Below are 72,089 nucleotides of genomic sequence, written 5' to 3'. Positions count from 1 at the left end.
ATAGTCATTGGGGTTAGCCATCTTGGGCTGTGAGTTCAAGTTACTTCGGTCTCTGTGCTTTTAAAAAGTCTGCTTTTAAAATTTCAATTCAGGTTTCCAGCTGGCGGATTAAAAATCATAACTTAGCGTAAGGCACATCTTCATGCCAACTTACACAATTCAATGCATCTCTGTGCTTCAAATCACATCTCAGTACTTAGGCTCAACAACTGCCTTTGAGATGAAATGTTAAACCAAAGTCCCCGTCTGCCCTCTCAGGTGCATCTTAAAGATTGCATGGTACTATTTTGAAGACGAGCAGGAGAGTTATCCTTAGTGTCCCGGCCAATATTTTCCCCTCAATCAACATCACTAAAAAAAGCAGATCATCTGGTCATTATCACATTGATGTATATGTTCAATATGGCTGCCACATTTCCTGCATTACAATATTGACCAAACTTCAAAGGGGCATTGCATGTCCAAGAATGTCCTGAGAGCATGGAAGGCGCAACATAAATGCAATACTTTCTATATTTTGTTTCTATATTAAGCTTCATAAATGTGCCATCAGTTATTTTCTTCTACTTAGATGATTATTGCAGGAAAGTAAATGCCAGTGAGGTACATGCCATAAATAGTGCCCAATATCAAGAATAGAAGGCATCCAGGGGTGTCCAAAATTCGGGCCCGTAAATATAAGATAGTCACTAATAGGTCTGATAAGGAATTCAGGATAAATTTCTATACCCAGATAGTGATAACATTGTGGAATATGCTACTACATGGAGTAATTAAGGCAAATAGCATAGGTGTATTTAGGGGGAAGCTAGATAAATACATGAGGGAGAACAGAATCAAAGTATGTGCTGATAGGGATAGATAAAGTAGGGTAAGCGGAGGCTCATGCGGAGCATAACGCAGACCATTTGGGCTGACAGCTGCTCCAGGCCTGTAATTGCTAAGTAATTCTATGTAACCACACAACTTGAAAGCTATGGTATATCAGCCTGACAGCAGAGTTGATCATTAGTGTAAAAATGGATGGATGCAAAATGAAAGCAGCATCAACTCCATCCCGAATCATCCTTTACTTTTGTATTCTAACTATGAGAAAGGGTGTCACCAGACCATCATCCTGTGCAATAGCCAGCAAAGCTGCAGCAGAAGCGATCCAAAGAGCAAGGACACATAACCAAAAGCTTTGAAGATACTTATCCCAACATAGCTATGTGATTTGAAATTGTATTTACAGAGCTTCAGGTGGTAGTACAGTTAGAATTATAGTTGGAACTTGCACACATGCAGTTCACATCATGGGATAACGCACTAAATCAGCCCCCTCCCTCCCACCCAGTAAGAATTAAATAGGTCATTTTAATCTGTTTCGCTGTGCATTCATGCCAGAGCTTTAACCATTAGGCTAGAAACAGCCTCATTTGATGAACTGGAGCCTAAAGATGCTTTTCCACCTGAAGAGAGATGAGCAAGAAAATAATGGGTGTACAAACCATTTAGAAACCCATGTGGGGTGGAAATAAGTAAACGTTACACTGATGCCATGCCAACGTTCTGTAAGAATGCTATGAGTTAAATAAGACTTCAAACAGGAAAGCGGGAAGAATAGACCCACTGGCAAAAATACAGTTATCCGGGCATATGAATTTTTTTTAGCACAATACAAAAGGCATTAAATTTAACTCCTGGTTTCTGCTGGGGAATGAATCTTACCACCTGAGTTGTTTGGAGGAGGAAGGGGAAGCTGATGGTGGCAGTATCTCAGTCGGGCACCAAATGCTTCTCCCGGTGGATAGACTAAGGAGCAACTCCAACTGCATCCACCTGACCACTGTCGGCTGGTCCATCCCAGTCTCACAACCGGAGGAACAGAAGGCAGGATCTAAGACTGACAATCTCAGGCCCGATGGATGCTTGAATCAGTCCAGATGGCTTCACTTAGATTATAGGACTGTAGATAGCAATCAACTAGGATTGCTTACACTTCTTGTTCTTTCCTTTTGTAGGCTGAGGAGGGAAGGGGGAGAAACAATGCAGTCTTTGATATTGTGTGACGACTGGAGCTCAACTCATCACATCTCCAGAGTAGTTTTTAGATTATAGCAAGGAAAAATGACTAAATTATTTCAAACAAGGATTTAAAAAGTTTTTCAAATCTTTATTTCACTAGAGAGGACATAGCATGTTTTGCCTTTAATAGACAGAATTTCCCATTCTTTAATTGTTTCATAGAATTTCAAGCACAGAAACAGACTATTTGGTCTAACTACTAGCCTCACCTTACTTCACTTAATCTCAGCCTATCAACATATCCTTCTATTCCTTTTTCTGATTTAATTATTTTATGTCTCTACGAGGTGCTTTGGGGTGCATGTTTACTTTAAAAGTGTTGTTGTTGATCTGCCCTCCATTACATATTTGGTGTAATTTAAGTTCTATTTCCACTTATTCTCCAGTATTATGTGTATCATTGTAAAATGCTAAGGTCAGCACATGTTTTCTGTGAGCTGTAGATACTGAGACAGCAACTCATACATCGAGGAACATGCTACATCTATTCGATTGGCTTGATCCAGGTCAGTCCTACTTTTTGGTTCGCTTCTCTGAGTAACTGGAGATCTGAACTCTGCATTCAGCCTTATTTGATGCTTTGGACATTTAAAAGAAGCCTTTCCATCTGTAGGGTCAAGGGGAAGAAAATAATGGGTGTACAAATCATTACAGAACCTTCTGTCAGAATAGTAAACAGTCCACGATAACAGCATTGTCCTTAATACAACAGTCGCATATGTTAGTTTTAATTTCTAGAAAAGACCCATTGCTACTTTTACTTCATAGAGTTGTCCTTATGTTAATATGGACATAATGCATTGTTATTGCCCTGGGCATACTTTATACAATAATCTTTCAAACAGTGTGATGTGGGGTTTACTAGTACTGTTCATTTTCTGGTATCTAATCCAGACTGACAGCCAGGATGATAGTGTTCCCTTTCCATTGGCTGCTAAAAGGATCTTGGCTGAAACAAGATTTAGGCAGCTTTAAGCCAGCTCCCCACAATGAGCACAACTTCATATATTTAAATCACCCACAGACTCGGCATACGTAGCAGGAGTTTTGCCTTTCAATCCAAAGTCATATGGAAAGTCAAAATGAGGAATACAGAAGAAACCGCCCCCCACCTTGCTGTGTCTTTCGGAGGCTGAGATTTAGGCACATCATCAGCGGGGAGGAAAAGTGAGGAGCTCTGCATTATAACAAAACTGGATTTGACAATACTTTAAATCAAACAATGTTATAGTAGAAACATCTCTCACTTTGGTACTTTGCTGCAAGCTAATATTTTAAATACACCTATATGTACAAGTATTTGTAGCTTTTATTTGAAGCCCTGTGCTCTGCAGTCAGAATGACTTGACAGCGTTCATACAAAAATCAGTAGCAACAATGGCAATTACAGACCTTTCCATTGCTATTTTAAGGCCTGCTCTCATCTTCTAGGCTGCAGAGGAACCTAATGCTGTTATCAGAGCAACCTCGTTTTTTTCTTCTGGTGTCACACAGAAGATTACAAGGCCGGTATGGATCTAGTATGGAAGGTGATGGTGACAGTGTTCTTGTTTTAGAGTGAAGAAGATAGCCATCAAGTTTGATCCAGATCCTGGGGCTTTACAATGACACCATAAGAGACCAAATCACACCATGTAGCCACATAAGATGCCATGAATTTATTATTATCTGTTGTAAGCAAAGATTAGGAGAAAAGACACATGAAGAGAATTTCATAAAAATCACCGGGAAGATTTCATTTTTATTAAGCAGCCAAAAACAACCTTCACAATGAAGGTTTATAATTTTGCTACAAAAAATGTATCTTCCTTTGTATTTTTGGAATTTTGTGCGAAACGACCCATGAGGTTTGACAGCTTTGTCAGTTGAAATAAACTCAGTGAATAACATGGAAAACTCTTCTGAATGATGAACAAATGAACGCTAAGGAATCATCAACAGGCTGAAGTACCAGTATCATGATTTAGATTTGCTCTCCTTAATAGTGCTCTTTGATCCCTGGGATTGTAAGCATTATATTCCAAAGAAAACACTGCTTCACTCAAAGTCAGGTACTTGCATCATTTAACATTTCAATGATGCTCAATTAAAAGGTCCAACAACTGCCCTCACTCTTCACTTTGAGTTTGTTCCAGTTTCATCAGGCAGCTTGGCAGCTTTAATTTCAATACAGATTTCCATGTTCAGCCGTTGAGCGTGCTTTGCAACATCTTACAGTAGCAATTAGTCTAATCTCTCAGATCAAAGGAAGCAGGCTGCTGGAGAGCGAGAAAGCCCAGGGTGCAATTAATAATGGGCAGTAAATCCACTTCAGAAATTACTTTTCAGTCAGAAACTAATTCTTTCTGCTTTGAAGTCATGTTCCTTTGCAAAATTGGTCAGTAGACCTCATTTTATTCCATTAATGTGTTTCCGTGCCATTCCCCGAGTATCTGAGTCAAGTGGGCAATTTCTACCACTTAAAGAATATTGATGGACATTTTTTCCACATCTGCTTAGAGTTGAACAAGTCATTTTAATGTTGGTTAAGTTACAGTCTTTTGACCTATGTGACCATTGTTTCAGTAAAAAAATGTCACTTTTAGTCCAGCAATTTTTTAAAGATCCTTATGTATGATTATTTTGACTCAAGCGTCAGCGGTATCATTATCAAAATGATCTTACAGGGAGGGGGTGGCAGGGGTAATGAATGGAAGATGGCAGTTGGTTTAAAGCTGTCACACATCCCTTTAATTCATCATTTGTTTAATTTAGTGGAGCAGAGAAACCATACATAATTTTGAAGGAAACATTAAGAATCAAGTATTAAACCATACTTATACATTGTACATCCAGGAGGCTATGCAGCCTTGTGCTTAATTCATCCCCTTTGACATTTAAGCCCTCCTTTGCTCCTCCTCACATCTTCACCAATGGGAATATGTTTAAGTGCAGAGGAACTTCATTGGATGGATATATCACTGTAGAGTTGAGTACTAGACCAGAATGAAGTTATACATAATAAATATGTTAATGTGGTTACCATTTCCCTGTTTAAAACATGAAGCTTGCTGACTGCAAGCAAGTTAATGTTATTTAATAATTCAGAACCAAAATAAAACCTTCCAGGTTGGAGTAGTTCATGTTCTCCGCTAGTTTTTGAGCTTTCAGGATCACTTTGCTACTTCTGTATGCAAAGTAGATACAAAAATATCAAAAGGGGCCAACATTCAAAAGCATAACCTAGTCATGGTTATCTTTCAAATTTAGTACTTAACACTCTGGTACCTTCCCAGAAACTAGAGCAATTATAGAATGACAGAATTACAGCTCAGAAAGGAGGCCATTCAGGTCATGCCTCTTTGAAGGAACTATCCAATTAGTCCCGCTCCCCGTCTCTTTCCCCACAGCCCTGCACATATTTTCCTTTTTTGATATTTATCCAATTCCCTTTTGAAAGTTCCCATTGCATCTGTTTCCACCACCATGTCTGGTAGTGTTTTAACTTTTAAGGCAAGTTCCTAAAATACTAAGAACCTTAAAAAAATATTCTTTTTAAAGGGCAGAGCAATATTGTTCCTTTACAAAAATCAAAAGCTTATTTTTTGTTTGCTTTGTTACAGAGCCCACTAACTTCCCACATGGAAACCAGCTCATCTTAATCCAGCCCTTTATGATTCACCTACACACCCGGTATATAAAAGCTTTCTGCTTCACCATACCATAACTCAAGCATACCTGAAGCCCATTAAACATCCCTAGTGTGCTTACTTTACAACACAGTATCTCAGCAAAGACTCCTGTTATTCCATTAAACTGCTTAATGCCATCACAGCAAGATTATTGACAAGGATGAGCATGTAACGGAGGTTTGTTTGTTTTTCCTTAAGCTATATTGTTGTGTGTATTAATGGATCCTGTACACCGTTTGGTAGATAGAAATTAGCAGCTAAGTTCAGTTTAGCAGCTAACCCTGAGATATGAGTGACCTCTGTTAACTAATTGATCATTTAATTAGGTAAAACTAACTAGCAATTACTAAGTATTTTCTACTGGTATCTTTCTCATAATTTAAATTTCTGATGAAAGCTTTTCCAACATCCAAAGAGTTTTCTGTTACGAACTTGCTTAAACTTGATAAGATTGTTGAAGTGATTGAAGTAATGTGATACGTTCTGGAGATGGGTGTGTAGCCCTTCGGGTGGAAATTGTGGTCGAATGAGGCGCCTGATTAGGGGAACGTTCACCTAACCGGTGTAGGGAGAAAATGACTAGTTCTGGAATATGAAAGATGAGAAGGAAAATGAAAAAAAAATCAATTTTCGCTTCAACATTCATTGCTTTATTGGAACTAACCACATTTAAATATAGTCACAGCATTGCAACACAGTTGAAACCTCGTGGTGTTCTTTTTGATAGATTGGAACAACTCTAGGTGCAGTTCCACGCATATCTCATATCTCTTTGAATTGCCTTTTTACCGATTGAACATGTTCATTTAGTATTTAACCAATAAGGGATCTAAATGACCTTTCTCCCAACTAATCATTCGCAGATCATATAGTGTTACAAAATGCAGAGGGAAAGAAAATGGATCTAGGAATTGAACCCGTGACTTTGAGTTGAATTGGCCGATCTTGGCTGGGAACACTGTATAGGACACCTTGAATGGCTTCCGCCTCCTTCTGGACTTCTGGCAGAGATAGAATCAAGTTGGGCCATGGTGCCTGCCATGATCTCATAGCTGAACACTTGCTAAGTAAGCTGACCTAGAAAGAAAAGAATTAATGGAACCAATGCAACGGCTGTGATCAAAGACTCTGGGAAGTTTGGGGGAAGTAAACTGAGGGGAATTAAGTGGGGGAATTAAGCTCACCAAGGTGCACAGCAAATGACAAACTAACACTTTTCAATTAAGGGTTTGAGATGATAGAATTGTCAGCTTTCACAACAATCGTAGAAATTAGTGTAGTTAATATTCATTCTGCAAGAGACTTCATAGAAACACACAGGGAAAAAAACCCTACTCCCGAATTAGAGCCAGGCTAAACGAGAGTTTGTGACAAATCAACGTGAGTTTTGTAAAGATTTTGTTTGTCTCGGCAAGTGGATCCAATCAAAGCTCCTTATGTATTGATTTAAGTCAATATTGACCAGAAAACGGATTTTAATTCAATTATCAGAAATGAAAGGCTAAAAAAAGTAACCAAAGATAACCATCTATGAGGCTAACTGAGTTCACATCTGTTTTGCTGGCAAATGTTTTGCACATGTCCTTTTGGCTGCAAACTGTTACTGTTAGTATGCAACAGCCTGGGAACATTGGATATTTTCCCTTGTTGTAGCAAAACGTTCCCACCTCAATCAGAGCATTTGCAATGCTAGAGTGAAGCAAAGTTTCTTGAATCTGAGTGGAGCGTTTAAAAATAATCACATTGCAATATGGAACATATTAACTCAAACGACCCTCCTGGTTGCCGGACTGCATAATCCTAAAATAGCACTACCACATTAAGAAGCACAAACCTGGCTTTCTTGAGTGTGGGTGGAATGTGTCTTGTTAATGCAGCTTCAAGCTTCTTTTATGTGGGGTGTTCCCATGGAAATACATCAGTCACGATGTTCCCAAAGGAATGTGGTATTGAATGAACTGTTTTTTTATTTAAAAAATTAAATGTTGGCACTTACAAAATTAAAAACATTTAACATTAGGCCGGGCCAGCATCTCTGTAGGAGAGACTTGACTCAGGACCAGAAAGTTCTGACTGTTGGAGTCACTGACTCAGTGATATTAGAATTCTTTTTGCTTCACTGGCTGGGTTTCCCTACTAAGTTTAAGCCGAACCACACTGAGGAGCAGCAAGTAGCACAACTGGCAGGACCATCCGCTCCTCACATTGCTCCTCAACTTGTTTCCAGAACATTCCTGCTGGCAGTTCTGAAGAGGTCCATCATCAAATCTATCTTGTCCTCCCAGCAAAAAGAAGGGGGACGTAAGAAGTAAAACTATTTTTTTGAAAAAAAAAAGAAATATTTAACCTGTTGATCTGGAAGGGGGCATTAATCCTATTGAGGCTAGTGCAGCTGTGGTTCTGACCCAGAGGATTTATGAAAGAGACGACCCAAGCTCTTAATAATTAAAGGCTCAAAGAGATCATGTTGATCCATGCAGGTACACAGATGCTATCAAGGATAGAAATAAAAATGACTTTTTCCTCCCCTCTGGGAATAAATCTCATCTTCTCTTCAGTCAAAGCAGAACATGCGGTTCAGGATATCTGAGCTGTGCCATGCCTCATGACCCAGGAGGAGATGCTCTAATTCACGCACTCCTCCTGGAGGTGGACTGGTTAAGACAGTTACTTCGATTTGACATGGGTCGCTGGCCATTTCCACGACAGATGCTGTTAGCAGTTCAAGGCCCCCCCGTGGAGATCAGTGAACAAATACAACCTGATCCCAGATTCAGGTCTGTCATTTCTAGTTTAATGTCAGATTTTAAACAAGGGTGGTGGGGCGGGAGGGGTGAAGTGCAAGACTTTTCCTGGGCACTTGCTTTTTAAAATTTACAAGTGACACACTTACCAAAGCTTATCTCGAAAACACGCAATTGGTTGAAAGAAAAGGACTGATAATCCTTTTGGGCCATCTTTAGGGGTTGATTCCAATGCACCAAATACATACTTGCATTTTAAGAGAAATTATTATTCTGTTGTTTTTTTTTCTGAGAAAAGTTATTTCAATGTGGCTTCGGGTCTCTAATATAATAATCCAATCATTTTTGTATCTAAGTAAGTTTAAAATTAGAATACAAAATTGAATACTTAATATTTAGGCTATCCCCTTTCTAGAAGGAAGGTCCCAATCCCTCATCTGTTTGTAAACAGACACAATAATTACTAACTTAGTATGTGGTTGGAGTATATTCTGGCATGTGTTTTTGCATCATATTTGATCCCAAAAAATTAAGCCAATTTACTGTAAAAAAAAGTCTGAATCACACCAAACATTTAAAGACAGGTTTGTATTTCCAATCTTATAATATAACATTCCAGCTAATCACTTGATGATTGTAGTTATTCACATTACTAATTATACAGAGACTCTGGGTAATTTCTTTGCCTTTTGAACTTTTAACTCACTCCTTGTGTATTCAGTCGTCACTCAAATCTGCATAATAGATCAAAATGTAAGTTCCAAGTACAGTACAGTCACTCAAAGCAGTACCTTAAACCTACTTCTTCCATCCATTGTCTTCAAGATTCATTTCATACCTCCTGAGAAAATGCATAAGTATTAGTAGTTAGTATGACACAGCACGTTTGTTGAGGCTTTGATGCTTTGCGGGTTTTCCAATTATCTGGCCTTCATGAAATCGTCTGAAGGTCAACTGAGTTGATTCAAACAGGGACTGAAACTTGACCTGTCACAGAAGCCACCGTTGTCGGCACTTGCAAGAGATGGAGTTCAGTGGGAGCCACGGCACTGAGCTGTGGGAATGAATCATCAGCTTTGCTGCAATTAATTCCACTGATAAAAAAAAAACCCAAATCATGCAACATTTAGCTTCCTATTAGGCTTGATCAGAAATCCTCTCCATAAGACCAAAAGGTAAAGTTAGCTTTTTGTAGTTCACAAGACAACAGTCGTTCATTGCAATGTGCTGCAAGACTTTTATTTGTGATTGAGAAAATAGTTTGTAGGAGTATCTTGATTAACATGATGCTCCAATTTTCAATCCTGTCATTTGTCTGGTGGCAAATTGTCTTCATCCAACAAAATGACCTTAATGGTGGCCACCATCCCCAATTATCCTGGTATTGTCATAAGACCAGATCACCCTGACCCAACCCGAACATTAGATTTTCCAACTCTTTGATATAATCCTGGGGGTTTCATCACATGACCTTTAACCCACCCACCCAGTTAAAGAATCTTCACTCCCTGCAACCCCCTCCACCCGCCATCACCAATATTTTTCTAAGAAAGGGAAATTTAAAAAAAAAGAAAAACCCATTTTTGTAATGCAACAACAGAAAGTACCAGCAAATTGATGCCTGTGGAGAGGAAGAGACAATTATGTTGTTGATGCAAATCCTTCTTCAAAATTGATGAGGGTCTTGATAGATGGTGACTGGGCTGCTGTGGGTTTCGAGCATTCCCTGGGTGTTTTTTTTTTGCTTTCAAAATCTGTCTTTTACTTTAAGGTTGACCCACTCAGATTTCATTTATTTATCTCATCAGATTTCTACAGCCCTACCCCGTAGTGTGGATAGCTGTTGAATGCGGGCTTCTTTGTGGCCATGATTAATGTCGTCCCAAGGCTGGCCAGCAGGAGGTGCACTTCTGCCGACCGGGGCTGGGAAGCAGGCATTCCCTATTTAAACGTAAGTCATTTTACGCATTCTGTATGAGAAGTCCCTCACAGCTTCGGAGGATTTTAGCTGCTCTGGAGTTTGAGCTTATATTAGGCATCATGTCACGAGTATAAAACATACAGGTTTCTCTCCAGATTCATCGTCCTATAATTTCAATATGAGGGCAACTCTACTTATACATTATATTTTAGATGAACCAATCCTTCTGTTGAAGGATACAAAAGAAAAATACTATGGATGCTGGAAATCTGAAACAAAAACATAAAATGCTGGAAATGCTAAACAGGTCAGGCTGCACCTGTGGAGAGAGAAACAGAGCTAACTTCACCTTTCACCAGAATCTTTCAACAATTTCCACAACTTTTACCAGTTCTGACAAAAAAAATCAACAACCCAAAATGTTAACATTATTTCTTTCTACACATATACTGCCTGACCGGTTGAGTATTTCCAGCATTTTCTGCTTTTTTCCCTTCTGTTCTGCAAATTGTTTGGAAATTCTGACCTCCCCTTAAAAAAACCACTTGCAAAATCGAACAAGAGCTCACAAATTTGGCAGGCAAAACAGCCAATCAAAAGCAATCCTAATTGGTTGTTCTCAATACCTATTGCATGATTTCCTCCAACTTCAACATCACTTCCCCTCCCTCCAATAAAACCTTTAGCTCTGACTCTGGCTAGGAAGCACACTAATTCAATTTTGACAGGGTTAGTTACTGTTTTCAACATATCTTTTAAAGGACCATTTGGTATCCAAGGGATCTTGGACATGTTTTCATTGATTTGAATGTCAGCTCCTTGATGCATTGTACCTGAATCCTCCTAGAAAAACAAGGTAGGGAAATTGCATCTTTAAATCACTATCTTGGCAGCTGAACCCTTGCCAGACATAAAACTTAGGGTGTGAGCAACAGCTCTCTGTCTCTCTGTCTCTCTCTCCCCCATGGGAAGCAGTGTTTAAGCTGCTTATAAGTTCTGTTTGAACTTGATAGTTATGAAGAAATTATCCTCTGTGCTTGATGGATTTAAAGCCCTCCTGTTAGCTGGGAGGCAGCAGCCAAATCAGACATAACCACTAAGCACTGACATCTTCTATTATCCCCTGAACATGAACATTACCTTTGGAACAGTGTCAAAGACAAGATACTATTGGAAAGAATGTACTTGGTCACCCCAGTAATCCAAGAAAGGCTCTTGTCAATGGTGGGTCAACCCAGCACCTTTAGGGTGTTCAGTCTTTTTTAATTAATTTTCAACCCTTAAAGAAAACATTTCACACACAAATATGATCATGTTTCAATCAGCTTTCCTTGCTTTTTCACAAGCAATTAGGTATATGTTAATTATGTCAACATAAACAGGATGATGTTACCAACTGATCAAATAAGAAAACTGTGGCTTCAAGCCCTTTTCCAGCGACCTTGAGTACCAAACTGAGGTAGACGTTCCGGTGTCATGAGGAGTGTTGCTATCAGTGGTGTCGTCTGTCCAATTGAGGGAAGTGGTGGGGGGGTGGTTTGGTTGGGAAAGGGAGGGAGAGAGATAATTGTGTGACAAGGTATCTTGGCCAACATTCCTCCCTAATATCACCACTACAAACAAAATAAATGGGTCATTTTTCTCATGATGTGTATGAGAGGAATACTGCCTCACAGTTGCCTGATTTTTTTTTTTTGCCTATTGTCTGCATGGCATCAATATTTAAACATCAAAAGTAATTCGCAGAGACATGAAATCCTTAAGGGTATCTTTAGTTGGAAGTCTTTCCATCCATATTTGTCTTAATGCAGAGTTCATTTTTAAAAGGATTAGTGCCAAGTATTCACTTAGAGCATACATTTTCAGAGTTCTAGGTTGATATATATTTGAGGAACTGATGGAGAAAATTGGTATACCATAAGCAAACTCATCAAATAAAGGATGGATGACAAAACTGTGATCAGCATCACTAATAAAGTGACAGTTCAGATCTCATGGATCCTCCTGTGCAGTATTTACAGCTAATTTTAAACACTAAATGCACGGATATGTTGGAATGCATACAGGATTCTGGGAATAGCACTGAAATCTTTCCTTTTCTGCTGCCTTCTCTGTTCCATGGTATAATCGCCTGAGTGAACATAAAGCAGGTTTCATAGAATTGGCATCACCACATGCACTAAGTGGTTTTCAAAGAGTTCCACCTGTCCAACCCTGTTCTGCTATTGTCCACAGAATGCTGAAGGAAAAAAAGCCTCATTTCAGTTTTTTCCCCCCTTTTCGAATTAAATCAAACATTTTCCTGTCTCCAGCGTTTCTAAATAAAATAAAATGGAACAAGCAAACAAATATTTGCGACTTTGTGGCATAGAGATGCTTTGAATGCTTTTTGTTTTATGACGATGATTATTCAAGCCTGAAAATAACCATTATAACATATCTTGTGTCTGGGTCACCATAACCTCTAAGACCATGCCATGCAAGCAACAGCCCAACAATTCCTTTACAATTATATACTAAGCACAAACTAGTGGAAAATTTAGATCATGCCTCATGGCCAAAATGGATGAAAACAACCCACTGATTCAATGATTTGTTGTGATTTTCATAAGCTGCCTTTTATGAGTCTTGTACAATGATTTACACATGTACTACACATGCACAAACGCTCACAAATTCACTCACACACATACACTGTACAGTTGAAGAGAGGTGTAGTTATATGGCATTTAATTGAACACTTACAACACTTTACACAAAGCCATCATACCAGCCAACTAGCTGCCATCCATGTCACAAAACCACCTCACAAGCTATTCTATTCTCTATTGATCTCATTCCAATCCTCAAGACAGGAAAAGTGATTTTCTCCCACTTATTTTTGCACTTAAAGCCAGCCGGAGGTTTTTCCTTCTATATTTCATTGAAAACATAATGTCCTTTTTGTTTACATGCTGCACGCACTGGAAATTTACAATTATTTAAACAGATGCCATTTTGTAACATAAAACCCAGAAACAGAATCGGTCACACTAACCTACTTTTTACCATAAACAGGCTGTGATCATGCAAAACAGCTTGGTCCACAAGCTGTGGTCACTCTGTATGCCATCTAACCACAGAGATCCAAGCTGATGAAAACTGCTGTGTTAAATATTCTATATGGATTTTGCCTTTGTGTGTACATTTTAAATACATCCTTTCAACATTCGTATGATTAATCATCTCTTTCCTTTGTGCAGATTCCAGACTTATCCACAGGCAATGCAGTGTATTATTCAAAAAGCATGCCATTTGAAAAGGAATTTCTTTGTAAGGTGCTTTTCTTGCTGTCACCATTATATACTTTCCTACAAAATCTTCCATTCTCAACAGTTGAATTTTTTGGGAGCGATAAATGTCTTTTAGTGAGCACAATCAAACACTGCCTCCTCGTAGTGCAAGTATATTGTCAGCACTTTAAAGATTATAATAGCAAGAGATTTATTTTTCAACAAAACAGTTTGCAAAAATTCCTGCAACAAGTTATTCAACCACAGAAAAAAAAGTCAGAGGTTCCATGTATTCTCCTCGTTCTGAAATTTCACTCTTTTTGCAGATGTTAACCGACTAGACACCTTTGCATCAGGAATTAAACTGCAAAAGAGGTGCACTCTGCAGACTAAGAAGGAGCTAGGCTTCTTAGCTAGAAGTCTCACAAATCTGGGGTTTTTCCCCATTTTAAATTCTAACACATTTACTGGTGGTTTCGGGGAACATTCAACGCTGTCGGTGAGTTTGATGCTATTGGAGAAACCATCGACCGTTGATTGTACCTTGTAGCCAACCTCCTCCACCTGCCTCTGGGCTATAGTTCAGCCCGTGTAGCTTGGTCTGAAACCCATTTGTTATGACAGGAGCGAACACGATCATTATAAATAATTTCAGGAAATGCGGAAAACAAGTCCCAGCAAAGGTCACAATGAACATTCATTGCTGTCGGTGGGTTTAACTATATGGTAAAGCTCGCTGAACAATGAATGCAACTGTGGCCCAGATTTTAGCAACGAATTGACATTAGACGAGGCAGAACTGCAATAGCCGGCGATCCAAGGATGGGTTTGTACAAAGCAATTAGCCTTATCCGGACTTCATGTTCTGTAGTGTGTAGATAAGGTGTCAAAATCAAGGTGCAATTTGTTAACAAATGGCTTGTGATGATCAAACCCCTGTCTGGAATTGATAGAATGTGTGTTGTAATTGTTACATTTTTTAAAAAAAAAAATCAGGTTTCAATATTTTGTTCAAACTTCCTGAAAGACTTGGGTCTGTGTAACTGAGATATTCAGTTCAGTTAGGAAGTGGTGATTACAAAAGAGTGGTAAGGGCACAACTAGGCATGTATATATATCATTGTGAAAATGGCCGGCTCAACAGCCTTTTCAAATACTTCAACTTTGAGAAAAGATACTAAATTCCCACTTGTTATGAAGCAGCTGTCACAAATTGGGACGACTGTTTGCTAAGTGATTCTGTAGACATAACTGAACCAACCTAAAGCAAACGAGGAATCATTCAAGGAATTGAACTAAATGAAGTATCTAAATAGTTGATCCCAGTTGGACTGGATCACAATCCTTTCGATCTCAACCATTTACATTAGCTTTTCACCTGGTTTGTGCTGGGCTTAGCCTCTGGTCCTCAGGGTTGGTACTTGGTTTGCTCCCAACTCACAAAGAGATCAATCTCTTCTGTTTGCCACAGCTCTCCAGTAATACTGCAGGTATTATTGAATGACTGTCACCCATGTCTCCAGGAATTCCAGCTAACTGTACAGAATGCACATCTTTTACTGAATGCTTTTTCTCACTGAGTTTTATATTTTTATGTAATAAAAATGTTACGGACAATAAACTTTGGATTTGTCTTAAAAAAACTCTACTCCCTTATTTTATGCAAGTGTTATACATGTCAGATGACGATAATGAAATGTTTGTGGTAACTTTTTTAAATAGGCATACTGATAAAGAAAATGTGCTTTGCTGGGTATTTCAAATAGTTTTAGGAGCTGGCTGCCAAAACAAATATTTAAAAGTGTCAAGCTGTATGATAGCACATTCAGCTGAGCTTCCTCTAGGCCATTTTATCTGAGATACAGTCCGGCTATCTTTCTAAATCTGGAATCATATTCTTTTGTTTTTCTTTAATGCTTGATGACAAACTGAACTAAGTCCCAAAAGACATGGCCCACCTTACTTTTTGCTCTCTTTTCCTGAGGGCTGTTACTCATAGAAAGCACTTTTGGAGCCTTAAAGTCAAGAAAGGAGCTACATAAATTGAGACTTCTTTCTTTTCTTTAGTGCGGTTTAGTGTGGACGCTCAGCTGCCACAATCCTCTGAGACCTGGAACCTCACACAGATGTAAATCAAATGATTGTAATTGTACATAGAGTAGAAGAAAATTTACCACAATTCACTGAGTAACATTTTGTGCCAATTACAAAACTGTGGACCAAAGACTATATCACATTTATTGCAAGAAATATTAGTTACGTGCAAAATCAAGATGGAAGCAGAGTAAAGATATAATCGTTTTCCCCCAGCTCATTCACACTTGAGTTTTCCAAATCATTCTCTATGTGAACTGCTTTTATAATCATCCGATCCTGTAAAGCATACTTTGAGATAGAATGTTAAATCGTGCATTAATTATCTGAGACTTTCAGTTTAATCAACGTTCTTATTTTGTAATAAAAATTAATCTTCGATCAGAATACCTGCAAGGTTGGAACAATTTAAGGAACTCATGTCAATTTAGTGACATTAAAAGAAATTCATCTTTAGTTGCTTGTTTCACATCAGGAGTCACACCCAACAGCTGGGTGCAATATTATTCCAAATGTGACATGTTTGCTTTCCTCTTCCTCTCTCTCCCATTTTCAGCCAGTTGACGTACTATTTCACAGACAGTGATCGCTCTTTAGTATATCACGCAAGTGACCATTAATAATGTAATTTGTGCAATTTTAAGGCTTAGATTTTCAAATTTTTGTAGCAGTAACACATTTAAAATGACTGAGAGTTACTGCTGATGAAGTAATTGGAAAACCTAGCAGCCTATCCAGTTGTGGAGAGTTTCACAGGTCAGTCCAAGCCTTACCTAAGACATTTGAGTTTTCACCACCAGCGCACAGTGGCTACAGTGTGTACCATATCTACAAGATGCACTGCAGCAACTTACCAAGCCTCCTTTGACAGCACCTGCCAAACCCGGAACCTCTACCACCTCGAAGAGCAAGAGCAGCAGATGCATAGGAACAACACCACCTCCAAGTCACACATCATCCTGGCTTTGAACTATATCGCTGTCTTTTCACTGTCGCTGGGTCAAAATCCTGGAACTCCCTCCTTAACAACACTGTGGGTGTACCTACACCACATGGGACTTCAGCAGTTCAAGAAAACAGCTCGCCACCACCTTCTCAAGGGCAATTAGGGATAGGCAATAAACGCTGGCCCAGCCAGCAATGCTATTCCCCCATAATTTAAAAAATGGGGATTTGGGAATCCTGACCAATTTTCAATTCACGAACCAAGGGACACTGCTGCTAAGTGCAGTGTTCCTACTGTTGTCCTGGCCGTGGTCCAATGTCTGGGCCTCAGGCTGAGGATTGATGCTTATTGCTCAGAAACTTTACTTGGATGCCGCTGAAAATCAAAGACACAACACAAGCCACATTCGCTGGCTTTTATTTACCTTGTGTAAATGTTTGATTGATCAGTAAGATTTTTATCGTACATTTCTTCAAATGAAAATTATTTGTTCACTGAATTCTTTACGGAACCTTCATTATAAAATTATTTTGTTTTCACAAGTCATTTTCCAATCAGTTGTATTTTCTATTTGTTTGAATGAATTTAAAAAAGTAACTGTTGAATTGTTATGTTTCTATTGATTTATATTGAACCCAACATAAATATTCAACAACTGACAATTTGGAACAATGATGGTGGACCAATTAAATGTCTTCTGTAGTAGTAGAAAAACATCCAACAAATATAGTCATTTTCTGCTGGATTTTCTCCTCATGCACAGAAGGACATTTACGATAACCACCCCACCCCCCACCCCCCAATCTGCAAATTTCCTCACCAACAATTTAACCACTAATTAGTTTCAGAATTTACAAAGAAACAGATCCTGTGGCCTTAAGGAAGCAACCTGGTTCCAAAAGAACACCTAGGTTAGCCACAGAGTGATATATTACATAATGTACATTCTTCAGTGAGCATTGCCGCGGATCTGTTAGATTAAAAAGCTATAACATCTTTTAAATAAGTGTACTGATGAATTAAAAAGGGTGTGTGCAGTTTGCTGCAGCTGTAAGTTCCAGGACTGCCAGAACTGCTGCTTCTTACCCATCATCTAACCACATTGTACTCCTCAGCAATGACAGGTGGCAAAACACAGGCTTTTCTTGGAAATCAGTTGTTTATTTTTTCAGACGTTATACTTCAAACCACTATTTAGGCAAAAAAAAAGAGGGGAGAGAATGTGCAACAAAACTCCACAACCTTTCCTGTGAGAGGTTGTCCAAAAGATTCTGTATGTTTGGTTTCTGCTGGGTAAATGCTTCAGGCTGTAAGTTGCTGCTTAATAAGAAATCAGATTGTGGAACCCATCAAGCTCACATCCTGGATCACAGACAGTTTTTATTCTGCAAACTTCACACGCCAGAAATGTAGTAAATCATACAAAGCAACACAACCAACTTAGCACTATAGCCACATGTCCAGAAAGCAGCCATTCTTCAGAACAAAATAAGAACTAAATTTGCCTTGTTTAAAACAAATCCTTTGTGATGACATTTTATTGAACTATTTATTTTACATATTGCTAGTCAAATGCATAAACTGACTTTTTATGTACATAACACTAACACTACAAAGACTAAGAGCCTTGAGCATACTCAGTGGAGAGGCAATTGCACAAACACACACAAAGGGTTTTTTTTAAGAAATAGGTTATTTTGAAAGTGGTCACATAAAGCATATGCTTCAATGATACAATGTGTAACAAATGCAGATGACATCGCTGACTGTAATTTACAACTGCATGAACATTTTAATATTAAAGCAAACATTGCTGTATACTAAGTCTATTAATATTTAAATTATTGGACAACATTTGCTAAGAATTACGCTGACAGCCATTTAAGATTATCTGTCGGCCTCGCAGTGTAGCACATTTGCATGTACTGGAAGCTTAGTATACTAATACACAGGTTCTGTTCTTTGCAGACAGAAAGAACAGTTACACACATTGCATCTGTTTCAACTAAACAAATTAGGCAACAGCCATTCTCTGGTTCATTTCCCATTGACCAAAATCAACCTGCCTGGTTTGAATTTAAACAAAGCTTGGCAGTTAACTGTCAGTCATCAGTTAACTGGTGCATTCTTCATGGCATTGCCTCTACCAGAGTCCACTTGCCAGTCACGCAATGTCTCTATCAATCAGAGTCCACTTGCCAACCAATCAGCACTCTCTTCTCATGAAGTATAAACTGTTGTTCCCTCTACTTTTGTTATTCTTGTAAGTTGTTCTGATGAGTGCAAGACAAAAAGTTTCGATAACAGATGTCTTTTTTCAACTACATTCAAGTTCTGTACTACAAAACGACTATTAATATTTAAAAAATGATAGTTCCAAATGAATCATAAATGGACATAGCAATGTGGCAGGATATTTATTCAAAGGCAAACAGCATTATTTAAATTTAATACAAATTATATATATATATCCTCTTTGGTGTTATACAAGATGTTTTATGCAATATATAAATCAGATAGCACATGCAGTAAAAAGAACATGAAGTTCCATGATAACTTATTTTTAGTACAGATATGTACAAGTTAGGGTTAACATTCTTGATCAACATCCTTGCTAGTGGACTTAATATCCATCCTTCTATCACTAGTGCACTGTAGCAGCACAAACTCACCAAGCTTACTTTGACAGCATTTCTAGCCTGGGACCTACACATTCAGGAAGGACAAGAGAATCAAGGTCATTGGGAGCTGCACCACCTCCAGAGACTGGAGCGCAAAATCTAAGCTGACCCTTCAGTGAAAGTGCTGTATTGTTGGAGGTGCCATCTTTTGGATGAGCTGTAATAGTCCTGTTTACCTTCGCAGGTGAATGTGAAAGATCCCATGGTACTACTTCACAGGTCGTTCTCTTCAGCGCCCTGGCTAATGTTTATCCTTCAAGCAACATTTCTAAAAAAAGATGATCTGATCATCATCACACTGCCATTTGTGCAGGTTTGCTGAGCGCAAATTGGTCATTGTATTTCCCTACATTAGAACAGGGACTATAAAATGCAGTTCATTGGCTTTAAGCACTTTGAAATATGTCCTGAGATGAAATGTGTTATGTAAATAGAAGTTCTTCCCCCACCCACCTCCCCGGCCACCCCCCACCCTCACCCAGGATCATTTAGCATTACTTTCAAAATTGGATCGGAATTCTCCTTAGGTCTCTGCAAAGCACTCAGTATTAGAGATGCTTTACAAGGGCAACTTGTTGCTGTCCTTGAATAAGGGATCATTTCTCCTGCCTGGCCAGCTGATGGGGATCCCTTGGGAAACCACAAACACGGTTGAATGCTGCACACGGTTTTCCAGTCAGGAATTGAACTGGTCAGAAAACCGTGCACACAGGGAGCTTGCCCAACTATCTGAACTGTCCGCCCTGTAGGCAAAAGTCCCTCCACCAGAGACTCCCAACCTTAATCACTGATGCCCCTTCACAGGGGCAAGAAAAACCCAGGTAAGCAGGGTATGTCTGCAAACCGGATCCCGTTTGAAAGGTGAATTCGGGCAGGCAAAACCTCTTTTAAATCCATGTGAAGTATATGGCTCAAAGAAAGAGAGAGGAAAGCAAGAATTAAATAATACAGCAATTCCAACTGGGATTCAAATCAGAAATGTGATCAAGATTAACATCTTTCATCTGTTTTTACATTTGGGTTGCCTGAGTTTATCATCTTTCAGCTTACAATCAGTCATCCTCCTTTAGACAGGCGATGGTGGGGGGAGGGGCGGTGAGCTGCTCTGTTACTGTAAGCAATGGGCTTCTCCTGGTCATTAAGAGCTGGCTGGCAGGAGCTATAATTCAAGTCAGACAGACTGCAATCAGTCTCTCTCTCTCTCTCTCCCCCACCATCCCCTCCCCCCGCTAAATGGAGCACTTACTTCTGTATGTTATTTGATCTAGAGGCACTGGTTGGAGTCCAGACAAAACAGACCCAAGTTCAAGTGCAAGGCAGCCTAAAGGTTTGAACTCGCAGCCTTACATGGGGGAGTCAAATACTCATGGCTGAGCTGCCAGCTTGAAATAATTCATCTCAGCAACTCATTGTTATACATGTTCAGGCAACAGAATGATGCAGAGTCAAGGTTCAAAATGGCTGAGGCTGGTTTAGATAACTTCTATTCCTTTAAGCTATTCAACTTCACTGTCTTTATTCTGTGTAGATTTTAAAAATGGTACAAAAAAAGCAGCGTTTCACTGAAAACAGGCTACCCCCTATAATCCCTTGTAAAGGCCCTTTACGCCTACAGAAGGAATTTAACCGTGCTGATTCTTAATGTCCTGGAATTGCTTTACAGCTCATTGCTGGAATGTGACCCGAACTCCCACTGAAACACACCAGACAAGAAGGCAGAGTCACGTTTCATGGTTATGCAGCTTCTTGTTTGAACTTGGCATGCGTCTGCCATTGAGGAATTTTCCTGTAGATAGGCGACAGTGATTTGTCAGGGTAATTGTAAAAGACAATACAGTCACAGACTGACAGTAATCTATGGCAAGTGCAGCTCTCGGTTGACAGTGCTGCTTGAAAATGAGCTCATTCACAGCACAAATTCGCTGCTCTGCCCTTTAAGAATGTCATCACTGGGAGAATTTTTTTTTTTGCTAATGCAGACAGTTGGACCTTAATGAACGAAAAGCACCAGCCATGCAACGGATGGAACCAATCTGTGTCTGGTTCTGCCCTGAGGCCGGTGTCTGCTACAGTAATAAAAACAGCTCCAGTAGAAGCACATCTGGGAGATGCCTGCTTCTTTTCACTTTGCTTTATCTGTCAGCATTTCACCCCCCCCCCCCCCCCCAACACCCCCCCCTTGCCCTTTTTGCACAAGATTATATGGCCCTGCAAAAGGGCCCCTCCTCCATCCGCTCCATAATAGCTGAGGCGAAATGTTTACTAACCATAATCTGGTCATTTGTGCAACCAGGTCCGTGGTGAGATGCAGCAGCCTGATAAATGCTGCTGGGGTGCGCTTCCGAGGGGGGTGAAGAATTAACGGTCAGAGGAAGTACTCGACACCTGCAGAGTGGCAAATGATTCGTTATACAAAGAGCATATTGAGCAAAACAGATTTAAAGATACAGAGCCCCTTTGTGCCCGCATAAGTTGCACATTGTTAAAAAGGGTCAGCACTCGAAACCTACATGGCAGCCTCGCCTCTTTCTCCATTCTCCATTTAAAAAAAAAGGCAAATTCAGTGAGATAAACTCGAGGAACCACGCGGTGACTGTGCCAAGGCAACAACTTCATCCACAGAATGCCCGTGGAAAATAATTCTGTCACAGTATCGCTGTTAAGTATTCATGGGTTTGAAGGGGTTTTACTGGTAGATTGTCCATGGAGTTGATGTACATTCTGGGGAAGAGATTACACTGTAACAAAAATCATCTTCTCACATCACAGAATCACAGAGTCTTAACAGCACAGAAGGAGGCCATTCGGCCCATCATGTCTCCACCGGCTGTCCAAATGAACATTATGACCCAGTGCTATTACCTTGCTCTTTCCCTGTACCCTTGCACTTTGTTCCTATTCAAATAATCACCTAATGTCTTTTTGAATGCCTCGAATGAGCCTGCCTCCACCACACTTTCAGGCAGCGCATTCAGGTCCAAACCATTCACTCAAAAGGGTACTTCCAAGAGAACAAAGAAGCAAGGGTTTGGTGTTGAAACCAAATTGTTAACTTAACTCATGAACTGTAAATTAGGAACAGAGCTGGCCATTCAGCCCTTCTCAACAACATGACTCAACCTGTTAATAGATCCAATGAATTATTTTAATGAATGATGCAATAACTTAATACTAATGCACCTTTAAATATTACAATGCCTTTCGTTTGCAATTGTTTTACAACAGGATAGAGTCTCTTTAAAATGTCCAGTGCTTGACTGGGTGGGCAACATCAATTAGGACGTTAACAGTGCCTCACCCAGTTAAAAACCTGCCTAAAGACCCAGCACTGCTTTCGTTATTTTGAGTTGCTTGGTTTTAGATAATTCTGCCTATGTCGTAACTGGATGAGTCAAGCCTTCCACTCTCAGTGCATAAAACCTTGCACTTTTTCTATCTTACCAAAAGATCTTGGCACATTTTTCATGTCAATTGTGATGGAGAACAAATCAGCCTACAGGGCTGGGCACAAGGTGTTGAAATGTTATTTGAATAAGGTGCACGTGTGCTTTGTTAAAAGAATGCAATATATGTGTGTATGTGCACACACGTACCCACACAAAATTTTGCTGTTGGATTTTAAAAGAATTGAACACAGCTGTTGAGCTGTTAATGCCACCATGTGAATTTGGATGATGCATCAACAATATAAATCTTCTACAACCATCAGCTTAAGTTACACTAAGGTTGATCTTACACCTGCTAAAATAAATGATAATGGAGCACTAAAGGCCTCGGATTTGGGCTCAGCAACTTCACAGTCCCAGTTACTCTGATGATTGGGCCTCTGTGGCTTTCATGGGCCTACAGCTAGGCAGCCAGAACCTCGACCTGTTTCAAGCAGCTGACCCTGCTGTAAGATTGTATGTTGTCTCATGAAGAGTTCTGGGGGCTTGTATGGTTGAACAATAACTGTTTATTAATAACACATAACTATATACATATAGGAATCAGCCCGGACAAGGTGCTATCTTCATGCTGACATCTACCAGACTAACTACTACACCCTAATACTCCCATGTGACTCTCTACATCACAATGTGAGCAGTACCTTTTCCCCAGTCACTCATTAACCCTTACAGTACCCAACACCCTACTACTACAGGCGCTTTTTTAATACAACATTTGCAGGACCCTTACTCCCATTTTAGAATAGAACTGGTCATGCACTTTTCGACCATTCCATCACTCAGTGAGAGTGAGAGTAAGAGTGACTGCCCTTGACATCAAGGCTGCATTTGACCGAGTGTGGCATCAAGGAACCCCAGCAAAACTGGAGTCAATGGGAATCTGGGAAACTGGTTGGAGCCATACCTAGCACAAAGGAAAATGGATATAGTTGTTAGAGGTCAGTCTTCTCAGCTCCAGGACATAATTGCAGGAGTTCCTCAGGATAGTATCCTAGGCCCAACCATCTTCAGCTGCTTCATGAATGACCTTCCCTCTATCATAAGGACAGGCCTGGGGATGTTCACTGATAATTGCATAATGTCCAGCACCATTTGTGACTCCTCAGATACTGAAGCAGTCCATGTCCAAATGCGGCAAGACCTGGACAATATCCAAGCTTGGGCTGACAAGTGGGGCAAGTAACATTGACACAAGTGCCAGGCAATGACCATCTCCAACAAGAGACAATCCAACCATCGCCCCATGACATTCAATGGCATTACCATCACTGAATCCCCCACTATCAACATCCTGGGGGTGAACATTGACCAGAAACTGAACTGGACTAGCCATATAAATACTGTGACTACAAGAGCAGGTCAGAGACCAGGGGCTGAATTTTTCCGTCAGCGAGTTAGGGGTGGGACCTGCTTGCCGACACGAAAATGACACAGGATGATGTCGGGCTGAACCCCCGATGTCATCCTGCCCCATTTGAATATTCAGGAAGGCGGGGGCACAGCACGATCAGCTGTCCGCCCGCCGACCTGTCAATGGCCAATTGAGGCTATCAACAGGATAATTAAATCAATTAAAGGTCCTGCCCGTCCGACCTTAAGGCTGGCGGGGAGGCCAGGAGTCCCCGGCGGGCTTCTGAAAAAACATGAAACCTCATCCACTGGTGGGATGGGGTTTCATGTTGGTTTTAAAAAAGTTAAATAAAGTTTTTGTGCAATTTATTAACACATCCCAACTTGAGTGACATTTGGGGAATCACCACCCCCCACCCCCCGGCCCATCCGCACAGGAAGTGCACAGCGCTTCCCACCGGGCGTCACGCTGGGCGGACCTTAATTGTTCCACCCACTTAAAATGGCGGCGGGGCCCGTTTCAGCGGCGGCGATTGGCTGCCCACCCACCGCCGAGTCGATCGGGCCCACCCGCCCGTCAAGGGCAAAATTCAGCCCCGGGGATCCTGTGATGAGTAACTCACATCCTGACTCCTCAAAGCACGTCCACCAGGCACAAGTCAGGAGTGTGATGGAATACTCCCCACTTGACTGGATGAGTGCAGCTCCCACAACACTCAGGAAGCTTGACATCGTCCAGGACAAAGCAGCATGATTAATTGGCACCACATCCACAAACATTCACTCCCTCCACCACCAACACACAGTGGCAGCAGCGTATACCATCTACAAGATGCACTGCAGCAACTCACCAAGGCTCCTTAGACAGCACCTTCCAAACCCACGACCGCTACCATCTAGAAGGGGAAGGGCAGTAAATAGATGGGAACACCACCACCTGGAAGTTCCCCTCCAAGTCACACACCATCCTGATTTGGAAATATATCGGCTGTTCCTTCACCGTCTCTGGGTCAAAATCCTGGAACTCCCTCCCTAGCAGCACTGTGGGTGTACCTACACCACACGGACTGCAGCGGTTCAAGAAGGCAGCTCATCACCGCCTTCTCAAGGGGCAATTAGGGATGGGCAATAAATGCTGGCCCAGCCTCCGAAGCCCACATCCTGTGAATGAGCAGGAAAAAATACAACATCCGATGAACCCTTACTGCCATCTTAGGATAGAAATGGTGATGCACTTTTCAACTATTCCACCTCTCAGCATCAGAAAGCTCTAAATTATTTTTGTGAAGCCAGGAGGAGTAGGAGTTCTGAGCAGCCAGCTAAAAATCCTTTCACAAAATAAGTCGCTTGCCTTGCTCAGGATTCTTCAGACGCCCCTCCTGCCACCAAGTACAAATAGGCTTATTTCTAATTTTTAAAAAAATGTACCATAGAACCACCTTATTGTGGAGCTGGGAGGGGCAGAAATTCCCCACCTCCCAACACCTTGGCACTGCTGCCTCTCCCATAATTTATTCAAGGCCCCCTCCCAATGAGGCAAATAATCCAAAAGTCAACCCTGGAGAAGGCTTACCTGCCTGTGGATGCGAGATAGGTGTGGGAAGCTGGCCTGGGATAACTTGATGAGGCTCAAGGCTCAATTCTGGTCTGCCCTCAGACCATGGACCCCTTTGCTCAGCTGTCCATTTCTCACACTGCTCCAAGTCGGTGCCTGAAACTGAACCTCTGCCCCAAGATCTACAAAAAAAAAGCTGCACCGTTAAATGCCGAAGTACTCATCTTGAATGCTGATCTTAAAACAGTGTTTACACTTCTCCAAATGAGAGAGTCTGGCTCTCTCCTACTCTAATTGCTTGCAGCTCAGGGTCCTTCTAATGTACTCTATCAAATTCCTGCAAAAGGATGTTAGATTTTTCTTGAAACTGAAGCTCTAGATTTCTTGGAGGCACTGACTGCATCTTCCTGCCATGATGGTTGCTCCGAGCTTCCCAGAGTAATTGCAACCATCCCTCAATAATAGTTGCAAAAGCCTGGACCAACTCTCAGATTTCCCTATAATTGATGCTGTAGGCTTCCTGTGTTCCAGTTTCTCTAGACCGTCCCTCTGGTTACAACTTCAAACTTCGCAACATGATTAAACGTTCAGTGTTCCTAATTTCCTACAGTAAGGCAATATAAGATTGCTGGGTAGGGACAGACCAGGCTTCCCATAGCTAATCTCTTGATTTCCCCAGGTTCCTGTGATGATCTTTTTTTTCCCCAGTGTACACTTGAAAAGCTCTAGCCTGACAAACATTCAGCATATTCATGTTCTTTTGAGTCCCCATTTTGTTCCAACTGGAAACCCTTGTGAGATTCAGCGATGTACACAGCCAGGATTTCTTCAGCAATGAGGTCCCTCACTGGCAAGAATGTCACCGCTGACACTGCAGCAGCATGCGGACCTTGGCCCAGTTGCTGTGTTACAATGATTGATGGGTTACAGGGATGTACACTGCTGGTCTTGAGCACAGGAAACACACTCTGGTGTGCAGTCCAGTCCAATAGTGTCAAAATTTTCCAAGTACAATGTAGCTTTATGGTGTATATGTATTACTATGTGCAATTCAATATAATAAATATCCACTCATGAGAATGAACTCAGTGACTTTTATCCATGGGTAATTAGATCATCGCTGTTCCATATACATGAAGCACAATTTGAAGAATCATCAACTCTACCGCGGGCCAGAAGTGAGCTTTTTAAACAAACATTTATTCCAGTCCTGCATCACCAAGCCAAGTTGTGACTGGCTCAGTTCTTCTGCCCAGACCTTGATTCATGACTAATTGAGAATGAAATACAGTTGTCTTAGAAGAGTTAAAAGAAAATCGATCTTCACCCTGATTTAGTAGCTTATTGCTAAAGTTTATGAACCCATTTTTGAGGTTGTGATTTGCAATAAAATGCTGCTGCCCTTTCACTCTGTCTCCTGTCTGATCATTCTGGGGCTATGTTTCTATTGAGTCGGAGACTAATAGATGTGCAAAAATAATGTCAGTCTCTAAAGAAACAAATCACTTTAAAAGTATATTTCTATAAGGTTGTCATTCAAAGGATTCTGAAGTATCACTATGCCACGTTTAAAATATTATCCAAGCATGGTTTCCAATGCTTTCCTGATGTTCTTTGAAATAAGTGGTCTAACTGGCAAATCTAATCCCTATTCTAGAGGAATGAGTTAAGTGTAAATGATAAGATACTGGTAGTAAAGAAATAAAGGCAGAAAACAACAAATTGTACTCACGACCAACCATGGATTAATGTATATAAAGGCCATTTGGGGTTATTGTGCTCAAGAATGACGACCAGTGTAAGGTTCTTACTGTCTACAGCATTCCTTCAGCCTGACTTTCAGAAGTGAAGTACAATGCCAAGTTTCTTCAATCCCACCAATTTTAACTTTACCTAATCAGTTTGTGGACATTCTGAAGCAGTTGTTGCCCATTCAAGCATCTGGGACATTTAGAAGCAGCACAGTGCAGCCTAGTGGCCAAAGTACAGTGCTCACAAGGAGCATCACAGACTACTGTGGGGTTCTTCAAAATTCTGCCAGTCAGCTGCACAAGTACATTCAAACCAGGAAAACAACTTCAAGTTAACTTGGTGGGGGGTTTTTGGACAGGGTTTTTTGCTTCTGTGTACAGATATAATAACTGAAGTATCAACTGTTATATTCTAAATATAGGTTAAACATTTTCGGGCCTTCAGACAGTCCAAAATTTCTATAGGAATTCCTGATTGAAGTGTTATATCTGCAAATGTTTCAAAGGACTTTACTGCTATCGTTATCACCACGGTTGCAAACTGTTACGACCAATGCAGTTGGTAAAGCTGAGTTATTTTTTAAAATCCCAGAAGGAAACTTTAAACAACTGTCATACCTATAATTTTAAGAGTTATGTTTGAGATGCAACTCTAAATTTAGGAATCATACCACCAGTTCTCGAGAGGTTTTATATTAAGCTAAATGAAACATTTTATTAATTTACACAATTTAATATTTACATATGGCTACAAATTACTACAATCATAACTTTTAACAAATTCCCAACCTAATCTCCATTAAGGCAACAGCAACTCATAGACTTAACCAGACACCAAGCAAAGCATTTTCACCTTACAAATTCAAAATTAGGTTCTTTTCACTTTGGTTCCTGTGGAGACGTTTGAGGGCTACAGCTACTTTTGATCTCACATTGCCTCTCCTCTGCACACACAAAAACTGCTGAAGTTATACCTAGCGCAGCTCAATGAATGTAAATTCTCATTGTATCACCAGCCTCTTCTGACAATAAAACTCCTTTCATAATATCAATTTTATTAGTAAAATAAATATATTCCTTGGTCTCTGCTCACTAGGTGCCAGAATTCACCCCACTTTTTGAATGCTCTATTCAAAAAAATGCAATTGCACTCTTCCTCTCTGTTTACATGTCAAAACTGGTACACATCAAAGCTCCCAGACTAGCTGGTTTTAATCCAATTAAGACACACCCACAGACTAAATCTCTAATTTAAAAGAAAAATATTTTCCAATAATACTATTTACATTAATAATTTCATGACATACTCCTCCCTGTTGAAAAATGAACAGTCATAATTCTAGAAGATGGCTTCATTTTAATAACCCATCTCATACTATCTCCTATATCTATTACACTATTACATTACCAGATGCATGTATCAACATAACTATATATATGCAAACAAGTCCTTGGTATCAACAGAAATCACTCCAGTTCAGTGTCCAGGTTTTTTTTTAAATGTCCCATTTTCCTTTGAGATTCAAACTCTTGATAATGGATCTGTGAAAACATTTCTCTTCCAGCAATATGTATAATACATAGATTAAATGGTTGTAATAATAGACTTCATCTGAAAAGCCTTGCTTTTGTCACGAAATTTGTCCAAAAACTTCAAAGGATTATGGTCTGCATAAACAATTGTTTCAGATGAATTCTTTGCAACATAAATTTCAAAATGCTGCAATAACACCAAACCCAAAGTCTCTTTTTTGATCGTTGAATATCTTCTCTGTTGTACATTCAGCTTCCGTGAAAAATACACTATCGGTTTTTCAATTCTAGTGCCATCTCCTTGTAACAGAGCAGCCCCAATGCCTATGTCGATTGCGTTAGTGGCCAACTTGAATTGCTTGGCATCATTGGGTACTGCCAACATTGGTGTCATAGTTAATACAGTTTTCAAACGATCGAATGACTTCTGACTCTCCAGTGTCCATTGAAGCTTCTTGTTCTTTTTAATAGTTCAGTCAGTGGAACAACTACTTGGCTAAAATTTGGTACAAATTTCCAGTAAAACCCACTCATGCCCAGAGATCTCAAAACTTTTTGTTTTGTTGTAGACACTGGGAAATCCACGATAGCCTTAACTTTCACACCTCTCAGAGCTACCTTATCATGTCCAATGGTATGGCCTAGATACATAACTTGTGCTTTTGTAAATTCACTTTTAGCCAAGTTCATCACCAAATTAGCTTCTTGTAGTCAAGTATATAAGTCTTCCAGACGCTGTAAATGATCCTCACATGCCTGACTGAAACCAATTAGATCATCAATATAAACAGCACAATTGCTCAGACCCGAAATTACTTCGTTTGTCAGTCTTTGAAATGTCGCAGGTACATTCTTCATACCAAATGGCATGACTTTAAACTGATATAGTCCACTTGGTGTTACAAAAGCTGATGTCTCCTTTGCCGTCTCCGACAATGGTACCTGCCAATATCCTTTCAGCAAGCCAATCTTGTTAATAAATTTCAATTGTCCCGCTTTTTCAATGTGACCCTCCAACCTCCAATGTGGCATGGGATATGATTCCTCTTTTGTCACCGCATTCACCTTTCAATAGTCCACACAGGGTCTTTGCATTGCATCTGGTTTTGGTACCAGTACAACAGGAAAGCTCCAGTTACTGCAAATAGACTCAATGATATTATTTTGAAGCATGAAATCAATTTCTTTTTGTACTTGTGGTTACTTTGCCAGATTTAATCCATAAGATTGTTGCCTTATTGAAGGTGATATCCCTATACATGCATCATGTAAAGCTAAATGTGCCTTTCCCAACTTACTTCCATCAATAGGTTTGTGTGACTGCAATAGCTTTTCCAAATCACTTCAACACTTGCTTGGAAGGTAACTCCAATATTTCATTTAAATTTTCAAGCACCCCCTCATTATCCAATTTGATTAGAGGAAAATCAACTTCAGAGTCCTTCATTCCTTCGTCCTGAACAATGTTATCAAATACAGTGACAGTGAATTGGATTTCGACACATTCTTGCCTTTGAACTGCTTGCTTATCTTGTTTATCTTGTTCTTCCCATGGGCCTTTGATCTCGTTATAACACAATCAGTAAACAATCCAGGATGTTCCTTCTGTAGCACTTCTGTTGAAAACATTTCTACAGGCTGCTCAACTGCCACAGGCATCACCCACATTTGCAATCTAGCTATATCATTACCCAGAATAAATTGAACTCTTGCAATGGGCAATTTTGCCACCACTCCAACCATAACTTCACTGGCTTCCATTTAAATTTACCTTCCACAATAGAATAGATTTAGCATCTCCATGAACCCCGCTTATCCTGCAATACTCCTTTAGAACAACAAGTTTCACTATCCCACAACATTAAGGATTGACGAGCCCTTGTGTCTCTTAAAATTTGAACACCTTTACCTACTTCACCCTGTACACATGGAAAGACTTTCCCTTCACACACAAAATCTTTAAGCATTTCTGCAACCTGCTCCTCAGAATTCTCTTGAGTAAACTGTGAACACAATCCCACTTCCTTACCTTTCACTGATTCTCCCTGTTTCAGCTGTACACAAACCATTGGTTTCTCCTGTGCCTGAGGACTCACAGTACTTTTACTTCCAGGACTTTTCTGTACTCCTACAATTCCTATAGATTTTTCCTGCAATCTCCAACACACTGACTTCATATGCCCCACTTTATTACAATGAAAACACATTAATTTTTGAATGTCACTTCTACCTTCAGCACCTTCCTTTTTATTCTGAGAAAAAACTTCCTGGGAACTTCCAATTACTTCTTCTCTTCCCTGACTACCTACCTTCCTTTTACCTTCCCAATTTTTAATCCTTTTCCAATTTGAAAGTGTGATGGAAAAAAAGGATTAGCTCTATGAACTAACTCATAATCACCAGCTAACTCTGCTGCTTGTCTTACAGAATCAACCCTTTGTTTCTCCACATGAGTTCTCACTACCAAAGAGATTGAATCTTTAAATTCTTCAAAAAGAATTACTTCCCTAATAGCTGCTTAAGTTGTCTCTATTTTTAATGCCCATATCCACCGGTCAAAATTACTTTGTTTTACTCTTTCAAACTCAATATACGTTTGCCCAGGCTGTTTTCTCATATTCCTAAATTTCTGCCTGTATGCTTCAAGAACCGACTCATATGCACTCAAAATAGCTTTTTTCACCACATCATAATTTTGAGAGCTAAGCATATACCTCAAGTGCCCTACCTAACAACTTAGACCGTAATAATAACATCCAGTTTTCTTTTGGCGTTTTCATCTGTTTAAGTAGCTTCTCAAATGAAATAAAGAATGCTTCAATATCTTTTTCCTCAAACTTTGGAAGAGCTTGTACAAATCTAAACATATCTCCATTGGGTTCTACTCTAGAGATAACTCCTTCCTCACTACTGGCATCTCTTTTTTAACCGCCAACATTTTCAGTTGGAATTCTCTTTCTCTCTCTCTCTCTTTCTCTTTCCTCCTTCTCTATCTTCACAATTTCTAATTCTCTTGCTTCTAATTCAAGCTTCTTAATTTGCAACCGAATCTCACTACCTCCAGCTGTGGTTCACTAGTGTCAGGTTTCATTTCCAACTGTAGATGCTGTGCTATACTTTTAACTACATCTGATTTCCTAGCACTCTCAGGGAACCCCAATTTTAACTTATCTGCCAACTCTGTTAGCTCACTTTTGGTTATTTTCTCCATCTTAATCATAGTTCTCTCTTCTACTCCCAGGTAAGTCTTAACAATTGCCAAAGCCATTTTGCAGTCTCATGACTTCTAAAATACCTCACCAACTCCTGAATTCAAAGTGCCTCTCATACTCCTAAGTTTAAGATTCAACAATTCCAAACCAATCAAGGAGTTATAAATATAATTTATCCCGGCAAGAGCCCCCAATTGTTATGAGACAGCCTTTCAGTAAAGCTGAGTTATATTAAAAAATCCCAGAGGGAAACTTTAAACAACTGTCATAACCTATAATTTTAAGTGTTATGTTTGAGATGCAACTCTAAATTCAGGAATCATACCACCAGTTCTTGAGAGGTTTTATATTAAGCTAAATGAAATATTTTATTAATTTGCACAACTTAAATATTTACATTAGGCTACAAATTACTATGATCATAACTTTTAACAAATTCCCAACCTAATCTCCATTAAGGCAACAGCAACTCATAGACTTAACCAGACACCAGGCAAAGCATTTTCACCTTACAAATTCAAAATGAGGTTCTTTTCACTTCAGTTCCTGTGGAGACAGTTGTAGGCTTACAGCTGCTTTGATCATACATTGCACCTGCTCTGCACACACGAAAACTGCTGAAGTTATACCTAGCGCAGCTCAATGAATGTAAATTCTCATTGTATCACCAGCCTCTTCTGACAATAAAACTCCTTTCATAATATCAATTTTATTAGTAAAATAAATATATTCCTTGGTGTCTGCTCACTAGGCTCTAGAATTCACCCCGCTTCTTAAATGCTCTATTCAAAAAAATGCAAATGCACTCTACCTCTCTGTTTACATCTTAAAATTAGAACACGTCAAAGCACCCAGACTAACTGGTTTTAATCCAGTTAAGACACACCCACAGACTAAACCTCTATTTTAAAAGAAAAATATTTTCCAATAATATTATTTACATTAATAGCTTCATGACACCAACTGTGATTAAAGTGTATCCCTGGAGGTTTCATCACATGACTTGCCTCCGCGCTTCAGCCATTCAGCAGCCAATCACATCCATCCTTGTGATGCACTGCCTCCCCACCTGAATTGGAAAGCAAAAAGACTCATTATCCAATTTGATAATGCTTGATTGACAGCGAAACAGTTTTATCCCCCCACATCCCAATTTTCAATATTTTTATATGATCTTTCTCCAGGGTTACACAGCAGCATCCTGGGGGTTGATCTTCAATTTCTGGTGACTCCAGGCCAATCCTGGAGGGTTGGCAATCCTAGTTATCGCTCAAAGACCACGGGCCTTTACTGTCCAGATAGGTGTCTTTTAGCCAGAGTCTTTGGCCAGTCTGATTATTAGGTGGTTGTGGAATTCAGTGCAATAGGATACACAATATCTCCACACAAAAATTAAAATCAGGATTACTGCTTCAGTGCAAGTTTGGGATAGAGTGGACAACTGATGCAAAGGAAGGAAATAGTTGACTCGGAGATCACAAGTGACAGACCGCCCCCTCGTGGAGTGGATACAAACACTGTTGCATTGTGGAGGTAAACCCTGTAAAAATACAGGTTAGAATTTCATTGAGAAAGACCATAGAACTGTTGATTTGGGATATGGTAAAATGACAACACTAGTTTGGTAGTGGGAAGGTCTGTTGTGGTTGGGTGCATTGCTGGGACAGAGAGAGAAGCAGCTTTACCCTGCGTACTCCTAGCCTGGGAGTGTTTATTGCAGACGCTGGATAGCTAAATGGAAAAATATCCCTCATAAGAGATTGCTGGCTAAAGCTGAAGCCCGTGTAATTAAAGGCAAATTATTGGCTTGGCTTGGTTAGGAAATTAGCTGAGTGGCAGGATACAGAGGGTAGGGATAATGGGCAGGAGCCCAGGTTGGCAGGATGTGACTAGTGGTATCCCACAAGGATCTGTTTTGGGGTCTCAACTATTGACCAAATTTATTAATGGCTTACATAGAGGAATGAAAAGCCACCCATCCTAATACAAAAGATAGGCAGAATTGGAAGCAGTGTAAGCTAAATTAATGGACAAACTGTGGCAAATGGATTCCAATGTAGACAAAGGTGAGGTCATCCACTTTGAACTTCAAAAGACAGAACAAAGTACTTTCTAAATTATAAGATGTAGCAACAGTTGAGTCCAAAGAGACTTGAGAGTCCAGGTACATGGATCATTGAAATTTCATCAACAGGTACAGAAAATAATCAAGAAGATATTGGAATGTTAGCCTTTATATTTTGATGACTAGAATATGAGGAGGGTATAGGTCATGTTCCAGTTACACAAAGCCCTGGTCGGAGGGCTTTAGTACTGTGAGCATTTTTGGGCACCACATCTTCGGAAAGATGTACTGGCCTGGGAGAGAGAGCAGCTTAGATGTATCAAAATGAGAGCTGAACTTCAAGGGATAAATTACAAAGAGAGATTACATGAACTAGGGTTGCATTCCTGGAACTTAGAAGGCTAAGGAGTGATTTGATCGAAGTATTCAACATAATAGTTAGTTAGGGAGTCTTCAGCAGGGAGCGTAGTCCAAAATTAGAGTCAGACCTTTCAACTGAAATTAGAAAACACTTTTTCATGCAAAGTTTGGGTAAAATTGGACAAGCCAAAATTGTAAATTTTAAATCTAAGACTGATAGATGCTTGTTATCCAAAGGCATTAAAGGATATAGGGCAAAGGTGGATTTGAGAAGTTCAACCGCAGATAGGCCAAGATTTCATTGAATAGTGGAGCTGGCTCGTGGGGCGAAAAAGGCCTACTCCTGTTTCCACGCTCCTGTATTAAATAATTATCAGAGGACTCCTGGCTATAGGAACTTGCTTGAGACTACCACAGTGCATTTCACATTATACCCTCACAGCCAATCACATCAACCTGGGTCACATTCAGCGCAATGCTTTTAACGTATTTCACCAAGCAGTCAACCATTTTCACAGAAGCCATGTGAAATATCCCTAACTGCACTCAAGCTGAGTTTTCTGATTTTTCTCAAGACACACATTTCTAGTATCCAAAGCCCTGCAAGTAGAAAGGGATAAAAGATTTTCTTTAATTAAAGTCCAAACCTGGGGAAAAAAAATATGCATGGTTGCCTTTTCCATTCACTGATGTAGAGACAGAACTGCATAAGGTACACAGCAGATGAAAATTTAATGCAATAAATCCCATTTTGATCAGCATTTACCCCTCTGCTTTTACAATCCTGCTTCCATTCCAATGCTAAGTTCCATTCCAATGCTAAGTTCCATTACACATTATTTGTTTTAGTCATAAATTCAACATACCAAGGAACTATAATTATATACAAACAAGGGAATTAATTATCAAAGCTCAATATAAAAGCTCAAAGCTAAGCTTTAGGTGTAAGTGACATGAAGGGTTTTTTAAAAAAGAAATGATTATTATGATTTCCTGCAGAAGAGATAGTTTGCACTGTTGAGAACAGGGTTTTTATTGGATTTCAGTCTAAAGCTGAACTCACTGAACATGTCTGGGCCAATAGAAACATCAATATACTCTGACCTTTTAAGAGGAACTCTTCAAAGTGTACAACCCCTTTGTGTAAGATTAAATCAGCAGCAGTGATGCAGCTTCAGAGGCTTTTTTAGCTTGATATGGACTCACCCATTCCCATCAAATCCATTGAAGTTGGCAAGGAGCTTAAAGTATGACCATATATCCAATACTGTGCAACACGGAAAAAATTCTTCTCTGTTAAACTGTCTTTTGTAGCCGTTAAACAAGAGCAGCCATTGTGATGGGTACGTTGCAGAGATGGCATCATTAGGAACTTTCCAACAGCTGCATGCAATTCGTGCCCAGATTCGTGCGAGTATTAACACTCCTCTCCCATCCTGCCCTGGAGATCATGATCCCTGCTGGTGTGAGGGGTGCGGCTTTATAGGTGCTGACAGTCCCACAGCAAATCACAAGCGGATGATGGCAGCTACTTCAACTCAAGAGACTTCAAAGCCAGGCCCGAATCTATTCTCATCCCAATAGTCACAGAAGAGTATTCATTAGTGGTTTCACTTTCCCATTCTAAAGCCCAGTGGTGTGGAGGTCACCCCACAGTTAGAGCAGAAGAAGACTTGGGATCGGATCCAAAGGCATGGGTTAGCATCGCTTCATGGGATGCTGGTGCATGCAAAGCCTTTAGAGGAGCTGAGCTTTATTTTCTCTTTTGAAAACAGGATTTTCTTCTATTCTCCACCATATTGGGAAATCGACTGATTATCTGTCAAGCCTTTGAACCTAATAAAGAGGTTGAAATTCAGCAAAGCCAAAACAAACCGCAGTCACGTTCTGGTCATTAAGGTTTCTTAGCCTGTGGTGCACATGCTGCTACAATTTCAGCATGTCACTGACATCATGAGGTAATGTTTCAGTAACAGCTGCCAAGAGGGGATATACGGGTTACACACTTCGAAACAAATGGAAAAGAAAATTGCGAGCAGTATAAAATGGGTGGCTGATTTGCCATGACCCAACTTGTGTTACCACCCAAGACAGATTTTATCCCCATGGTACCTTCCTAGGTGAACTCTCATGGCAAACATTAAAACCTCACAGGATTTAAATAGTTTTAATAATAATGAATTAGGAAGACTGACTACAATCCTCTGATCTCATTAATCACAGGACTGAGGGGATGAACTGAATCTATTCATAAATATTCAAATAAAAACAGTGCAACATGGAGCAACAAATATCTCGGTAACTGCACAGACAGTTCTGGAAAATATACTTGTATTTAGAAACTGAGGCCTAGAAATTCAGGTGTGTATATTTTTAGCTGCATATATTGAAGTGGTTGAGAGGGTTTTAGTTACAGAATGGTGTGTCTTAAAGAAGTCTTCGTAGTCTTCAGGAGGTTAACTGTAAGTCTTTATTCACTACTATTTACAGAAGTACAACAAAGGGTACAAGCTAGGAGCTAGCTCCACGCTAAGGTCTTAATCCATCTCATCTCAACATCACATTGACTGTTGGACCATGCGCCATCTTACATTACTATGTGGGCAGTACTGTGCCCAGTCCAATGTTAACCTTGTATGTGCCAGACCCTCATGCTACACCTCCCCCCCCACCAAATATTTATCCAATGTGTATGGATTTACATTAGCTTACTTTATGTCTTACATTGTTATCAGTCTCACACATTTACATTGTTGTTACCACATTATTGCTATTACTACATCACAGTATTAGCATTATTACAACATTTTCACTACCCCATCTCCCTCTTTCAAGACCTTGAATTTACAGGTTCAGGCAGCCTGGAGGCCTTATAGCTCTTCCATATCTCATTCTCCATTCTATCAGAGGAATGGTAGGCTCTGTTGATTCAGGCTCTTTCTGTTGGCTTGGAGATTGGACTGGTATTGGGTTTGCTTTCATTCTTTTCTTCCATTCTTTTGTGTTGAGTCGCACTTGGTCAGTTCAGCTGTTGCGTTGATCTTTGGTTGCTGCTACTCAAACTCGTTTCTTGCAGGGTGGATGGGCATTGTATTCATCTCCCTGTTACCTCTTTCATCATGTGGGCCATCTCGATGTATATGGACATTCACATTTCAACAATGGAACCTTCATTCGCACTTGTTTCACAATTTTAGCCAATGTTTGATTACTTTCTTGTTTTCCGGTTGACTTCTGAGCTTACGAATCTTTTCATTCAGCTCAGCAACTGCTCTGGTAAGTTGAGTTGTTGCTGTCTCAGAGTTATCTACGGAACTCTTATGTAAGTTTGACAATTTCATCTGGGCTTCCAGTTCTGTTCAGAATGTTTCTTCCCTGGTCACTGACTCCTGTTTAGGCTCTTTCAGTTCATTCATTGGATCCTCAATGTGTTTCTTAGAATTCTCCTTACCTGCTTTCAAAGTCTGGATTTGCTCTTCCATGCTACGCATCTCGTCAATCATATTGTTCGGGTTGGATCGGAGTTCAACAATTTCAGCAGTTTTCTTTATTAATTCTGCATTCGAGCAACTGTTCTGATCCTTCAACAATTCATTCTCCTGTCCCAAGCATTTCTCACTACTAGAGACAATGGATGCTTGAAGTTCAACAAGTTTTAACTGAAGGTCTATCTTTGTTGAATTTGTTGGTTCAAGTTCATCATTTAAGCATTTCAGGTCCTCTTTCAAGTGTTCTTACTTCCTGTGAGCAACATTCTGGTGTTCTCACCAGGTCTTGAGTGGAATTTTCCGAGCCCGCTGACAGTGGGTGTAATAGGTGGCGTGCACGCAAAACATGGCGGGACCCACTTCACGACGATGTGAAGCCAGGTCGCGATCTTCCACTCAGCCCACCGACAGTGGGCTGTGTTTCCCACCATCGGTCAAAGGGGAGCTAATTGTAATACATCAGCATGTAACTAAAAGGCCATCCCACCAGGCTCTTGGAACCCCAGCGTATCGTCCGTCCATGTCGGTGGGAAAGCACGCCGATGTGTTTCACAACAGCACGCAGGCAGCGTGCACTTAGCAGACGTCACGTTTGGGGGAACTGAGGAGAGTTGAGTAGCAGCGTTCTCCACAGCTCGCCCATTGTTTACAGGCCTCAGGAGCACGGTTGGTGGGGTGGGGGTGGGGGGAAAGGGTGGGGGGGGGTGTTGTTGTGGGGTGTGGGGGGGTGCAGGGAAAATTGATGCCTGGCCCCACAGGTGGCTGCTGAGGGGTGGGGGAGTCCGGGGCGAAGTGCTGGCCAGCCTCGGAGGTGATGGCTGGGGGTGGGGGTGTCAAGTGCTGCCCTGGCGCTGCAGCCTGCGTACAGTCAATCGAGGTGGGGGTGGAAGGTAAGTGAGGGAAGTGGTCACGCATTAGGGGCATCTGTATAAACTAACCATGCCTCAGCAACTAAGACAGATCAGGTGTAGCCACAGTGATATGATTGGGGTCAGGCTCCTAGCCTGCCAGACATGCAAGCATCGCAGATGCACCAAAGGGCCATCAAGCGCTCCATACCTTATCACCCCACCAACCTCCACAGCCCAGCACACAGACTTTGAGTCCTCCGCCACTTTATTGGGCCATGGAGCAGTTGATCGGCACATGTTGTGCAATCTCCTCGCCAACGCTGGCCATGTAGCAGTCACTGCTGGAGGTGCTCTCAGCCCCTTGCAATCTCAGCATCCTAGATTGGACCAGTGACCCCTTGTCGCAGGTTGACAGGGCAGCCATGCAGCGCACTCATCTCTGGCCATCTGAGGGGTGACCAGCACTCTCCGGGAAGCGGTAAGTAGCAGTCACACAGGGCCAGGAAAGGTGACAGTTACAGCCATGATAACCATGTCTTTCTCGTTCCCTCTTTCATGCTGCAGGAGGACCACATCAGGATCATGGATCCTGGTGACCTAGCTGTATCCCTGATGGTCTACAGAGAGTGTAGAAAATGGAGGAGAGAGTGACTGAGGCTCCTGGCTGCGCAAAGGCAGAAGCAGCAACCTCAGGAAGAAGGGACAGCGGGGGCTCCTGCACATGCTGCCCAGGAGCGACAGTGAACCGTGGCTGGTCAGCACCTAGCGACACCCAGGGTCTATAGACACCACCTGCCATTCCTGCAGATGACTGAGAACCAATGTCACCGATGACTGCACGTGTCTAGGGAGCTGGTGGCTCACATCTGTCACTTACTGCAGGACTTAGCACCAAGGGGACATGGAGGGCATCCACTGCCAGTGGCTGTGAAAGTGACTGCGGTGTTCAATTTCTATGCCAGTGGCTCCTTTCAGGACTCCATAGGTTACCTCTGTGGGATTTCACAAATGCATCCATGAAGTCACGGATGCCAACTTTTCCATGGAACACAACTTTGTGCATTTTGCCTGGGACCGGGACAGCCAGAATGCCAGGACCATTGGATTTGCCCTGATCTCGGGATTCCCACAGGTGCAGGGTGTGATTGACTGCACTCATGTGGTGCTCAGGTCTCCATCGCTACACTCGGTGGACTGCATCAACTGCAAGGTCTTCCACTCACTGAATGTACAGCTGGTATGTGAACACCAGAAACGCATCCTGCAGGTATAGGCCCAGTTTTGAGGGAGTGTGCAAGGCGCCTACATCCTGAGTCACTCGCAGATCCCTGCTTTCTTCCAGGGTCCCACAGAGGCTGCAGGGTTGGCTCCTTGAGGACAAGGGTTACCCACAGATGCCATGGCTGAAGATACACGTGTGGTGGCCTCAGACTGCAGCAGAGCGATGCTATAATGAGGCTCATGCGACAGCTCACAACTTGATGGAGCAGACCATCGGGATGCTGAAGATGCAGTTCTGGTGCCTGGACCAGTCTGCTGGAGCCCTGCAATACAGTCCGCAGAGGGTGTCACACATCGTCGTCGTCTGCTGTGCCCTTTACAACCTGGCACTGCAACAGAGAGAGAAGCTGGCTGAGGAGGAGATGGAGGAGCTGGAGGTCTCCTCCAATGAGAGGGATGCTGATGGTGATGAGTGTGAGGGGGACCTCAATCGGGATGATGATGGGGATGAGGCTCTTGCACTGGCTAGATGAGGCAGGCACACTTGGGAGATCCTCATAACTGCCAGATTTGTGGAGGATGATGACGACATGCAGTGAGGTGTCCCCATAGATCCTCACATCACAGTTGTGAATGTTTGACTCCAGTCTGGCTTATCTCAGCGCCAATACCCTCTGTGAGAATGCTCCTGTCATGGAGATGCAGTGGAGGTCCTAATAGTTGCTCGATCGCAGGAGGATGATGACAACATGCAGTGAGGACACTCCATAGATCTTCACATATCATCTGAGAATGTCTGACTCCTGTCTGGCTGAGGGCAGCTCGCTTGCGCTCTGTGATCAGGGCCATCTCAGAGACACAGCCATGAAACTTCAGATGCATCTGGTGCTGTGTCTGCCTTCAGCACCTCAGCCCTTCAGGAGCTGGTGCACAGCGTCACTGGTTGCAGATGCTGGTGTGATAGGGGCCAGCCCCGCCTTAAAGTTGCTGAGAGCACACAGAGAGAATGAGAGAACCCTGTGTCACTTGCCAACTACATTCTAGCAGCAATGACCAGCACCGCCGAGGTACAGGTATCAGTAATGTTTCCAGGGAGTGTGAGGCTGGACCATCACTTTGGTCTGAAGGCTGCACAGACACAGGGAAGAGGCCCTGGACTGAGAAACCTGCCTTTATCTTTTTGCAGAAAGGTTTCACATCCGAGTGACAAGAACACTGTTCATCAGAACAAGAGCCATAGGTGGGGAGACATTCTTGGGAGTTTATTGACAATAGTGAACAGTATGTACAAGTGATTAACTTCCATGCCCAGGCTGTGCAACTAATTCTCCTTAACTGTCCTAACCCTGCCGTTCCGTCTTGGTGGTCCCTGGACACCCACAGGTGGAGGCAGCCTGCTGACTATGACACTCTGTCTGTGATGATTTTGGCGGGCATCCTCTGGAGGTCCGAGACTTGGAGGGACCTGGCCTGCTTTCAGGGTCCTGCTGTGTGGCAGTGGCACCTTCCTCGGCCTATGAAGCTGGATCTGCAGAGGTCACAGGAAGAGGGGAGTCAGATGTGCCAGTCACTCCCAGAGTCACCTGGGTGGATGGCCCCGGAGCGTGCATCTGCTAATCCTCCTCCCTATGGGTGCCTGAGGGCCCCTGGCTGACACTGTGAGCGGAAGGGTAGCTAGAATGAGATTGAGCTGCCCAGCACCCCTCTCGCGTACACACTGTTGGACTATGGCATCAGCGATGGGGTTAAGCCCGCGCAGCAGTGCAGGAGTGACATCCTGGACCAAGGTCTCCATGGCAGCCGCCATCCTGTCTGTGCTGATCTTGGTGCATTTCAATGCTGGTGCTCTCACCTCAGCTTGAAGATGGATGGACTCCTCCATCTTGCCGTGCAATCTGAGGAGTGCAGTGGACATCCCTTCCTGATGTTCCCTGGCTTTCCTTTACAGCTCCAGCAACTGTGACATGACCGAGTCCAGAGTCTCGTCATCTGACTCGGACTCAGCACCATTCTGGCCTCCAGCAGTCCTCCAGGTGCCAGGGACCTGTGAAGTCCCTGCCTCTGCCTGCTGTGGATCAGACAGTGCGATGTGCTCACCAGAATGTGATCCCGAGGCTACTCTAAAGCTAGGTCCCACCGAGGTGTGTGTCTCTGTGCTGGTGGAGGGTGTGGGTGAGCGCTGTGACAGGACTTCAGGGAGGGTGCCTTCAGATTCCTCTTCAGAGGTTTCTTCAGAGCCTGATTGGAGGCCCTGGGTCATGGTTTCCATCTGCTGCTTCCCAGATGTGCCTGGGAAAGCAAGGGGAGATAATTAGTGCATGGCTGTGGCCTGTGAAACAGGACACATCTCTCATGGCATGGTTGTCTGATGGATGTTTCACTGCTGGATCCTCATTTGGTAGAGCAGCACTGACCTCACTGTCAGCACAGGACCAGTCCCGGTCATTGCCGGCCGGCTGGATGGCTCTGTTTTCGAATTCTGTCAGAACTTTGATCTCCGGCATCTCTCCACCCGTCTGCGACCTTTCCCTCCTGTTGTGAGCTAGATTGTCCTGTATGGATAGAGATGGGGAGAGTGTATCAGATGATAAGTATGCCTGGCCTGTGTGGGTGGTGAGTGGTCCCATGGATATGATGAAGACAATGACAGTGTGTGTGAGAGTCAATGGTGATGTCCCTTGCACTGGTAGTGAGTGAGGGCCCTGAGGGTGTGTGCTGGGTTTGTGAGTGTGTGAGTTGGGAGTGATGAAATGAGTGACTTACCCTGGTAGAATGGAGATCATTCATCCTTTTGCGTCACTGGGTGGCTGTCCTCTTCTGAAGGGCATTGGCACTGACCACCACTGCCACCGCCTCCCAAGCCAGGGTGGTGACATTGCTGTCCCTCCTGTGGCCAGAACGGGGGGGTACAGCACATACCGATGGGGCCTCCACAGCATCCAGCAGTTGCTCAAGGGACCTGTCATTGAAGTGGTCAGTGGGGGGGGTGTTCGGTATTTTTACCTTTGCTGGCCATGTCTCCCAGGCAGCGGTGGTGAACTGGTGGCAATGAGCGTTTTGCTGGCAGCTGCCTTTAAAGATGACTTCTGGCGTGCAGCAACAGCGGGGTGATGGTGAGCGAGCGAATGAGAGCCCGCTTGCTATGGAAACAGGGTGTTTCGCAGGAGTGAATATATAATGAGGCGGGCTGGGGAAGGTACGGTGTGAAAACCCGCCATTTTCATCAGCGGGTAGGACTCCATTTTACTCGCCCGCTACCACACTTCAGGCAATTCTGGGAAAATTCAGTCCCTTAATTTTTCTCTTAATAGACTCATCATTTGTATGTGAACGCTGTTTTACACATGATCAGTTTTTCCTTTTCCGAGTGTAATTCCGCAGAGTATATAATTCCTCCACATTATCCTTAAGCTCATATTCTGTAATTGTACTAATGCCAGTTGTTTTTAAGACAACTCATGCTGTTTAGTGAGAACTTCACTTGCCATCCTATGTTCTTGATTTTCATCCCTTCATATATCTCTTTGGAAGTGTAATGTTTTTCCAAAGTTCCTCCCAAATGGGTAACCATTATTTTCAGAGCTGTAGTCTCTTTCTGGCATCTCTTGGCTTCCTCCCGGAATATAGAACAATCCTGATTCTTCTCTGCCAAGTGGTTCTTCAGTTCTTTCAGAGTGGCATTAAATTCATTTTGTTTCACTTCATAATGTTCCAGAGAAACAAACTCTGACCTGAGGGATCCTTGTAGCATGTGAAGGTACTCCAACAGGTTTTCCTTTTTTTCACAAAGCTCAATTGCTTCATCTTGAGTTTTCTTGTAATTTACCAGAGCCTCGTTGAGTTCGTTCTTGCTGTTCTGCCATTCTGCTGCTCAAGTTAGTCTTAACTCCGTCATGTTGCTGAAGAGTAATGCACTGTTTTTGAATTTGATCCTGAAGGACAATTAGCTGTTCTTTCAACTGTTTACTTTCTTGTTCAGCTCTTGTCTTCTCATTCTGTGTTTCAGTGTATTGCTTTGTCACTACCAATAGATCTAACACAGCTTTCTCTGTCTTTTTCCAGGGGCCATGTATTGATTCCTCAACGAGCCTTTCAAGTTCTCTGAGTACCTTTCCTGCTGTTGTGCCTAGCCAAACTTCTGGTTGAGTTTTCCCAACTCCCTCTTCGATTTGCCAACCGTGGAATTAAGGGCCTCCTGGTGCCTTTGTCTCTGAAATTTGTTTAGATCTCAAACAGTTTGGTTCATTGAAGGCTTTGGTTTATCGTGCGTTTTCAAAGGTATATACTCAGTTTTAATCTTGTGCTTCAAATCTTCCAGTTCAACTCTGACACGAGCATTTTCTAATTTTACTTCTGCCTTTTCTTACTCTGCCCGCCACAGGGCTGCTTCCTCATCATTCACCACCAGCTGCTGATACAGTTTTGCAAACACGTCATGGTCTTCAAAAAGGTATCAGAATGGCCCTCAAGTAATTGAACCTGGAGGCCAGGTCTGAAATTAGGCTAAAGCTCAGTAAAGGAACGAGTTTCAGACTCAGAATCAGCAGCAATTGGGGAAGGGGGTGGGGCTGGAATTGGTGGTGTGTTTTTATGAATCGCTCTGCCAAATGGAGCACTCCTGCTTCTCCAAGTTTCATATCCAGGTAAATAAATGTGAAAAGTATATTGTGTTGGTCACAGATGGTCCTTAGATTTAGTTTCCCTGATTATGCAGCTTGTGCTGGCAATGGCTGTCTCAGGGAAAACCAGTCTTGAAGTGGGGTCTCAAACACAGGTTCAACCCCTTATTTGAATATGCACGAGGGCCTGATGTCTGCTCCAGGTGTGGATGAAGGACAGCTTTTTAAAATCTTTAATATGGTGGCTGGCGCATCTCTGACTAAAGTATGTGTGGGCATCCACCTGCTATGCTGGGGGCTTAGTAGGCCTGTTCACACCTGTAAAACAGGATTGCAAGGCTGAATGTATAGTTTTATTTAAAAAAAAAGATGCAAGGGATATTTACCTCAGTAAGTGCTCCTGTTAAAAACATTTAACAATATGAAAAAAAAGACCATAAACCCAATTTATAATTTCAGGCTCCAGTAAACACACAATTTCCTTGATGCACAAAATCCACTCTCTTTGACCACAGACGAGTGGTCTTAAATGCTGTCATACATTAACCATTAGCAGCAACTTACATAAGTTATAGGCATTTGACTTGTTCCTTGGACCCATTTGACCTTATAATGACCGCAGCACCATTCTTGATAACATTAAACTTAACCAAGGAAGAGATTTTGAACAAAAGGTTAACCAAAGTTCAAGTTAAAAATCAGGCAAAAGTCACCTGAATAAAATAGAAAGGGTACAGAACCTAGCTGTGTCTTGTACACATCCTCACAAGACAAGATTCAAAGTAAATAAATCAAATAATCCAAAGTGGCAACCCCATGTACCCACTTAACGACAGGTCAAAAATGTAATGAGAGAATTCTATGGCACTGTACAATAGACTTTCCAACAAATAAAGAATTATTCACTCCACCTTAACATTAATGCCAATGTCCGGCACTCTGGCTGTGGGACTGTCGGGGTAAAACAATAATCCAGCACTGGGCCTCAGCATTTCATTTCATATCCAAGGACTAGCACCACTAGCACAACTGCAACCGGCTGAGTAACATCAGACCAGAGGCCGTACACCTCAATGGCAGAAGCACTATTGGCTACACACCATTGCAGAGAGCAATCATTCTAAATTTGAATGTGGGTAAGTGCCAGTGTTTAAACCGGTCTTAAATCCTTCACCCAGCATGCTTCCCCCATCAAACACACCAAGGAGAAACTAAACCACAGTGATTGATTAAATAAAACTCCATCCTGCTGTTCATTCACGGAGCCAAAAAATCCAGCTGAATCACAAACTGCCACATAATTACATAAAGCACTTCATCCATTCGTCAGCTGACGTTATAATATACATTGCTGTATTTCTAAACATATTTACAGGGTTTGTTTTCCGGAAAAATCCTTGTCATTCAGCTTTTATATAACGGAACTGTGAGGAGGTGATTTCTGGAGTAAGTGGTAATCCAGGCAATACTATTCGTGTGCTCTTGTATTTATTTGCATCCTCTATAAGAATTTAGTTTTATTGGAAATTGTTGAAACCTAAAAGTGCTGAATGAAAACACAGGCCATTTTAAATTAAGACCTTATGATTTGTTGATTCTAATCACCTTTTTAAGTGGATTGGGCAGTTAAATGAAACCTGTTGCTGCAAGGCTTGAGGTGGAATCTTCCCAGATTTGCACTTATGGTGGTAGCGGACCATCCACAAAGGCAGGTTTTCACGCCATATCATTCCAAACCCACCGCATTACTTATACGTTCCCAGGAAACACGCTGTTTCCATGGCGGACAGGCTCTCATTCACCCACCACTCCATCACCTCGCAGTGTCATCGCGCTGGGCGCCATGTTTAAAGTCCAGCCGCGTGCACGCTGTTCAGTTCGTCCAGCCCACAACTACTGCAGGGCAGATGTCCATGAAAGGCAGAAAGGCAGCTGCTCCCAGGTTTAACGGTGTGTCACTGGAATGCCATTTGGACACCATGGAGGCCCACCATGCTGTCCTCTACCCCTGCTCTGGCCGCAGGATGGGCAGCTGCATCACCTATCCAGCGTGGCAGGTGGTTGCAGTGGTGATCAGTGCCAATGCTGCACAGAAGAGGTTTTCATCCAGTGCAGATAGAGGATGAATGATCTCATCCATGCAGCCAGGGTATGGCAACCAAATCAGCGCTCTAAACTCGCACACTCAAGCCCATCACACATTCACTGGCATCTCACTCACTGACAGCTCAAGGGACATCACCATCCATTCCCACATACATACCCTCTCATATCTGTCTGGCCTCATCTCCTCTGGAGACGGCTTTCTCAGCCCTCACCATCTTGAGGCTACTTGCACAGATCAATATGCGCCCCCACCCCCACCCCCCCGTCTCTCCACACACACACCCTGGGACGCCCTCCTGCCCCAGTATAGCTCTCGTCCTGCAGCCTCTTCCCTTGTCTGAGGCCACTCTTCCCCTCCCCCAAGCAAGACCTTGCCCTGCAGCCATTGATAAGCCACCCACATATGGCTGATCTGGTAGGTAGAGACCTGCCCATTACCCCCCTTAAAAGTGATGTGGTGCTGTCTGTGAAGCCTGGTGCTGATGACTGTGAGCGCTGACTGAAGCAAGGTAGGCAAACAAACCTTGAACTCCCAAGTGAAGTGCAGCCTGCTGAGTGCACGCCTTATAAATGCTGTTGTGAAACACGATGACATGTTTTCTCGCCGATGATCCAGTGGGCTGGCCTTATAATGATATGCTAATGTATTACAATGATGTTCCCCGATGGTGGGGAAACACAGCCCACCACCAGCAGGCTGAGTGGACAATCACAAACTGGTTTCACGTCGTTGTGAAGCTGATCACACCATATTGTCCGCTCGTGCCATCGACCACGCTCGACACCAGCAGGCATGGAGAATCCTGGCCTTCGAGTCAAAAGGAGATGGGCAGTCTCAACCCATTGTGACTGCTAGTCTCATCATTGGGTAAGGATGTGAGGATTCAGAATTTAACGTTGGAGATTTCTATGACAAGGATGTGAGCAGAAGGACCGCTTTCGCGTCGGGAACCTGAGTTCCTAACGGGCGGGCTTTGCAGACCTTCTTTCCCAGAGCATAGTCATTGCCCTTTGGCCACAATCAATCAGGAAGGATGAGTGAGACAACACATCCATTCCGTCAAGGGAAGGATTTCTAATTAAATGTACCATACCATTGGTGGCAAGGGCTCTCCACACTTGAATGTTTGAAGCTGTAGCAACCACAGGAATGTAGAGGAGACCTGGGAAAGCTGCTCCCTGAGGGTTTCACTCCTGCTTGAGGTCCTGCTGTGGACCCTGAGAGGCTGCAGTGAGGTCAGCTTTACCAAGAATGGAAGAGGACAACCTCTCTAACTAAACAGGCCTGGATGGAAGTGACTGATGAAGTCAGCAGCAGAAGTGTGGTCCCTCCAACCTGGAAGTAATATGTCAAGAGGACCCAGGACTCAGGAGAACAGGAAAAGTAAGTGGCATAACACTTCCAGGTGCCAAGTCCTACATTCTGACTTTCCCAACATTCTCCTGCACACCACACCTCAGGTGAATACTCCTTGTAGCTCCACTCATTCCCCTCTCTCCAGGTACCTCACAGCCCCATCTGAACAGCCAACACTCACACTCACCCTCAGTCTATTGCCCCCCCATGCCTCACAGTTACCCTCCACAAATAGAGTATTTCCTTCCTCTTCACACAAGCCATAACTAACACTCATACCTCTCGACTTTCTCTCCTTACTAGAGAAGGAAGCACACGACGTGGTGAGGGGCAGCGGCCTGGAGAGGTTGGGGGTACTATGTCGGCCATTGGCAATACATGTCCACTTGCTCCACGGGGCAGGAGGCCTTGTTCTAGGAGGCTGCAGCTGTCAGCAGTGACCTGCCTGGAGAGCCTGAACCTCCTGGGGCACTGGTACTCAGACATATCAAGGGAGCTTATCCTCTGCCTGTGGACCGTGTGTGGGAGGGCTCACCTCCTTCCAGCTGGATCCTGGGTCCATCCTATCTGCCCTGTGGAGGGGCATGTGGCTAAGGAGGTGGCAGTTCAGATGAAGCAGCCTTACTCACTTGCCTCCCATTGACTGGGAATTTTTAATTGCAACCGGCAAGGACGCATGCCTGAAAGTGACAGATTTTTTAAAATCTAGGATGGTTGAGAACTGATTGACGTTTCATGGTCATTTTCATTGTCATTTCATTTTGGAACATGCTGAGGGCGGTAGAAGCGGAGGCAATGAACGAGCTGAAAAGGAAATTGGATGAGCACATGAGGAAATGAGGAAATAGGACTGACTGCCTTGCTCTACATTAAGCCAGCATGGACACGATGGGTCGAGTGGCCTCCTTCTCTGCCATCTACGCCAGCCTGACTGAGGAATGACGTTTACTTAACAGGTTGAATCTAGTGGATGGAGGATCAGCAGGAGAAGGGATCCCTTAAGCCAAGTTGATTTCTAAATGAGACCAGACTGTTAAAACTGGCCAGCCTCCCACTGCCACCCCTGGACAAATTGGCCACTCACTGGGCATTTTCCTGCCCAGGAGTTAAAATTATCTCCATCGCTACCTCAAGGAGCACCAATGATTGAATGCACTCTCTAGTGGTTTCGCACATGTCCTTTATCAACAAAGAACATGAACATGTTCCTCTATCTCTACTGCACCACCAGAGTTCACGTACAAGCTCATGACCTGGTTACTTGGAATAGAGTAAAGGCTTTTCACCAAAGCAAATCTCTCCTCAACCAAAATACAAAGCAAATGCATTTTAAGATCTTCCCTCTGTTGCTGATACTCCAGCCACAGAGATCAAGTTACACTGAAAAAGTCAGGTCATTATTTTTAATATAAGTGAACAACCAATTCATTTTAAAACAGGCAAGTCGTGCCAGCAACAATACAGTACAAATTGAACTCAAAAACTCAAGCTCACACAACTGTTTTGGAAGATTTCTGCTTTGCACTTAATTGGATTTCATATTTGGTTCAACAACTACCCACATAATGCTGAGTGTTATAAGACACCAAACAGCACCAACTTGCCACAGGGATGTAAAGAGGGACGGCACCACAAATAGACATATCTCATGAGTGTGGTACAGACTATTCTCCTCATTTTCCAGCTCATGTGCCATGAAGACAAGAGCTGAAGGAGCTTTTCCTGGCAATCAAACTGCGCTGTCAGACTAGAAAATACTTGATGTGGACACAACGCTCAGTGCAAAAGGTCTTGACAGCAATTTTAGCCCCATTTGAGAGGGACTGAGTTAGGGGTGAGGGAGGGTGGGGTGTTAGGTGTGGTGGTGGGATAAAGGAATGGTCAGGTTCCAGTACGCCGTGGAGCTTAACTTCATTTTTTAAACAGGATCATCATACAAAAGCCAGCCTAATTGGCAAACCTGCCTCCCATCAGGTGGGGAGTGCTCAAGAGTGACCAGGGCTACAGCAGCTGGTAAGGAACCTACTGTTGTATACTGTGAACATGGGGATGTGATCCAATTGCCAACTCTGGGAGAGTGTGGGCTGGGAGTTCTAATGCCCAACCCTGGAAGGAGGGGGTCTGAACATTTTGGATGCAGGGGAAGGGGTGGGCATTGTCAGATCTTGGCAATGTCAAGGAACCAGGTAACCTTGGAGGGGCCAGTGATGGGGAACACTTCTGCTCCTTGTGCCCACAAGCTGCACTGTAAGGGTACTTGCTTTTTTCCTGAAGTAGTCCTCAACTCTCTTGAGCTATTAGGTTCCTAATGCCTGGAAAATCCAGCTGTTTATGGTTAGACGTGGAAGACAGATTAAATCAGAGAGCCCCCATCCTCATAACATTAAAACAATTATAACATGCCTGACGCTGTCCCACTTCCATTAAAGGTGAAGTGAGTGACTGTCCTTGACACCAAAGCAGCATTTGACCGAATATGAAATCAAGGAGCCCTGACAAAACTGGAGTCAATGGGAATCAGGGAAAACTCTCCACTAGTTGGAGTCATATATGGCACAAAGGAAGATGGCTGTGGCTGTTGGAGGTCAGTCATCTCAGCCCAATTCATCGCTGCAGGAGTTCCTCGGGTTGTGCCCTCGGCCCAACCACCTTCAGCTGCTTCATTAATGACCTTCCCCCCAACATAAGGTTAGAAGTGGGGATTCTCACTGATGATTGCAGAGTGTTCATTTGCATTCACAACTCCACAAATATTGAAGCCGTCCGTGCCCATATACAGCAAGACTTGGACAACATTCAGACTTGGGCTGGTAAGTGGTAAGTAACATTTGCTCCACACAAGTGCCAGGCAATGACCATTTCCAACAAGAGAGAATCTAACCATCGCCCCTTGACATTCAATGGCAGTACCATTGCTGAATCCCCCACTATCAATATCCTGGTTGGGGGTGGGGAGGGGGGGTGGTGGGTGGTCACCATTGACCAGAAACTGAACTGGACTAGTCTTATAAATATTGTGGCTGCAAGAGCAGGTCAGACGCTGGGAATTCTTTGGCCAGTAACTCACCTCCTGAATCCCCAAAGTCTGCCTGCCATCTACAAGGCACAAATCAGGAGTATGATGGAATGCTCTCCACTTGCCTCGATGAGTGCAGCTCCAACAACACGTAAGAAGCTCGACAGCATCTAGGACAAAGCATCCACTGATTGGCACCGTCTCCACCACCTTAACATTCACTCTCTCCATCACAGGCTCACAGTGACACCATCTACAATGATGCAAAGCAGCAATTCTCCTTCGACAGCACCTTCCACACTTCTGACTTCTATCACCTAGAAGGACAAGGGCAGCAGATGCATGGATACACTACCACCTGCAAGTCTGCTCCAAGCCATGCACCATCCTGACTTAGAACTATATCGTCAGGTCAAAATCCTGGAACTCCCTTCCGAACAATACAATGGGCATTCTTACACCATGTGGGCTCAAGCTCACCATTACCTTCTTAAGGGCAATTAGGCCTGGCTATAAATGCTGGCCTTGCCAGTGATGCCCACATCCAACGAATGAATGAAAAAAAAACTGTAAGAAAGCAGATTGGTGGCGAGTTGGAGTCAGGTTTCTGATTTAAACATTTTTTACATCTCACTCAAACCCAACTCACAACTTTTATTCCTTTGCCCTTCACCCCTCCCACACACACACACAACAAAACATCACTGCCTTCTTTATAAACACTGCACCTGCCTTTTTTAGCAACATGACTGAATGAATGATGACATCAGGTGAAATCTGCATGTCACTGTGTTGTCAAAGTTATCAATTAACATTGACAAGATGTCAAGATGCCTTTGATTTTAATAGCATGAAATCAAAATACGTTCAGAAACTCAATACCAATGAATCTCAACATTCTTTTCCCTGATATGTGGACTATCTGAACATATTTGAAACATTTTGCAATTCCAGTTGGAAAGAGGAAATTACCCTTTGTATGGAGTTGATGTAAGATGTCTGATTGCCCTTCTTACCTCAACACTGTATTTTACCCCAAAATGATGATCCAAACATCTGGTTAAAAAAATGTTCTCTTTTCCAACCTTGGCTGTCCCCAGTGCCTTACAGTGAATTTTGAAGTATAGTTGCAGTTGTAATACAGGACAATACCACAATCAATTTGCACACAGAAAGCTCACAGAAACAGCAATGTGATAATGATGAGATAATCTCTGTTCTTGTCATGTTGGATGATGGATAAATATTGGTCAGGTCAATTCCTCTGCTCTTACACAACATAATGCCACGGGATTTTTCCATTTCATCTCAGAGGACAGACAGGACCTCAATTTAACATCGCATCCAAAAAACAACACCCCCAAAAGTGCAGCACTCATGCCATACTGCACTAGAGTGTTACCCTAGATCATGTGCTAAATCATCTGCCGTGGGATTTGAACCCACAGCCTTCCGGCTCAGAAACCTCCTCAAGTATATTAGCCAACCTGACTTGTGTTAGAGTTCAGCCCTTCACAGTTCTTGGCTCTAAATCAATGAAGCGTTGGCATCTAGACATGTCTGTCACTTATTTACTTCTCAGGCCTGTGCAAGAGGAAAGGGGTATAAATATAAAGCAGGATGTATTTCCTCAGTGAGCTGTCTCCAGTTCTCTGGTTTTGATAGGTTGACTTTTACCCTACTAAGGAATGTTTTATTTCACTCAGCTTGTGACTTAATGAGCATTAACCCTTTATCTTCCTTTCCGTATCTAGCAGTCAGTCGAGCCACTGGCTCCATTTTAAGGGCATTTGTAAAATAATCCTTACAGCATTTCTCCTACATGAAGGAGGACATGAGAGTTGAAGGTTAGAGATTTATTTTCTAGGGGGACCTAGAACATGCCCTCAGAAAGTTTTGGTTTTCCATTAGCTTGCTGTCTCCTGCAGTTCTGTCCTCTTGCCAACAAAAATTCTCCAGGAAGGAATAGAGATATTTTTGAATGTCAAAATAAATTATCTGACTTCAATAGTTAAAACAACAGATGATGTTGGATGATTTATTTGGACGTACTGAATGTCAAATTAATGTATGAAGTATCAGTTTTCTGTTATCACCAACAGTGATTTCAAGTCTACTTTGAACCCATCAAGAAGGCTTATTTTTTTCTACAAAAATAAAAACCATTGTGCACAATGTGGTTTCCAGAGCAGTGTTTTCTGCTCACAGATGTATCTGACTAATTGCCTCCAGCTTGGGCATGGCTGTTACATTCCAACTGGTTATTAATGTCACTCCTCATATTTGTGCTGATGTTGAGTGTTCTAATCTAGGTGGTGTGGGTTTTTCCTTTTGTCACTCCACAGGAATAAAGGGACCTCAATCATTAGATACATAAACAAATTGGAAACAGCTAAGTTACAGAAGGTAATCTGGAACTGCAACTCGCACAACATTTCACAGCAATGCATGGATGCAAAATCCTAAATGTGGCAATCTAGGTGTTATTTCTTTAAATGAAGTAAAGTCTACCAGCATTGCTACCTTACTATTTTCAAACTGTGCTGGTCCTTCGCCATTCTTAACAGGCTTGACGCTCAGTGTATCTAGAGCTGCTTAATGTTAGGCTGCCATTACTTTGGGCCATAAGTCACTCTCAAAACAGCGCTAATGGTGCTTATTGTTATTTATGTACAAATGCATAAATAAATGCACAGCAGCTTCAGGTGAGGAGCAGATGCAAGATTGGTATTGTGGGGTGTTGGTTACATCCCAGTAGGTTTTACTGAAGTCTTCATAGCCTGAAGTAGGTTAAAAGTAAGCCTTTATTAACCATAATAACTATTTACAAAGATATAGTAAAGGGTATAAACTAGGAGCTGTCTCCATGCTTGGGTATGCATGCAGCTTTGTCCAACACCATCCTGACCCCCTAGGTGCAGGTCATGTGTTCTCTTACATCACTGTTTGGGCAGCACTATACTCACTATACTATATTAACCCAATATGTGCCAGACCCTTATACAACATTGGAAGTGCAGACGTTCCTGTCTGACACTCAGCACTCTGCTGTTAGCTACTTGGAAATGGTGTCTCATCCTCTGCTCACCATTGAAGACTGTGAAGCTGCTATAGTTGTGCTGTGAATTTTCTGTATTTGTGCAGCAGATACAAGCTAAATTCACCACAGAAAGTTAAGTCATATTCATTTCAGTCCAAATGCCCTTTTAACGATTTGATGAGTCTTAATTACTGTCAATCAATTTTCTGGTACTCAAAATTACCATTACAAGTGTGGAGTCTCATTCCTTCAGGATTTAATTGTCGATGGAGATTAATTTTAAAAATGCTCCTTTCCTTTCTGTCTTTCATTCTCTATTTCTCCTTCTGCACCTGATTTGACTTTGAATTCACTCACTCTAATTTACTCTTCCTTCTCAGCCTTACACTGGTAATCACACAGTTCACACTGGTTAAGGACATACATAGTTGCTTGCCTTGATCTCTCAGGTCCCAGATGTCATGTAGAGGTTGCTGCACAGCTATCAGCACTTCCAGCAACATGCCATGCCAAAAAATTAAAATCCTAAACGTGCAAGGCAAGTCTACCTAACTGCAAACACATTAGGTTATTCCTACAGCCCATTTAGCGTAAAAGGCATAAATAAGATATGGTGTAAAGGGACATCACTTTTGTGTGTCTTGGGCAGCCCATACATACAGGGATGCAGTGAGTTGTGAGGATGAATCCTATCATAAACACCACCAGGCATCTATGACTGGTTCTGCACAACACAAATTGGCCAAATGGTTGGGCAAGTTGTTACAACTTGTGAAGGATTCCTTCACATTTGTTAAGACCAAACAGGAGTATTATATTGATAACAGTACTGTGTCCATGTGCTTGTTTTACATTGCTAACCTAGTCATTAATGTATCACTCAAGGAAACCACAGACATTTGCACTACCTCACTATATCACGGCGATCAAGATGTGCTGCCATTGTCTGATTCTGTATTCATTGATCTTATGAAAGTAGCGACCCACGCAGTTGAGTTCAGTTTTAACACCACCATGTATGTCCAAATAGATGGTGTTTCTGTGGGAGCCCCTCTCGGCCCAGCCCTCACCAACATCTTTCTTGGTTTCCACAAGAAACACGTCTTTGTTGGAATGATGCTTTGCATGTTTCTGATATGTAGATGATATATTTGCTATATTTGAATCTGTGGTTGTATGTAAGAATTTCCTTACATACTAATGGGCTCCATCCTGCACTCAAATTCACCTTTGAAATGGAACAGTCAAATCAGCTCCCTTTCTTTGACATGCAAGTTGAGAAATCTGGCAGGGGTTTCTCTACTATTACACTGCAGCCCCACTTTTACTGGTCAATATATGTGTTCAGCTTCTACAGTTCCACGAGCTATAAGATTGTCTTTGTCGGCAACCTCATAAATAGGGCCTGAGCCATTTCCTCACCATGGCAAACTTGATGCTGAAATAGGGTGCATCAATGCCATCGCATGGTAATGATTACCCTGATCAGACCATTGCTCACTGGAATTATCACGCAAACTCATGAATGGGCCTAAGGCCACCATATACAAACCTGATAAGTGGTCAGATTACTGCAGATTACCCTGTCTCAAAACTTTGAGCAACCGGTGAAGCTAGCTGTTTCACACTGCTACTATGCAGTACCAACACGAGTGGTATTCGCCACTAAAAGGACGCTGCCGTCAAGCCAAAAGGATGTTCTGCCTACCACACAAATGAGTAATGTGGTATATGAATTTCAGTGCCAGTGTGATGCCAGGTATGTAGACCATATGTCCCAATGACTGAGGGATCCTATCAAACAGCATGTCCCTTTATCTGTTTGCATCAGGCTAAGTACTGACCATGTTCAAATAGCACATGCAAGCAAAACTCAGAACAGTGCCCAACATTGGATAACACTTGCTAAACAATCCTGATTGTGCTAAGAATTACGCTGTCAACCAATTTAAGATTATCAGCCAGGCTCACAGTGTGGCTCACTTACATGTGCTAGAAGCTGCATATATTCACACACAGGGCCCTGTGCTTTGCAAACAGAAGGACCATGTCCATGCATTGCACCCTTTTTCAGCTAAACAAAAGCTTGGGGGACAGCCATTCCCTGGTTCATTCCCCGTGATAACACCTCTACCAATCAGAGTCCACTTGCCAACCAATCAGCAACCTCTTCTCAACCAGCATAAATTGACGTTCCCTTTTATATTTGGTATTCTTGCAAATCTGTCCTGATGAGTGCAAGAAAAAAGCTTCAAGACCGTATGCATATCTCTCTTTTTTCAGCAATACTCAAGTTCTGTATTACTAAGCTACTAAAATAATATTCTTTATGATGTAAGCACACCAGCAAGGTATCACATAAGGTTCAGAATCAAGACATCAATTGTATTTTGATCTTCACAGTAATTTCAGCCAATACTTGACTGTGACACAAGAAGAAAATTAGGCTTCCTGGTTCTGTGGGACATAACCATCAACACAGACTTGTTGGGCACAAAAGGCTCTTTCTATTTAATTTATATGTAATTCTATTCCTGAAGAAAGTAATAAGATTTCAAAAAGTCAAAAATCACCACTGGCCAATGTGCGGATATATAGTCAGAAATAAAGATTATTGAGAAAAGGGACAGAACACTCATGAAAGACAGCATGTTCTCCAACGATCCAACAAGTTCAATGTCCAATGAAACTGGTTTAAGATATCGACAACAACACAGGTAAAGATGAACAAAGCATTTGCTGCAAAAAAGCTCAAAATTGATAAATATCTACAGTGCTCAAAGTGGAGTGCAACATAAAGTCTTAAGGAAATGTGTGAGGATATCAGATGAGGCTTCGGTAATGATAGTATAACCATAGAAGATATATGCATGGAATGAAGGATAGCGAATACAATCTTGACCTTCATATGATGGAGTGACGCTATCCAAGGCATAAACATAAGCTCATTCAACACCCATGTAAAAAAAAATCATAGTTTACTATCAATATTCATCTGAGAAGCACAAGGCAATAAAGTCACTTTCATTCTACCAAAAAATGTCATGCTGTCCAAATTCACAGAGTCCTTTGAGAGAAGTGCTACACTTTTAAGTTTTGACTCTAGATATTTTCCTCAGCTTCGGCACCTGAGAACAGGGGTGTAGGCAAATCTTCTCTCCCCATCGCCTGGAGTGTACTTTTGCCTGCCCGATACATAGATAATTTCTAACAGGCAGGGGTGAGCCGAAAATTCTCTTGCTTTTGTTTTGGCTGCAAGTTATATTTTATGGCTTGAATCACCTTCCAGTTGACCATAAAAACACTTCACTAGGCTGTAGCTCAGGCGAAAGCCTGAAATTCCTCATTTTGTTAATTTAGTTTATTTGTGGACTCCAAAAAAAAGAGTTAAACCCTGAAATTTATTTTTAAAAAAATGGGTAGACCGAAAAGTAGCAATGACACGTTGCATGTTTAAGACAGAAACAGACTTGCTTTTCCCCCGGGAACTAAGATAGTTCAGTCAGCTGCACTAAATTGTAATGTGAATAGGAACAGACACAAGAGTCCTGCATATTAACTTTTACTTGTACATTTCTTTCTGACCATCTTTACAGTCTCTCTCTCTGACTGTGTCTAGCGATGGCTTCAGGTTAACAAAAAATTTTAGCGTGCATCTCAAACTCCATCTAAGTATACACACAGCTATAAGATGCTTCTTTTGAATTAATGGCTGACGCCTTTGCCAAAATACTTGGCCAGATCGACCGGAGTGGACTTTCAACAGTAATTACGTTCAGCCACGAGGAAGGGGTCACCACAGCCACAGTTACACTTTCACAAACATAGAGGCGTCATAATGCAAGCCATCTTGCATGTTGCTGGGCGAGGCATTGCTATGGGTAGAATTTTCCCAGCATTGCACTAAGTGCGGTAGCAGGTGGCTAAGATGGAGTCCTACCCGCCGACGAACATGGCTGGCTTTGGCGCCGTATCTTCCCGAGCCCTCCTCGTTATTTATTCACCCCTGGGAAACACGCCATTTCCACAGTGAGCGGGGTCTCACTCGCCCGCTCGCCATCCCCCCACTGTTGCATCACGCCGGCCACCATCTTTCAAAGGCAGCCGGAAGCAAAGCGCTCATCACCACCAGCTTCCCACCGCTGTCTGGGAGACGCGGCCAGCAAAAGCAAAAAGACTGCAACTCCCCCCACTTCAATGACGTGTCTCTCGAGCGACTGCTGGATGCCGTGGAGTTCCGCTGGAATGTGCTCTATCCCCGCGCTGGGAGCAGGAGGGACAGCAATGTCACCACCTTGGCTTGGGAGACGGTGGCAGTGGTGGTCAGTGCCAATGCCCTGCAGAAGAGGACAGCCACCCAGTGCCGCAAAAGGATGAATGATCTCCACCGTTCCGCCAGGGTAAGTCGCTTTTTTTTATCACTCCCAACTCACACACTCACAAACCCATCACACACCCACAGGGCCCTCACTCACTGCCAGTTCAAGGGACATCACCATTCACCCTCTCACACACGCCATCGTTGTCCTTATCCTGTCCACTCACCACCCACACAGGCCTGGCACATTTATCATCTGGCCCGGCAAGCATCCTGATACACTCTCCCCATCTCTATCCATGCAGGACAAACTGGCTCACAACAGGAGGGAAAGGTCACAGACAGGTAGACGGATGCCGGAATTCAAAGTTCTGACAGAATCCGAAAACAGAGCCATCCAGCCGGCCGGCAATGATCGGGACTGGTCCTGTGCTGACAGTGAGGTCAGTGTTGCTCTACCAAGTGAGGATCCAGCAGTGCAACATCCATCAGACACAATGCTGTGAGTGATGTGTCCTGTTTCACAGGCCACTGCCAGGCACTAATCATCTCCCCTTGCTTCCCCAGGCACATCTGCCAAACATCCGACAGAGTCCATGACTCCAATCAGGCTCCAAAGAAACCTCTGAAGAGGAATCTGAAGTCCCATCACAGCGCTCACCCACACCCTCCACCAGTGCAGAGACACACACCTCGGTGGGACCTAGCTTTAGAGTAGCCTCGGGATCACAATCTGGTGAGCATATCACACTTTCTGATCCACAGCAGGCAGGAGCAGGGACTTCCCAGATCCCCGGCACTCAGAGGACTGCTGGAGGCCAGAACGTTGCTGAGTCCGAGTCAGATGATGAGCCTCTGGACTTGGTCATGTCACAGTTGCTGGAGCTGCAAAGGCAAGCTCGGGAACATCAAGAAGGGATGTCCACTGCACTCCTCAGATTGCACGGCAGGATGGAGGAGTTCGTCCATTTTCTGGATGAGGTAATAGTGCCAGAATTGTAACACACTGAGGTCAACACTGGCAGGATGGCAGCCACCATGGAGACCTTGATCTAGGACGTCACTCTTGCACTGCTGCATGGGCTCAACTCCATCACTGATGCCATAGTTGGGCTCCAACAGTGTGTACACAAGAGGGGTGCTGGGCAGCTCAATCTCACTCCAGCTACCCCTTCAGTTCACAGAGTCAGCCAGGGGCCCTCGGGCACCCATAGGGAGGAGGAACAGGAGGTGCACACTCCGGGGCCATCCACCCAGGTGACTCTGGCAGTGACCGGCCCATCCGAATCCCCTCTTCCAGTGACCTCTGCAGATCCAGCTTCACAGGCCAAGGAGGGTGCCACTGCCACACATCAGGGCCCCGAAAACAGACCAGGGCCTTCCAAGTCTCGGCCCACCAGAGGACGCCCGCCAAAGTCATCACACACAGGGCGTTATAGTCAGCAGGCTGCCTCCACCTTTGTTGTGGATGTCTGGGGAGCACTAAGACATAGCGGCAGGGTTAGGAATGTTAGGTAAAAGTAACTCTTTCGAGTACAAACACGTTTCCATCTGTTTCAGATGAAGTGACATTGTTTCATAGTTTGCCATTGTGAGATTTGAACTCTTGATCTTGGGGTTAACAAACCCAGTACCATAACCACTTGGCTATTTAGGCCAAGCCATTAGGTAAAAGTAGTTGCACAGCCTGGCCATGGGTGTTAATCACTTGTACATACTGTTCACTATTTTCAATAAACTTCCAAGAATATCTCCCTGTCTATGACTCCTTGTTCTGATGAGCAGTGTTCTTGTCACTCAGATGTGAAACCTTTCTGTACAAGATAAAGGCAGGTTTTTCAGTCCAGGGCCTCTTCCCTGTGTCTGTGCAGCCTTCAGACCACAGTGATGGTCCAGCCTCACACTCCCTGGACACATTACTGATACCTGCACCTTGGCAGTGCTGGTCATTGCTGCCAGAATGTAGTGCCAGAGTTCTCTCATTCTCTCTGTGTGATCTCAGTACCTTTAAGCTGGGGCTGGCCCCCATCACACCAGCATCTGTGACCAGTGATGCTGTGCACCAGCTCCTGAAGGGCTGAGGTGCTGAAGGCGGACACAGCATCAGATGCTTCTAAAGTTTCATGGCTGCCTCTCTGAGATGGCCCTGATCATGGAGCACCAGCAAATTGCCCTCGGCCAGACAGGAGTCAGACATTCACAGAGACTATGTGAAGATCTATGGAGTGTCGTCCCTGCATGATGTCATCATCCTCCTGCAATCAAGTGAATATTAGGGTCTCCACTGCATCTCCATGACAGGAGCCTTATCACAGAGGGTATTGGCGCTGAGATAAGCCAGACTGGAGTCAAACATTCACAACTGTGATGTGAGGATCTATGGGGACACCTCACTGCATGTCCTCCTCAAATCTGGCAGCTTTGAGGGTCTCCTGAGTGCGCCTGCCTCATCTAGCCAGTGCGAAAGCCTCATCCCCATCATCATCCCCATTGAGGGCCCCCTCATCCTCATCCCCATCAGTGTCCTCCTCATTGGAGGAGAGCTCCAGCTCCTCCATTTCCTCCTCAGCCAGCTCCTTTCCCTGTTGCAGTGCCAGGTTGTAAAGGGCACAGCAGAGATCGACGGTGTGTGACACCCTCTGTGGACTGTATTGCAGGGCTCCACCAGACCAGTCCAGGCACTGGAATTGCATCTTCAGCATCCCGATAGTTTGCTCCACCAAGTTGTGAGCTGCTGCATGAGCCTCATTATAGCGTCACTCTGCTTCTGAGGCCACCACATGGGTGCCATCAGCCATGTCCTCTGCAGGTAGCCCTTGTCCCCAAGGAGTCAACCCTGCAGCCTCTGTGGACCCTGGAAGACTCCAGGGATCTGCGAGCGACTCAGGGTGTAGACATTGTGCACACTCCCTGGAAACCGTGCGCATACCAGCAGGATGTGTTTCTGGTGGTCACACAGCAGCTGCACATTCAGTGAGTGGAATCCCTTGCAGTTGATGCAGTCCACTGAGTGTAGCGATGGAGACCTGAGCACCACATGAGTGCAGTCAATCACACCCTGCACCTGTGGGAATCCCGAGATCAGGGCAAATCCAATGGCCCTGGCATCCTGACTGTCCCGGTCCCGGGCGAAATGCACAAAGTTGTGTTCCACGGAGAAGATGGTATCCGTGATCTCATGGATGCAATTGTGGGTGGCAGATTGTGAAATCCCACAGAGGTCACCTGTGGAGCCGTGAAAGGAGGCACTGGCATAGAAATTGAAGGTCACTGGCAGTGGATGCCCTCCATGTCTCCTTGGCGCAAAATCCTGCAGTAAGTGGCAGATGTGAGACACCAGGTCCTTAGAAAGGTGCAGTCATCGGTGACACTGGTTCTCAGTCATCTGCAGGAATGGCAGGTGGTGTCTATAGACCCTGGGTGTCGCTAAGTGCTGACCAGCCACAGCTCACTGTCACTCCTGGGTAGAATGTTCAGGAGCCCCTGCTGTCCCTTCTTCCTGAGGTTGTTGTTCCTGCCTTTGTGCAGCCAGGAGCCTCAGTCACTCTCTCCTCCGTCTTCTTCACTCTCTGTAGACCATCAGGGATACAGCTAGGTCACCAGGATCCATGATCCTGAAGTGGTCCTCCTGCAGCATGAAAGGGAGAGAGGCATGGCTATCATGGTTCTACTTAGCACCTTTCCTGGCCCTGTGTGACTGCCCCTTAATGCTTCCCGGAGAGTGCTGGTCACCTCTCGGATGGCCATGAGTGTGCTGCATGGCTGCCCTGTCAACCTGTGACATGGGGGACACTGGTCCTAACTGGGATGCTGAGAATGCAAGGGGCTGTGAGCACCTCCAGCAGTGACTGCTACATGGCCAGCGTTGGCGAGGAGATCGTACAGTGTGTGCAGTCCAACTGCTCCATGGTCCAATAAAGTGGTGGAGGACTTGAAGCCTGTACATGGGGTGCGTATGGTATGGAGCGCTTGGTGGCCCTTTGTTGCCTCTGCGTTGCTTGCATGGGCGGGCAGGCTAGGAGCCTGACACCGATCATATCACACTGGCTGTGCCTGATCTGTCTCAGTTGCAGAGACATGGTCAGTTTATGCAGGTGCCCCTAATGTATAGCCACCTCCCTCGCTTACCCTGTCCCCCTCCTCGATTGCCTGTGCACAGGTTGCAGTGCCAGGGCTGCACTTGACCACTCCCCCTCAGCAGTCACCTCCGAGGCTAGCCAGCACTTGCCCCCGGACAACAATCCCCCCACCCCTCAGCAGTTGCCTCCGGGCCAGGCATCCCCACCCACTGCCACCCATGAGGCCTGAAAACAACAGGCGAGCTGTGGAGAATGCTGCTGCTCACTCAGCTCAGTTCCCCCACAGTGAAGGTCACCAAGTGCGCGTCACCTGCGTGCTGTTGTGAAACACGTCGGCGTGCTTCCCCACCGATGTGGACGGATGATACCACAGGGTTCCAAGAGCCTGGCTTTTAATCATATGCCGATGCATTATAATTAGCTCCCTGCTGACCGATGGTGGGCTGAGCGGACGATCATGCCCCACCTTCACGTGGTCGTGAAGCAGGTCATGCCACATTTTCCGCACATGCCATCTATCAAGCACGCTGCTAGCGGACTTGGAAAATTTTACCCTCTGGCATTGAGTTTAACTGCCTACTCTCAACTGGACATAGCCAGAGACAATTGACGTGAAAGAGGTGAAAGGGGGAGCGGCTGGGAGGCTGGTGGAAGATGTATAGCACATTATTTGTCTTATCTCTTTTTAGTCATGAAGACTCAGTGTCATAACTTCTTCAATAGGAAGCAGCGCTGGAGATATTGGTTTAGAATAACCAATAAAGGAATTGCTTTGTGTTAGTTTCACTCGGTCTGTCCATATGGAATAGCTGCAAACTGCAAAAAGCTACAGTGAGTGATAAGAAAGATGGTTCCCATATTGTTGCATAACAATTCACCATCAACATGAGGAACTTCTAATTGGGGCCTGTTCCATTCAGACAATGTGTTTAGCTAAAAATCTCCAGCATTGAATGATCTCAACAATGACTGAATTTATACAATAGGTACAATGAATTTATCAGCATGCATGCTGAACTTACATTGTATCAGTGCTGAATTTACACAGTATCCACAATGAATTTACACAGTATTTGCACTGAGTTTGTGCAGCATGTATACAATATTGGTGTTGAATTTATACAGGATTCACATTGAATTTATGCAGTATATGCACTGAATATATACAATAACTGTAATGAATTCTAGTTTTACAGTGCCAGAATTTGCATTATTCCCATCTCCACGAAGAGGAGAGTACATGAAGATATTATCATAATACTGGGTAACACTAATTATGAACAGTCAAAAATGTCCAGTGTTACTACTTTGGGAACCAAATAGCATAGATACAAATAAAGGAAACATTCTTTAATGCAGCAGATTAAAAAAGGTGATCAGTATCAAGGGTGTGGATTTAAGCTTTTTGGTTGGAAATAAAATCTCAGTATTTAACTTAAGCATGTTTAAGTAGCAGAATCAATTGCCATGCAAGTGTTAATTTTTAAATAAATATTTAACAACTGTGGCACTCTATCAAATTTGTCATGAGCCAAACTCGCTGCTTGAGATATTGAGAAAAATAGAAATAAATACCAGTTTAAAGAATGCAACACACATTACTGTTGTGACTATCAAATTAAAAAACAGTAAGAAGGTTTGAAATGTGACAGTCAAATCTTTTAAAAAGTTATCATCAAAAAGGCATTGAGAAACTTCTGGATAACTTGCTTACAAAAATTACGAAACAAAGTAAACTGCAATAAACTAGCAGTTTTGTTAATTAGATCTGGAACTAGGTCTCAGGATCACCTTGACTAAGTGCCACACAATAAACAACCATCCTATATGTTGGGGAAGTTGGATGAATGGTGTAGTCTTCAATTGTTCAAATGTTTTGTGTTTGATTATGTGAGTCTGTTTACTATTGATGCTCACTGTGCTTGATTAGTTAAGCCTGGGTGTCAACTCAGAGAAAAGTAAACAAAGCAAAAAGCTGGTTTCTGGAACCATGGGAGAGCATACATTTTAAAGCAATGTGAATAAATTCCTGTGACACACATACAAGTTGGTGTGTCATCTCTGCAAGGCTCCGGGGTATAAAATATACAATGAACTGGCAATGAGGATGGTGTTGAAATTTACCGTCTCCAGCACCATTTCTTTCAACATTGGGAGATCCACCCATGCCATGGGATTGATGGATTTCAGGGTTCAAGACCCACTTGCTCATTACAGGGATGGTCAGTCTGGATGTTGCAGCAGTTTGCAAGATGGCAATACTCAAACATTGTCTCAGAGCAGATGGACAGCCAGTATTCGAGCAGCCCACAGAAGGCATCTCTACATTTTATATGGCAGTAAATGCTCTCTAAAAATACTTTGGGCCGAAGAAAAGTATGATGATCAAACTACAGACATTCCAAAGATGCCAGGGAAATGGTGAGCCCATAAACCAATATGTGGCAACATTGCGGCAATTGGATTCTACATGTAAATTTGGCACACTAAGCAATGAACTAGTCCCTGATTAATTAATTAAAAATAATTCAACTCCATGAATTAAACGTCTCCTCATGGAGGGTGATGATTCAACTTTGGAAAAAGCCATGGGCCAGAACTTTGTGTTGCAAGGTCAGGCGTGTGCCCAAGCCGAACATATGTAAAATAGCGTGAAAAGACATCGGGTATGCATCCCGACATCATCGTGCATGTGTGCAGCATTGAGGTTGGTGCGCAGGAGTCAGAGCAGTACCCGCCAACAATTAAACGTCCAATTACGGCCTTTAAAAAGCCAGTGATTTTTACATTGCCCGTGTGATTTTTGCTCATCGCATGGGCAAAATGGGTGGACGGATTTCACATTTTTATCATTTCCTTATCCACAGGTGAGATAAAAGGTCTCCAGATCAGCAGCACTTTCTCCACCCAAGTTGCCCTCCTGCCTCCCATGAACACCTCTTCTGGCTTTGCCAACCTCGGGCGCACCCCCGAGGGTAACCTCCAGGCAATGAACTTGGCTGTCCAGATGGAATATAGTACATGTATTTCAGAAAGGTCACGCAGAAAGGTACCTTCAGACTCAAGGTTGCAGACACAGCTTGCCAAAGCAGCTCAAGTGCAAGGGTTACGGACAAAAAGACCTCAGCCGTCTCATCAACATGTGCCCCATCACCTTCAAAATCGTGCCCCAATTGTAGAAATATTCATTGATTCATAAAGCCATGTCCAGCTTGAGGGGAAAAGTGTAACTCATGTTTAAAATGGAACCACTTTGCAAAAGTGTCAAAGAAGAGGACTTCATTGGTTCAACAGGTGGAGGAGTTTCCTTCTGAGAGTGAAGTACAACATGTATATACCATCACAAATGATAAAGCACCATAAAATGATATTGCAGTTAGCTCAGCGTCACTTCTCATCGATGTTGGTGTGAAAGTGTCTACACTGAGCGACAAACTCAAACGTTGGTATTTTTTGGAACTTCCTTTCCCTCCTGCAGCAAACTCTCTTCAAGCTTATGACAACTCAATCATTCCAGTTTTGGGAATGTGCACAATTCCAATACACTACAAAAACGTCATCCTAGACAGGTTCATGTAGCTACAGGCAGAAGCCTTATCGGGATAAGCCTTTTCGTTATTCAAACTTGAAGTCTCCACTGGAGCACTCATTAAAACGACCGATGAAGCAGTCTATACACAACAGTATCCTTCCTAATTTACCAAATTTGGGGAGATGAAGGGATACTATCACGCTCCTCTTATTGACACATCAATTCCCCAATTTTGCAAATTTTGAGTTGGTTGCTATTTGCAAGCCATGCTGAAGTGTCACAGGAGCTGAAATGACTCGTAGCAGTTGGTATCTTTGAGCAAGTCAACTCATCACCATGGATATTGGAACTAGTGATTGTACAACGCCAGAATGGTGAACTTAGACCAGGGCCAAGATTTTCCGCTCGCCGGGCAAGCATGGCAGCTGGGCCCGGGAGTGGACGGGAAGCGGCCCAACACGTGCGATTGGCACCCCGGCTGCTATTTCATTCTGGTTGGCCAATTAACAGCCAGCCAGCATGAAACGCACACTGAGAAGCTCAGCACTGCTGGAGTGGTGGTGGGGGGGGCGGGAGGAGAGTGGGCGTGGAATTCTACACGTGCACAGGGGAGTGCGCTCTGAAAGATCCCTGAGGGCGTAGAGCTGCCTCGGGGAGCTGACGAATTGGAGAGACAAAAATAAAGATTTAAAAGATGATATGAACATGTTCCCACATGTGACTCAGTCACATGAACAGGGACATGTTTAAAATGATGGTGAAAAATATTTAAAATATTATTTACCGTTCGAAACACACATCCCACCCGTGGATGAGGTGTTGTTAAAAATGTAAAGGTCGCCTGGCCTATTCGACCTCCTACGGGCAGTGAGAAATACCAATTAATTAAATGCTTAAGGGCCTTAATGGGCCTCTTAATCATCGGCAGGCACGCTCCTGACACACACGCGTGTCCGCCGAACGAAAGATCATGAGAGTGTGCGATAATGTCGAGACGTTCACCCTACCTCATCGTGCGTGATTTTATGCCCGATCGGGTCAGGCACTTGTCTGTCCAACAAACGTAAAATCCTGCCCTGTGTGTCGACCTCAAGACAGTCAAAGCAGCTATAATTCCAGATGAGTATCCACTTCCTATGAGCCAAGAACTATTGGTATTATTTCATGACTCCACAGTTTTCACAAACTTGATATGCAACGGAGCTATATCCAGATGTCTCTAGAAGAGCAAAGTCGATATCTTACAGCTTTTAGTACTCACAAAGATGTGTTTCAGTACTGCAGAATGCCCTATGGATTAAGTTCAGCATCTAGTGCGTTCCAGAAATCATTTCTCCAGTCTTGCCAGGCATCAAGTTGTGCTCAACCAATTGATGATATCCTTGTCCATGGAAGTGACAAAGTAGAATATGATCAATGGTTATCAGCGGTGCTTGTTCAACCCACAACACAATTTGACACTCAACAAAGACAAATGCACATTCATGGCACCCAAAATTAACTTTCTAGGCTATAGGGTAACAATAGCCAAAGTAAAGCCTACATGCTGCAACGTCAAAGTGATTCTTGTGAAAGAGTTGGCGCCATTCCTAGGTATCACCCACTTTTATCACAAATTCGTTCCTAAGTATGCAGAGATGGTGCAGCCTCTTCGGAAGTGACTGTGCAAAGATGTACAGTGGGAATGGACAATCACATGTTAAAGGCAAAAATAGTATCTGTGCAGTCCTCATGCATTTCAACCCACATGCAGAAACGTCTGTCCCAACAGATGCATCAGGAAACGGAATTGGAGCTGTACTCTCAGCACATTGATAGAAGCAAACAATCCATCGTATATGCATCACACTTATTGTTGGAAACTGAACACAAATACTCTACTGGAGAGCAGCAAGCCCTAGCCTGAATCTACACTTGTCAACATTTACACATATATCTCTACAGTGGGCATTTCACTCTCCACGCTGATCTTCAAGCACTGACTACTTTGTTAGCCATGTTGGGATCTGCTCATCGACCTGTACACATACAGATGGTCAGATCACCTTCATCAGTATAACTTCAAGGAACTGGTTATCTGGCAGGTTTACATAACTGAGTAGCTGACATGCTTAGCCGTCATACTATCACAGACAGCGTTAGCAAAAGTGAAGGGACTTGTGACTTTGAAGGCTACATGCTAGCAGTAATTTTGCACGTGACTGGGGATCTTGTTAGTTGAAGGCAGGATTGCAAGGACCAAGAATCTGAATGGCCTTACGAAAGGGGAAGAATTGGTCCCATGCTACAGAGTACATAATGAACTCACATTATTTGATGGAATTGCATTGCACATGGAACTCAAGCAGATATCCAAAAATGCTTTTCAAAAATAGATTATTGTTTCATGGAATATGGGTGTCACTGACAAGGCCAGCACTTGTTGCTCATCCTTAATTACTCTTGAGCTGAACGGCTTGCTAGGCCATTTCAGAGGGCCTTTAAGAGTCAACTGCATTGCTATGGGTCTGGAGTCACATACAGGCCAGATAAGGATGGCAGATTTCACATTAGTGAACCAGATGGGTTTTTAACAACAATCATTTCATGGTCACCATTTCTGAAACTAGCTTTCAATTCCAGATTGTTAATTGTATTTAAATTCTACCAGCTGCTGTGATGAGATTTGAACTCTTGCCTCCAGAATGTTAGCCTGGATCTCAGGATTGCTAGTCCAATGATATTACCACTACATCACCATCTCCCCCTACAGCAACTTATATTGCATCTTGCTCATAAAGAACATCTGGGTAATTAAGATGAAACAATGATCCTGTAAAGCAGCCTGGTGGCGGCTAGCAACAGGTCACTGCAGAAAAGAATTCATTCAAAACTGCGTCGCTTGTATACGCAATGAAAAGTCTGTTAAGTTGTATCCTGCATCTCCACAATGGACCCCATGGCCAACAAACCATAGCAGCAACTCTAAATAGATGTTTTTGCACAGGTGCAAGCAGTCCCTAAGAATCATTGTTTTTCACTTGTTGTTCATGATTTGCATTCCAAATGGCCAGATTGCAAATGGCCAGAAATGACCACAACAAATTTCATAATAAGAAATGCACTGGCTAAACTTACGATAGCTCATTCTTAAGCCATCACTGGTATCCAGTGAGAATGTCAGGGCAAAAGCAGAAGAAATCTCAAAGCAACAAGCAGAAGTGTAATTCGACAAGTGAGCCACGATTTGAAGTTGGATATTGGGTTCACTTCAAAAGACAAAATCGCAATGCATCATCTCTATCTGGACCAAAGCAGATCAACTAGTTACTTGGTACCAATGTTTATCTGTTAGATGACAACAGTAAGTGGAATCCGAGATGCTTGATAGTGAGCAGACCAGGACATTTTGACGACAGTGATTATGAGGATACATTTCCTTTTCTTATGAGCAACTGTGACATTGGCTACCTGCTTAATCGAGTTTGCATAGGAGCAATGGGAAAAGGAAGAGATTAACTTTGTAGTTCACGGTGAGTATGGACATTAGTGTTTATGAAAATCTTGTGTTAGTAAGTTTCAAATATTTATTCATTTGCACCACTTTCCCACATTCCCCATTCTTGCCCAGTGCATACCAGCTCGGCATGAATTGACCAAGGTGCATGTGTAATGGTTGGATGTTTGGTTGCACGGCTGCTTTATGTCAACGAGGGTGGGGGATGTGATAGTTATTTTGGTGCAGTGTGAGTGATTAATTGAACTTGAGAGGGATTAGGGCACCTCTGGCATTGTGAGCAGCAAGGTGATTGGCATTGGGAAATCCATCTTCATCCTTCTCTCCATTGGAGTCCTCATCAGATGAGGAACGCAGATCGGCTTGTTCCTCCTCTACCTCTAGTCCTCGCTGCTGCATTATTTGGTGCAGAACATGCCATACCACAATAATCATAGAGCGGCCTCTGGAGTTGTCTGTCAGGCACGTGAAATGCATCTTAAGGATTTTGATGACTTGCCTGATGACCCATCTGGTAGCTATATGGCTGGCATTGTAGCACTGTAGGCCTTCATTAGTGGATCTTCTCAGAGGTGTCAACCAAGTTTGTATGGGGGTGGGGGGGGGGGTATCCTTTTTTGCCAAGCAGTCACCCCTTAAAATGTGGTTCCAGCAGTAAACAGATTCAAGATGTTAGACTACTGCAGTACGAAAGCATCATGACAGCTCCTAAGCATGGCACAGTCCTGCATGAATCTTTTCTTGTGGTGTCACACCAGCTGAACATTAATGAATGAAATCCATTGCTGTGGGTGAGTGCTTCTGGTTGAACTGGTTGTGCTTGGATTGCCATGTGTGCACAGCCCATGGAACCCTGCACCTGTGGGAAGCCAGCCAAAGGTGTGATTCTGAGTGTACACTCATTCTGGCTATTGTCATCACAGAGGAAGTTTACATAATCTGTTTGCCAGGGCTGGGAGTTGTCATCATCTGCCTAATTATGCGTTAACGTGTAATGAATTGTGAGATGTTCATTATGTCTGCAGTAATGCTGTGGAAGGATGAGGGCAATGGTCAGTGTCACAGCCACAGACACAACCTGGTGGTGGAAGTTGGGAAAAGATGTTCTTCTAGGAGGCTCCTGACATCGGCCACCATCTAACTTTACAACCTCAGCCTCCGGAAACATCACTCTGAGTGGTCAAAGCTGAGTCTCTCTGTATAAACCCTGTTAACATGGGTGGTGTCTACTGCAACCTCAAACTCCTCTGTTGCTCTCTGCTCCGCAGCTACATATGGCTGTCTCTAGATCATGCCCTTGCTGGTGATTGCCTTTCTCATTCAAAGTCCAATCAAAAGCAGCCATTGAACCATTTACCCTGAAGGTGTGAACACCTTCAAAATCTATAAATAAAACTCTCACAGTTTCTCTCACCAAACCATTTCATATCAGGAATCCTGATCTTTAACTCATGAACATGCCCTTCAATTGCACCGTTTTTTAACGCTGGGTTTCCCAAACACTAGGAATCCTGGGCAGGCAGTGTTAATTTCAAATTGAAGAACCTCATTTAAATATTATTATCACCTAGCTGCTTCTCCAGAATGGGTCTGTTGCATACATCCAAACCTGTTAATGTTAAACAGCAAGTAGGTGTTTCTGTGGGTGAGTTCAGATTTTTGTCCCGCGCTCATTCCACTCACTCCCGCCTGTCTTGGATGGGTTAAAATTACACCCCTCTCCCACCTTCATTATCAATGAAAGTTGTCAACTGGCTGCAACAGAGAGACACAAGGAAGTTTATGACTCTGTTTCCAGAGCCCACTGGTGGTCACTGCTTCACACGTTAATTAGTGACACAAGTGTTTGAATAGAATGAGCAGGAAAGGCTACAACATCTTCAGATGAAAATTACAAAGTAAACTCAAATTTACTGCTGTTTATCTTTTCTTTTGAAAAATGTTCCTTTCAAGTTATTTGGCTTCACTTGGATTTGATGCATTAGAATCGCTGCAAGAATAATGCTGATAACTGAATTAGATACACAAAGCCAGAGGCTCTGCCTGGTGGGGTTTTTTTATTGCACTGGCAGATTGCCTTTTCCCTCTGGTCCCACTTGTTGTCTGACTCTCTTTTCCTCTAATTCTTCAAGCTATCTCAATGGATTATCATTTTATGCTGTCATGTCAATTCAGGCAATGGGATTAGCAACATGTTGAGCAATTCAAAAACTGTCAGGCTGTGCTGAGGTAAATCAATCACATTGCAAGATTATTATTACAGATACAACACAGGCTGTTAAATTTCGGGAGATC

This window comes from Carcharodon carcharias, chromosome 16 (genome assembly GCF_017639515.1).
Source record: "Carcharodon carcharias isolate sCarCar2 chromosome 16, sCarCar2.pri, whole genome shotgun sequence".
Classification (NCBI taxonomy): Eukaryota; Metazoa; Chordata; class Chondrichthyes; order Lamniformes; family Lamnidae; genus Carcharodon; species Carcharodon carcharias.
Note: the sequence above shows the minus strand (reverse complement) of the source record.